Raw genomic sequence first — 72,089 nt, 5'->3', positions numbered from 1 at the left:
TGAGAAATTCAACGGAATTGGACCGATAAGAATATTGCTCGGTTTCAGTTCATATAACCTTATAATTTTGGTTTTCGGTCCAATCTTGAGTTGTGGCTTTTTAGGACCAGACCAGACTGATTGAAGCGTATATAGAGTTTTTTAAATATTTTTTTAAAATAATTTTATATAGTAGTTGTATAAATTAATTATGTAACTTTCATCTAACCTATCACCATTAACCATATAAAATGTTAAATATACTATTAACTAATTTACTATCAATTAACTAATATGTTATATGATAAATCGAAATATTGTATGCAATGATATTTTTTCATTTCCTTTTCTATCTTTTATGTTATTTGGAGTTTTGGTGATATTGCATTTTTCAATTTTTCTTTCTTTATTTTTTGTTTTTAATTATATTATGATTATTGCTAATTTTCATGGATGGATATGGATAATTTTGATAAAATTTTCAACTTTTTTCCTGCTATTTTCAAGAACAAAATGTGTAAATAAATTTAAATAGTTGTTCAAAATTGAAAAAATTTTGAGTTTTTTTTTTTTTTTTTTAATATAGTTGGGTATAAAATACATTTAGAATGTACTTTTGAGCTCACAGAGAAGTAAGATGTCGGGCAGCCAGGGGACTAGACCCGCACTTCGTTGTGACTGAGGTCGGGTAGCCTGAGACTAGACCCACCTGTTGACTCTCCACGAAAAGGTAAGATGTTGGGCTGCAAGGGGTTGGATTCACATTTTGCTATGAGGGAGGTCGGGTAGTTTGAGACTGAACTCGCTTGTTGATTGTCCATAGGAAGGTAAATAATCAGGTAGCTAAGGGCTGGACCCGCGCTCATCCGTGAGAGAGGTCAAGCAACCTAAAGACTAAACTCACCCCTTTGAGCTTGACGGGCAGACAAGAAGTCGGGTAGCCAAAGGGTTAGACCCTCATTTCGCTGTAAGGGAGGTCAGGTAGCCTGAGGCCGGACTCCCCTGTTGACTCTCTACGGGAAGCTAAGATGTTGGGCAATCAAGGGGCTATGCCATTTTCACTCAATAGAAATTTCGTAACTCCATGAGATAACGTGTAAACCCACCCTTCCTTACCATTGATGGTAACATGCAACTTTTCAAAATTCTTTACTGTATATCTTATCAAGCAATGGTTGACAAAAATTCTTGACTATATAACTTTAAAGAAGCTGATGGGTTCCGTTTGAATATTGAGTTGAGTTGAGATGAGTTAAATTCTTTATAAATAATAGTAAATTGAGATTGTAAAGTGAGTTTAGTGGAGCCAACCTAAGATGAGTTTAGATGTATTTGGATGTTAAGATAAATTTAAATATATGTATGGGAAGTTGAAAAAGTTTGTGGGTCCTATGTATAAAAAGGTTTTGAGTTGAGATGAGTTTAGTGATTTGAGAGTTGAGTATTTAGATGTTAGACTCAGTTTAAAATTAAACTGAATCAATTCAGTTTAAGTTCCATACGTGTAAGGCCCAGTTTCTTTGTCAAAGTGGCTTGGAACCGTGCGTGGAAATGGCCCAGCCATTTCAGTGCTTAGTGAGACCACCAAGCGGCGTCGTTTTAGGGAGGTTAGTAGTTCTCTTCCTCCATCTCCGTCACTTTCTCCCTTTCTCTTCGCATTTTCAGTTATTATTTAAGTTTCTCCAGCAACTCTCTCTCATCTCCCACGTCTCCCACTTCTCCCACGTCTCCCTCTTCTCTTTTCGATTTCATCTTTGTTTCTGGTTACTGGCATTAGTTTGAGTTTCCGAATCCCATGCCCTAGACCTCCTCACGTGGATTTCTGTTGCTGCGTTGCTTCTGGTTTCCCGAGTGTTGCCGTCTGCTATACTCTGTTTTTCCTCCATTTCTGCATTTTGGTTTCCGTCTGCAACTCACGGGCATCAATTCGCATCCCCTCCATTTTCGATTGGTAAGGGTTTCTTTCTCATCCAAGTATCGGTTTCTCCTTCTGTAACCGTGCGATTTCTGCTTCTTAGTTTTGGGTTTGGTTTATCTTCTTTTTGATGCAATATCTGTTTTGGCTGTGAATTTGAGTAGTTTTTGTGAGTTTTTCTGGTTGTTGCGTGGTGAGTATTTCGGGTTGGTGTTTTGTCCTAGGTTTGGATTATTTAAAGTTTCATTGTAGTGGAATTGTTGGACTGGTGGTGGGGAAAATATTTGGAAGTGTTAGTTTATACTTTATGTTATGGAGTTGGGAATGGAAAGAAGAGTGCTTTGTGTAGTGTAAACTGGTTTTGTTGGCAAAATCTGTGTACTTCGCTCGAGCAGACTGTCGAGCGCGATTCGAGCGAACAGCCAAATGAGCATTGGCTTGAGCGGAGTGTCGAGCGAGACTCGAGCGAACCTCTCTGACTTGCATTCGCTCGAGCGGAGTGTCGAGCGAGACTCGAGCGAACCTCTCTGTCTTGCTTTAGCTCGAGCGGAGTGTCGAGCGAGACTCGAGCGAACCTCTCTGACTTGCCTTCGCTCGAGCGGACTGTCGAGCGAACTTGGCTCGAGCCAACTGTCGAGCCAACTTTCAGCAAACACTTTTTCAGTTCCGAATCAGTCTCCACTTATAGCCAACGTACTGAGTTTAGTATAGAATATTTTGGGTCGAAGTGTGGGCTGTCCGGATTGTTATTTGGCTAGTTAAGTTTGATTAAACTCGTTGAATTATGGTCTAGAGTTTGAGTTCTGAGTTGTTTAAGACCAATTGTGTATTGTTGGACTTTAATATTTAGTTTATATTATCTTATGAATAGGTGGCGAGACGGATAGAGATCGTATTCAAGTCATAGATAATACGCTGCAGGAGTCAGGTAAGCGGGGTTCCTATGCTAGGTTTTATACAAGTTAATAAGACTGAGGTTGATTTTCTGAAAACTTTGCATATTTTGTGTTGTGTTGGGAACTTGTGAAAATAAAGATCAACCTCGGTCACTCATCTGCATACTCATGAAATCTGTACGAAAAAGGAAAAATATGTTCTGGCATGCATTGTGTAGACATGAGCTAAATTCTGTCATGTGGTTTCTGAAATCTGAAAAATGAGCGATATTGAGAATATGAAAAGCTGTACTTTTATTTAGAAAGATGTTCTGACTTTTGTGTTCAGTGTCGGTAAACTGTCTGATTCTGTTTCGGTACTCTGTATTATTTTGATGTAACATTTGAAAACCTTTGGCATGGTGTACTGGTTTTTTTTGTATCTGACTCTGTCTCTGCTTTGCTCTGCTCTGCTCTGTTTGGATTGGTACCAACTTCTCTGTCTCTGAGTGCACCCACTTTGGAAACAAAGTGGCTTTATTGTGGTCTTTCCTGTGTGCACACTCGGGGCTCCGAGAAGAATAAAGGAAAGATTTCACCTCTGTCTCTCCTGGTTTGGCCACCGGGGTTAGCACAACCCTACCACGGGGGTGAAACATGGTCTCTGCTCTGTTTGATGCTCTGTTTTGATTTGATGATGATACTCAGTTTATGTTATGCCAAAGTACCATGGGTTTTACTTGTTTTAAAACCATCGCTCTGTTATTTTGAAAATATGTTCTGTTCTGCATGATAACTCTGGAAAAATATTTTGTTCTGCATACTCTCCTTGATAAATGCTCATGTTTGCACGCTAGCATATGATTTCTGCTTACTGAGTTGTTAATGACTCACCCCCTATCATTATAATATTTTTCAGATGATGTGGTGAGTCCAAATGAGGACCTGGATTAGAATGCTCTTTGTGTCTAAAGCTGAGGAGATGTTGGTAGAAGAAGGACTTCTGGTGTTCTTAGTTTTAATATCTTTGGGTTTTATTTATGTCTTGAGTTTAGTAAGATTTATGAAATATTTAGTTGGTTTGTTATGACTATCGGGAAGTTATGGACCCCTTTGATTTATTATTATTGCATTAAAGATTGTGTGGAGTTTATAATGAGATTATTGAGAAGATTTGAGATTGATTTTCATTTATGAAGTTGTTGGAGATTATTCTTTGGATGTGTTGGGAGACATGTTTATGAGTGACAGGTAGTAATCTCCAAGCCACCCGGGTTTGGGGCGTTACATTTGGTATCAGAGCCAGGTTAGAATTCTGCATACTATAAACCTAGGAGGTTTAGATTTCTGTGGGTGCATAGGATTGAATATTGTGGAAGTGGGAAGTCTTAGAATTCGCAGGCTTTGCGAATAACTATGAAGTGTGGTATTTCATAGGTCTATGAACTAAATTCATGTTGATTAAGGTTTAGTTTAGTGGCGGAGCCTTCTTAAATACTCAGATGGAGTAAGATGTTAAATTTTGGAGAGATTGACTATTACTACCGTTGTGCGTTCCTCTTTTGTCTCTGTTATAGATATTCTTATATTTTTGAATTCTAATATATATATACGTTTTGTTTTTACAAATACCACTAATTTTCTATGTTCTTATAAATTCTATTTTCGAAGCGATTTTTTTTTAAAATTCTAGTTATTTTGTCAGGATGCCACCTCGTCGTAGAGAACAAAGCATGTCGGATCTGAATGCGATCGAGAACGAAAGGGAAGCAAACACGAGTGCTTCCGACGTGTTACGAGCAGCTGCACATCAATTAATTGATGACCTTGTGCAAAATCCCACGGGTCGCCAGCGTAATTTCAATGAAGGGGGTTGTACTGTTGAGCAATTCAATCGTATGCATCCTCCTTTATTTGATGGGAGAGGCGATCCAACTTTGGCGGAGGATTGGGTTCAGGACATTGAGGAGATTTTGCGAGTCCTAACTTGTACTGAGGAGCAAAAAGTGGCGTACGCCACATTCAAGCTTACTGGGGAAGCGAAGAGGTGGTGGATCTCTGAAAGATCTATCAGGGAAGCAGAGGGGACAGAGATAGTCAGTTGGCTGCACTTCAAGCAGATCTTTCTTGAGCGCTTCTTCCCTAGCTCTTTCCGTGAGGACAAGGCTATGGAATTTGCCACCTTGGTTCAGGGAACCATGACGGTACACCAGTATGCTGCTAGGTTTACTGAGTTATCCCGTTTTGCTACTTATTTGATTCCCGATGAGGAAAAGAAGGCACGCAAATTTGAGCAAGGACTGAATGAGAAACTGTATGTGCGTGTGGTGGGCTTCCAGATTCGGAACTTCTCAGAATTGGTGGATAAAGCAACAATTTTTGAAAGAACCCTTCAAAGAAGCGTTGCAATGCATGAACAGAGGAAAAGGACTACTCCTACTGGGTACCAGTCTGGCATGGATCAGGGACTATGGAAAAAGAGGAATGAAGGTAGTAGTTCGGGAAAAAGGCTGGTTCAGAGTAATCAACAGCCCTACCAGTGTAGGACATGCAATCAAGTGCACTCCGGAGAGTGCAGAAAAGGGGCGGGATTGTGTTTTCGTTGTGGCAAAACAGGTCACTACATCAGGGATTGCCCAATGCAAAATAGGAACAACCAGACATTCATACCGCCACCTCAGAGGAATGAAGTATCGGCCCGGGGCAGCAATCAACGTCCTGCTGCGCCTGCTCGAGTCTTTGCACTAACACCTGGAGAAGTTGATGGTAGGAATGACGTGATCACTGGTATGACTCTTTGGTTTTACTTCAAGGATTTATAGTTTCTATTATTTTCTTTTCTTTGATTGATTCTGGTTAAGACTTTGAATATTCTTGGTTCATGGATGAGTTTGAATGTGAATCACAGGTACTCTTTCTCTATTTTCTAGTAATGCTTTTGTGTTATTTGACTCGGGAGCGACACATTCTTTTGTTTCCACGGCGTACTCTAGATTTTGCACTTTAGATACTGAAAGGTTGAGGAACAAGTTAGTGGTTGCGACCCCAACAGGAAATTCTGTAGTCTGTAGTGAGATTTTACCTGGATGCCCTCTTTCTATAGAGGGAAGACTGATGCCAGCAGATTTAATAGTTTTCCACATGGTTGGGTTTGATGTAATTTTGGGTATGGATTGGCTGGCTTCCTATCACGCCAGTATTGATTGTGCTAAAAAGGAAGTGGTTTTCAGACCCCCTGATGAAGGTGAATTTCGGTTCACAGGGTCAAAAGTGAGGTTAACTCCACCCATCATTTCTGCCATTCAGGTTGGAAAACTGTTGCATGATGGTTGTCAGGGATTCCTAGCCTGTGTGGTAGAAGCACCAAAGGGGGAAGTGATGTTGGAACAGATACCTGTTGTGAGAGATTATCCAGAGGTCTTCCCTGAAGATTTATCGGGACTTCCACCCGAGCGGGAGGTAGAGTTTGCTATTGAGTTAGTTCCAGGCACGGCACCCCTTTCGAAAGCACCTTATCGCATGGCGCCATCTGAATTAGCGGAACTCAAAGAGCAGTTGCAAGATTTGTTAGATAAGGGTTTCATCAGGCCCAGTGTCTCACCTTGGGGAGCTCCAATTCTTTTTGTGAAGAAGAAGGATGGATCGATGAGAATGTGTATCGATTATAGGGAACTTAATCGAGTGACCATAAAGAATAAGTACCCGCTACCCCGTATAGAAGATTTGTTTGATCAGCTTCAGGGTGCTCAAGTATTTTCGAAGATTGATCTTCGATCAGGTTACCACCATTTGAAGATCAGAGCTGAAGACGTGGCTAAGACGGCGTTCAGAACCCGTTATGGCCATTATGAGTTTTTGGTCATGCCTTTTGGCCTGACTAACGCCCCAGCCGTATTTATGGACTTGATGAACAGGGTGTTCCATGAGTTTTTGGATAAGTTTGTGGTTGTCTTTATTGATGATATACTGATATACTCCAAAAGCGAGACCGAGCATGAAGAACATTTGAAGTTGGTACTTGGGACACTCAGAGACAAGCAGTTGTTTGCTAAGTTGAAGAAGTGTGAATTTTGGCTTGATTCAATCATGTTTCTGGGGCATGTAGTTTCGAAGGATGGTATTTCAGTGGACCCAGGAAAAGTGGAAGCCGTGGTTAATTGGTCGGCACCGAGGAATGTTCATGAGGTTAGAAGCTTTTTGGGATTGGCGGGGTATTACCGTCGATTCATTGATGGGTTTTCCAAGATAGCAGTCCCTCTCACTGCACTCACCAGGAAAAATAATAGGTTTGAATGGACAGCAAAGTGTGAAGAAAGCTTCCAAGAGTTGAAACAGAGATTAGTGTCAGCCCCAGTGTTAACAGTTCCCACAGCTAGAGGCGGATTTGTTGTCTATAGCGATGCTTCTAGGCTTGGTTTGGGGTGTGTATTGATGCAACATGGGAAGGTTATAGCTTATGCCTCACGCCAACTGAAAGTGTATGAGCAGAATTATCCCACTCATGATCTGGAACTCGCGGCAGTCATTTTTGCACTTAAGCTTTGGAGACATTACTTGTATGGAGAAAAGTGCGAAATTTATACGGATCACAAGAGTTTGAAGTATGTCTTTACCCAAAAAGAATTAAACATGAGACAAAGGAGGTGGCTTGAGTTGTTCAAGGATTATGATTGCACCATTAATTATCACCCAGGCAAAGCTAATGTTGTAGCCGACGCTCTAAGTAGGAAGTCAGTGGGACCGACAATTGCAGCTATTACCACTCAGCATAGGTTGTTGATGGATTTAGAAAGAGCCGGTATTGAAGTCTTTTCTAGTGATACAAGTGCTGTCATGGCCAGTTTAGTGGTTCAACCTGCTTTGATAGATAGAATCAAAGATGCTCAGAAAGTGGACTCAGAGTTGGTGAAGCTAAGGGAAGAGATCGGAAACGGGGACAAACCTGATTTTTGTATTTCCAAGGATGGAGTTTTGAGGTTTAGGAGTAGAGTATGCATACCTGCTGATGATGAACTAAAAAGGTTGATTCTTGAAGAGGCACACCGTTCTTTGTATACTGTTCACCCAGGGAGTACCAAGATGTATCGGGATTTGAGAGAGTCCTTTTGGTGGAATGGCATGAAAAGGGAAATTGCTAAATTCGTAGAACAATGCCTGACCTGCCAACAAGTGAAGGCGGAACATCAGAGACCTGCAGGATTATTACAGCCACTTCAGATTCCAGAGTGGAAATGGGAACATATCTCCATGGATTTTGTGACAGGTCTACCAAGGACCGTAAGCGGGCAAGATGCTATATGGGTGATCGTGGATCGCTTATCGAAGACCGCCCGTTTTGTGCCCATTAAAGTTTCTTATAAACTAGAGAAACTAGTTGAACTGTATGTGCGGGAGATAGTGAGGTTGCATGGAGTACCGGTATCCATTGTGTCGGATCGAGATCCTCGCTTTACCTCGAAGTTCTGGCAAAGCTTACAGGAGGCAATGGGTACTCAGCTAAGTTTCAGTACCGCTTTTCATCCTCAGACAGATGGACAGTCAGAAAGAACTATTCAGATTTTAGAAGACATGTTGAGGGCATGCTTGATGGATTTCAAGGGATCTTGGATGCAACATTTACCATTGGTTGAGTTTGCATATAATAATAGCTTCCAGGCTAGCATTGGGATGGCACCTTACGAGGTTTTGTATGGCAGGAGATGTAGGTCTCCATTGTATTGGGATGAAGTAGGTGAAAGGAAACTTCTAGGGCCAGAGATTATTCAGCAGACCACCGAAAAGATAGATATCATTCGGGCTAGAATGAAAGCAGCTCAAAGTCGACAGAAGAGCTATGCAGATAAACGCCGCCGTCAGTTAGAGTTTGCGATGGGAGATAAGGTTTTCGTGAGAATTTCCCCAATGAAAGGAGTTATGAGATTCAGAAAGAAAGGTAAGTTGAGTCCTAGATACATTGGGCCGTTTGAGATTCTTGATCAGTTTGGACCGGTGGCGTACAGGGTGGCTCTACCACCGGCGTTCTCGGGAGTACATAACGTGTTCCATGTGTCCATGTTGAGGAAGTACATCCATGACCCCACTCACATCATAGATCATGAACCCTTGCAGATTCAAGAGGACATGACCTACACCGAGGAACCATTGCGGATTCTGGACAGGAAAGAGCAAGTATTGCGGAATCGAACTATTGCTTTGGTTAAAGTATTGTGGAATAATCATGCTATCAATGAAGCATCTTGGGAATTCGAGGAAGAGATGAGAGTAAAGTACCCTCACTTGTTCGAAGGAAATTACTATAGCTTGTAAAAAACTTCTGAGGACGGAATTCTTGTAAGGGGAGGAGGATGTAAGGCCCAGTTTCTTTGTCAAAGTGGCTTGGAACCGTGCGTGGAAATGGCCCAGCCATTTCAGTGCTTAGTGAGACCACCAAGCGGCGTCGTTTTAGGGAGGTTAGTAGTTCTCTTCCTCCATCTCCGTCACTTTCTCCCTTTCTCTTCGCATTTTCAGTTATTATTTAAGTTTCTCCAGCAACTCTCTCTCATCTCCCACGTCTCCCACTTCTCCCACGTCTCCCTCTTCTCTTTTCGATTTCATCTTTGTTTCTGGTTACTGGCATTAGTTTGAGTTTCCGAATCCCATGCCCTAGACCTCCTCACGTGGATTTCTGTTGCTGCGTTGCTTCTGGTTTCCCGAGTGTTGCCGTCTGCTATACTCTGTTTTTCCTCCATTTCTGCATTTTGGTTTCCGTCTGCAACTCACGGGCATCAATTCGCATCCCCTCCATTTTCGATTGGTAAGGGTTTCTTTCTCATCCAAGTATCGGTTTCTCCTTCTGTAACCGTGCGATTTCTGTTTCTTAGTTTTGGGTTTGGTTTATCTTCTTTTTGATGCAATATCTGTTTTGGCTGTGAGTTTGAGTAGTTTTTGTGAGTTTTTCTGGTTGTTGCGTGGTGAGTATTTCGGGTTGGTGTTTTGTCCTAGGTTTGGATTATTTGAAGTTTCATTGTAGTGGAATTGTTGGACTGGTGGTGGGGAAAATATTTGGAAGTGTTAGTTTATACTTTATGTTATGGAGTTGGGAATGGAAAGAAGAGTGCTTTGTGTAGTGTAAACTGGTTTTGTTGGCAAAATCTGCGTACTTCGCTCGAGCAGACTGTCGAGCGCGATTCGAGCGAACAGCCAAATGAGCATTGGCTTGAGCGGAGTGTCGAGCGAGACTCGAGCGAACCTCTCTGACTTGCATTCGCTCGAGCGGAGTGTCGAGCGAGACTCGAGCGAACCTCTCTGTCTTGCTTTAGCTCGAGCGGAGTGTCGAGCGAGACTCGAGCGAACCTCTCTGACTTGCCTTCGCTCGAGCGGACTGTCGAGCGAACTTGGCTCGAGCCAACTGTCGAGCCAACTTTCAGCAAACACTTTTTCAGTTCCGAATCAGTCTCCACTTATAGCCAACGTACTGAGTTTAGTATAGAATATTTTGGGTCGAAGTGTGGGCTGTCCGGATTGTTATTTGGCTAGTTAAGTTTGATTAAACTCGTTGAATTATGGTCTAGAGTTTGAGTTCTGAGTTGTTTAAGACCAATTGTGTATTGTTGGACTTTAATATTTAGTTTATATTATCTTATGAATAGGTGGCGAGACGGATAAAGATCGTATTCAAGTCATAGATAATACGCTGCAGGAGTCAGGTAAGCGGGGTTCCTATGCTAGGTTTTATACAAGTTAATAAGACTGAGGTTGATTTTCTGAAAACTTTGCATATTTTGTGTTGTGTTGGGAACTTGTGAAAATAAAGATCAACCTCGGTCACTCATCTGCATACTCATGAAATCTGTACGAAAAAGGAAAAATATGTTCTGGCATGCATTGTGTAGACATGAGCTAAATTCTGTCATGTGGTTTCTGAAATCTGAAAAATGAGCGATATTGAGAATATGAAAAGCTGTACTTTTATTTAGAAAGATGTTCTGACTTTTGTGTTCAGTGTCGGTAAACTGTCTGATTCTGTTTCGGTACTCTGTATTATTTTGATGTAACATTTGAAAACCTTTGGCATGGTGTACTGGTTTTTTTTTTGTATCTGACTCTGTCTCTGCTTTGCTCTGCTCTGCTCTGTTATGCTCTGCTCTGTTTGGATTGGTACCAACTTCTCTGTCTCTGAGTGCACCCACTTTGGAAACAAAGTGGCTTTATTGTGGTCTTTCCTGTGTGCACACTCGGGGCTCCGAGAAGAATAAAGGAAAGATTTCACCTCTGTCTCTGCCTGGTTTGGCCACCGGGGTTAGCACAACCCTACCACGGGGGTGAAACATGGTCTCTGCTCTGTTTGATGCTCTGTTTTGATTTGATGATGATACTCAGTTTATGTTATGCCAAAGTACCATGGGTTTTACTTGTTTTAAAACCATCGCTCTGTTATTTTGAAAATATGTTCTGTTCTGCATGATAACTCTGGAAAAATATTTTGTTCTGCATACTCTCCTTGATAAATGCTCATGTTTGCACGCTAGCATATGATTTCTGCTTACTGAGTTGTTGATGACTCACCCCCTATCATTATAATATTTTTCAGATGATGTGGTGAGTCCAAATGAGGACCTGGATTAGAATGCTCTTTGTGTCTAAAGCTGAGGAGATGTTGGTAGAAGAAGGACTTCTGGTGTTCTTAGTTTTAATATCTTTGGGTTTTATTTATGTCTTGAGTTTAGTAAGATTTATGAAATATTTAGTTGGTTTGTTATGACTATCGGGAAGTTATGGACCCCTTTGATTTATTATTATTGCATTAAAGATTGTGTGGAGTTTATAATGAGATTATTGAGAAGATTTGAGATTGATTTTCATTTATGAAGTTGTTAGAGATTATCCTTTGGATGTGTTGGGAGACATGTTTATGAGTGACAGGTAGTAATTCTCCAAGCCACCCGGGTTTGGGGCGTTACAATACGGGACCTAAATGAATGGATTATTGGGAATAAACAAATAAATCTCATTGGTTAAATTTTAAAATATGTAAAATTACTTTATATAAACTTAACTTTCAAACAATTACTAAGCTGCGTCTGCTCATACAAGGATTCCAAAAAATTTGTAATTTAAGGGAACTTGGCTAGACTTGCTCCAGCTTCCTACTCCTTGTCGGCGGACAGCCAACCACCCCGTCCCCAATATCAACTTGCATAGGCAGGACCGATTAGGGACACAAAGAGTTGCCCTCGTCTCCCATGGGCGAGTAATCCTTCTTGCGTGTCGGGAGGGCAAATCGGCCTACAGGCCATCCACCTGCCCATGGACTTCAATGTGCTGATAGGCTCATTGAGCCCAAATTTTATTTTGGAGGCCTATTTGGCTATTTTGGAGCCCATAACCATTTTTAAAGACCTTTTCGGCAATTTTTGGGCCCATAACATTTTTTTGTCCAAATATCGCAACACAAATACAAATTTTCAAAATCTAAAATATATAAAATTGACTTTATCTCTAAATATAAATTAATCTAAAAGTAGTCTTACAAATTAATAAAGTTGTTGACTAATAATTCTCAAATATTACAAATTAGTCTTAAACTATCACAAATAAATTAAAACTATTACAAATAGTTTGAATAGCTTAACATTAACAAATCTACATCACAAAAATAAAATAATAATAATAATAATAATAAAGAAAATAAAAATAACAAAATAACAAACCCAAGTTCCAATTGAGTCCCTCCAACTTTAAGACCTCATTTAGATACAGAAACGGTTTCATCTCATCTCATCTTATCATTACAAAATTTTCAAAATTTCCACACAAAATACAATAAAAAATTCAATTTGTTCAAATATCAAAACAATAATAATATTAAAAAAAATAATATTATAACAATATTTTATTCAACTTTCAACTTTCAATTTTCATCTAAAACCATCTCATCCCATCTCACTATCCAAACTAGGTCTAAATGTTCAGTAAAACTTGAAAAAAAAAGAAAAAAAAGATGAAAATTAGAATTCGATGTATCAATTAAGAAAAAAATAATAATATAAGTACAAATTACGAAGAATAAATTAACAAATCAATGGAGTATCAAACTATCGATGTGTGGCCGAAGTCGATTGAGAGAGAGTCTCTTTTTTTCGAATTCATCCCTACAATAATTGAAATTAAAATTAAATATTACTAATAAATATAAAACAATCTAGAACAATGAATGAATTAAGAAAAATTACCGCTTCTACCGTGATTAACATAAACCTCCTCCTCCTAACCGTCCTCAAAGTCCACTACCTCCTGAAATTGTGTTTCGGATTTCATCCCCAAATGAGATTTTTGAAACTTTAACTTCATTCCATCACACAAATCCAACTTAACAGAATCACAATACTAACTATTCTCATCCTCAATTTAAACCAATTCCAACCTCTATTTAAGTTAGAAGTGCAAACCACTCATTTCCAATGTTAGAAGATTTTGAGATACTTACAAATGGGAGTGGAGAGTAGAAGACTACACTTGAGAGAGTAGCCTGCGATGACGACAACATGAGAGAGCGACATAGACGAGGTAGAGGCTCAAGCACAATGTAGAGAGCATGAGGGAGACTTGGGAGAGGGAAGTGAAATTGTCGGGAGGGAGGTGTTAGGTTATATGATGGCAAAACAGTTTCAGAGAGTTTTTTAACTTCCTAAACAACATTGTCTTGTATACATATATCTATATATTTAAAATTTATATAGATATAATAAATTTGCGGGTGGGCAAGCGGAACACCCTTCACCTCCATATTTAATTTGGAAAATGCTACAACCACCATTATTGCTTCCAGTTTTTACATCCCGCTTGACGTGGGTATGCCATTGTAGCATGTGTATTTTTGTTGAAAAATGCTATGCGCCCCGCCCGGATGTCCCGCTCTCACTTCTCGCTTGACGTCGAATGCCACGTTGTAAGCGTTTAGAAATTATAAAATAAAGCCGCCTCCATCTCCATTTCGTTTTCAACCTTCTTCGTCTTCAAGTGAATTAAGCCCATCAACAAGAGAAACTCATCCCACCAAGTACCAAGGGAAACCCATAAATTAAAAAATAAAGCTGCCTCCATCTCCATTTCGTCTTCAACCTTCTTCGTCTTCAAGCAAATTAAACCTATCACCAAGAGAAACCCATAAATTAAAAAATAAAGCCGCCTCCATCTCCATTTCATCTTCAACCTTCTTCGTCTTCAAGTAAATTAAACTCATCACCAAGAGAAACCCATTCAGAAACCAGTTTGTCTTCAAGCCAGAGAAACCCATCCCACCAAAGAGAAAACCAGTTTGTCTTCAAGTCTCCATCCATCCCACAACAAATAGACCCATTTTGAGAAACCCACCCTTCCCTTCGCCTCCCCTTCAAGCCTCCATTCCAGTTCGAGAAACCCACCCTTTTAGTTACAGATAATTGCAAATAATAATAAACTCAAGGTTTCAGATAAATGCAAAAACACAATTTTTGCAATTAAGGTAACTTGCTAGAATCATTCTTATTGACTTTGTACCATTTTTTTTCAAAGATTACAAGTAGAGATACACTATTATTTAATATAATATGATAGGATGGGTGTAGTCGATCATCAGGTAAGAAAGGTTGAATTAAAGAATGTTAACCAAATAATCGCAAGGAATTTTAATAACTTGGTGCCTTACAAATATACTGGAATCATTTCTCTCATTTTTCTCCCACTCCTAGTCTTACTTTGTTCTTATTTCTAAAACTCTGCCTTATCTTCTTCATAGCTCTTTTTAATTATTGGATAAATCTATTTTCGGATATTTTTGGATCTAGAATTTCTAGTTTTAGGGACAAAAAAAAAAAAAAAAATTCTAGTTCTAGTTCTAGTGTGGGATCAACAAAAAAATTTCCTTTGTTTTTACCACAAAGGGAGATATAATAAATTTCTTTGTGAGATCAATGTCTTTTTATATGTTAAAATAAGAACAAATTTCTTGGACTTTCGCTACTTGAGGGATTAAGCATGAATAAACAAACTCCACCGTGCCCTGTTATCACATGCATCATAGGTTTTTCATTCAAAATAAACTAGAGCTTGTCCCAATATCACATAACACTAACACTAATTAGCTAAGAGTACTAAAGGCTGTGGCCATGGCTGAATGCCCGCTCAGTCAATCACAAATCCCCAACGACAGAAAAAATTACGGAAATGTACCTCTTGGACTGGAGGTCGGACGAAGCAGAGCCAGAAGACGGCATCAGAAATGTATCTCTTACCGCATAGACTGGATGCAGGTGGATGTCTGACGGACGAGTTGGAGGAAATGAAGGTAGGCTTTCATCGGGAGTTGGGGATTTTCGACTTCTAAAGAGGAAATGAGGAGCAGGGGAGGGAAGAGGGGGGGGGGAATGTTGGGCAGGAGACATGACTTTCCATAATTGTTTTTTTAATAAAAAAATTCTAAAACACGTGGCATGCCACGTATAGCGGGAAGCGAAAATTATATGTTTGAAAGTAACTATAGCACTGTCCATTTTTTTTCCTTTCTTTTTTGAAACTCTTTCATCTTCCCATTTCGTCTTCCCCCTCCAACCCCCGCACTTCGTCTTCCCTCCAATCCCCGACAGATTTGCTCCCCTCATTGGACCTCATCTTCAACTGGCACATTTTCGGCGCCGCCAACCTCACCTCATCTCCGACTAGCACTTTGGAGCCCCTCTGAATTTCGTCTCACCTCATCTCTGACTGGCATTTTGGAGCCCCTCTGCATTTCATCTCCCATCCAAAATCCCAGATTCGAGGGGTTTTGTTGCCTCTATATTTCAGAAATTCTATATTCCTCTGAATCTGCAAAGGAAAAACAAATAAAGAATGCCAAAACAAGCTTGTTTATCACTAACGCAGCCATGGAGAAGTCCTTCAAAATAGGAGCATTAATTCCAATACTGAGTTTGCAGCAAAGCCCTACACACCAAACCCTTCATAAATCTCAACCTGCTTCGGTGAATTGTTTGAGATCGTGTCAGAAAGCTTGGAATTTTTCTTTTGGGTTTTGGACCAATTTGAAAACTCAGTTGAATGTGGCGGTGTACTTGAATACTTCTCAAGAAGGAACTGATTGAACATTTTTTGGTAATATCTGTTGCTTCTGTTTCATCACTTTGATCCCTTTGATGGATTCTTTAAAACAATAGACACCAACTGCAGCATGCCCTTAATTTGTATGTAGTAAGTAAAATTTTCTTGATTCTTACATAGTTGCTGACAAAATGCTGGAGCATAACAGAAACGAGATTTTTAATTTCAAATTATTCAAATGTGTTATGTTATGAACAAATCATTATGCTTTAATCGAGTAGACCTTGTACTAGGAAAAAAAAATGCATAGAGATAAAATTAGAGGGGAGCGAATTTGTAATGGGTTGGAGGGGAAGACAAAATGGGAAGGAAAAAAAGGGGAAGAAAAAACGATAAAAAAAAAATGCAGAGAGTCGAAATGGAATGGGGATTTGGGAAGACGAAATGAAATGGGGAAAACGATGTGGGAAGAAAAAAAAAGGAAGCAAAAATTAAAGGAAAAAAAAGCATGCCACGATGGCATACTCACGTCAAGCGAGAAGTAGAAACGGGAAGGGGGAATGGTGGTTGTAGCATTACCCATTTAATTTTGCTTAAAAAATGCCAGTCTGCCCACTTGTTTGATGCAGGACCCGGGCAACGGTGCCGGGCCGGCCAAATGTGAAACCCGCCCAGCAACCTTAAATTCAACCATAATTAGTATTGTTCATCCGAGTTCTGGACTGGAAACCCGGATATATTTGGATAGGAACCCGGCTTTCAAAATCGAGTCGAAACCCGGATCGGGTTAACCCAGGTCAAGCCCAGGCCAAAATCCATATTGAAACCGATTTTTAAAAATCCAGAACCTGGGTTCAGGATTGCACCTGATTTTTTTTTTTTTTTAATCAAAGCCTACACATTATGAATTTTTTTTTATGAAAAAAAATGTTGATGCATCATTCAAACTCTATTTATTTAATTTTTTAAATCAAAACCTACATGTTCCTTGACTAACAATAAAAAGCCACGTGGAGAAGAAAGTAAAAAAAATAATAAAATGGATGATTTATTGGACATAATATGCATTTTTCTTTTGATTTTTTGTCCATTTATAGTTGCTAGAAAGGGAAAAAAAAGAAACATAAAATCATTCAAACTGAAAAAAAAAAAGTTCTGGGTTTAAAATCGGGTACTTGGACCGGGTGGTATACCTAGATTTTTTTCGAGCTAGAACCTGTAACTAGAACTTGAATAATATCCAGATTCCAGACTGGGTTGGAAAAAAACCCGGCCTGAATGAACATACCTAATCATAATTTTCATACTTTTCGGGTGTATTGGCCCATTGAATGCTTTTATTTTAAGAAAATGATAGGAATCCCGTTGGAGCTCCCGCTCCCTTTTTTTTTTTTTTTTTTTTTCTTTCCTTAGTGATTAAAAAAGTATTGTTTTATAATACTGTAAATTTTTTTATTTTTTTTAAATATTTAAAAATGTTACAAAAATGATGTTACAAAAAAAAAAAAAAAAAAAAAGAAAAGAGCGGCAGCTCCTGGAATCCCTAGCATTGTCCTTCATTTTTATGTTTTGATGGAAGCATTGTCCTTTATTTAAATATTTTTTTTATGGAAGCATTGTGCATTATTTTATATCACGTGACAGTGACTTCGGTTGGATTGATAGAGTCACGTGACACCAGACCCGACCTCGGCGCAAAAACTCTCGCTGTCCCTACATTCATCAGGTAGAAGTTAAACCACGCGTATGGAACACGCGTGGAGATGCATTTTTCCAAAACAGGAAAAAAGAATAAAAAAAATTAGTAAGAAACGAAGCATCTCTGAGAGAGAGAGAGAGAGAGAGAGGGAGAGATTGTGGTTGTTCAAAGTCTTTTGCTTCGGATTGGATCAAGTCCTAATATTACCACCACGATGCCAGAGAAAGAAAATCGTTCAACACATTTGTCTCTCACCTTTTTCCTGCCATTTCTGTTACCGAAACTTCTTTAACCAAACTCCCCAGAATCAATTTCCCCTCGCTTAATTTTTGAGCTTTTATCGGCGTTTTCAATTGAATTTTTGTATCCTTTTGGTGCAGAGTCTTGTGCTTTCTCGGCGTTATCATTTTTCCATATTAAAATTTGGTTTTTTGAAGTTTTAGCTAGGGTTTCGAAATTTTTCCTTGTGTAAATGGAGCATCGCGTTGGGAACAGGTTTCGGCTGGGCAGAAAGATCGGTAGCGGCTCGTTCGGGGAGATCTATCTCGGTCTGTTGTTGTCATGTTTTTATATTTTGGTTTATTGGGGGATAGTTTGGTGTTTCAGTGTGTAATCGGTTATTGAATTTGTGGTGCAGGTACTAATATTCAGACTAACGAAGACGTTGCGATTAAGCTTGTGAGTATTGCTCACCTGATACGCCTATAGAAATTTATGAATTGTGCAATTTGTTGCTTTTATCATATTTCATTTTGATACAATTTTTCCTTTTTGTTTCTATCATGGGGATGCAGAAGTTAATTTCTGCTGTATACAATTTTTTCTTTTTATTTTCGCTACCTTCGGAGAGTGTTATGGAATAGATTCTGTAGGTCTCCATTTCTTTCGAAATCATAACCACGGCTGTCACTCTCTCTTTCTTTCTTTTTTTTTTTTTTTTTTTTTTTTTTGAGGAAAAAGTGGATGTTGGGATTACACTTTTTTTAAAGGATGCAACGTGAAGTGTACAAGAAGTACACATCTACAAGGTGCAAAAAATACAAGAAAATCATTGAAGTTATGCCTGTTACAAGTGTATAGAAGCTGTCCTAAAGAAATGAGTGAGAAGGTTCTTAGCTCCTCTGGCACCTGTTCACGGTCCTCAAAGCTTTATCATTCATTTTCCTCGAAATAAACCATACGAGCCTTTTCCACACCGCTATGATATGGTGGCTGCCACCAAGCCTTCTTCAAGAATGAAAAATGTCCATTATTTTTTTGGGTATGAGACAACCCAAATCAACTCATCTGAAAAAGTCACCTCACAGAGCACTAGCAATCTCACAATGGAATAAAAGATGATTCATAGACTCCCTATTATTCTTGCACACATAGCACCAATCAACCATTACAATTATCTTTTTCTTTTCCAATAGTACAATGTGTCCTTTTTGGAGGTTATCAAAGGTGAGAATCTTGTCTAATGAGGATGTCCAGGCATAAAATGCAACTCTCAAGGGGTCATAATCCTATAAATAATCTCCACGGAAAGGGTTTGTTATTTTTTTTTATAGCTAATTGAAGATTTTATTAGTCCAAGTACACAACATATACAAGAGGAACAACTGACTAGAAACAGAAAGAGATTGAAATTATGAAAACCTGGCCAATAAAACCTATAGAGGCTGCCCAAAGGAACAAATTAGTACTCTTCAATTGTTGGTTCGTGATCCTCAAAACTTCTATCATTCAGTTCCCTCCAAATGCACCACACAAGATTGATAGGGATCATTTTGTACACTGCTGTTATTTTTGGGCTGCCACATATCTTCTAACTGGAACAAATGTATGCTTTCCTTTTGGGTATAATGCACCAATCCAACTATACCCAAAAAAGTCATTCCACAAGGCACTAGAAGTCTCATAATTGAGTAAAAGGTGGTTTATGGATTTCCCACTCTTTTTGTATGTTCAACAATTTCTCACAGTGATATGATGTTTCCTTAGGTTACTGATGGTTAGGATCTTCCTTAAGGAGGCTGTCGAAGCAAAAACAATTCTACAATTGGAGGCATTTTAACTCGCCAAATACCCTACCAGGGAAAGGAGCTACTATCTTGAGATACTAGAACCTTCTAGATTGAAAGAGTCTTATCGGATGGGGCCCACAGAGTCTTATCGGCCCCCCCACAATGTAATCTAGTGGAGTACAAAAGATTGAAAGACACTACAAAGGCATCCTCTTTGTCTTGACCCACTTTGAGAAAGCTACATTTCACCGAGTTGAGCCATTGGAGAACTCCAATAGATCAGCTACTGTTGCCTCCCAAGCACGCACAATACTATACACCTCTAGAGAGGATTCTTTGAGGGCCTTGTTTTCACACCATAGGTCATGATAGAATCTAATCATGGTGCCATCACCCACCTCCAATCTAGCATGACTGGAAAAAAACCCACTCCTGATATTTTTCCACAACCTCACCCCATAGGACCCATATTCCTCGGTAGAACACCATGGAAAGTGGTTGTTATTATGAGTACGGGCATTATTGGAAAAAACAGACGTTGAACACTGAACATCCTGCTTTTGAGATGTGGAGGGTTTAAATTCTTAGTATTACTTGGTTGGTATGCCCAACCCACCAGTTTTTTGGGCTTTTAACGTTATTCAGTGTCCATAAAAGCAGATATCTCCATCTTTTCATTGTGCTATTATTGAGTTTACATGGTCAATTTCTTCCCAAAAAAAAAAATCTAGTGAGAGAGGTTGAGCAACCTGGGTGATCATTTATCTTGGAGAGCTCAATTATTGTACCTAATTTTATGTTTTATTAGACAGAGTGAAAATTGGTAACCGATATTGTTATATCATCTGATTTGATACTTTTAACTGTGGATCACATGAGTTAAATCATGAATGTATGCCTTCATCATGCTCAAATATGTCTATCTTTATGTTTGCTACTTGAATGGCATTGGATCATCTTTGGTTCCCAAGACACTGATCTGTTTCTTACATCCAGGAAAATGTCAAGACAAAGCATCCTCAGCTGCTATATGAGTCAAAGTTATACAGAATCTTACAGGGAGGAAGTAATAAAACTTACTTTATCTTTCAATTGGTCATTTGTATTCTTCTGCCATTGGAATTGTTTTTCAAGTTTTTGTTTTCATTTTTTGGTTCATCCAATATTGAATTCTTATTGTAACTCAATTTTGGTTTTGGCAGCTGGAATTCCAAATGTGAGATGGTTTGGAGTGGAGGGAGACTATAATGTTTTGGTGATGGATTTGCTTGGACCCAGTCTTGAAGATCTTGTTAACTTCTGCAGTAGGAAGCTTTCTTTGAAGACAGTTCTTATGCTTGCAGATCAAATGGTAGATTCCATAGAGACTTTATGCATAATGTTTGATTAGTTCATATACTTCCCCGAAACTCATCTATCTGTTCCTTTTTTTCTGGTAACTTCAGATTAATCGTGTTGAATTTGTTCATTCTAAATCATTTCTGCATCGAGATATCAAGCCTGACAACTTTCTAATGGGCTTGGGAAGGCGTGCAAATCAGGTTTCTGTTCTAAATTTCATATTATATCTATATATTTCTTTCAGTATATTGCTTTTGAATGGTAATTACTACTTAAATCATGCAGGTGTACATCATTGATTTTGGTCTGGCAAAGAAATATAGAGACAGTTCAACCCATCAACACATTCCTTACAGGTGAGAGGAATAATTGTGTGTTTGGTTTGCTGTGTCTTTAAGGGGGAGCCTTTTAACTCTAACAGCATGCATAAGTTATCTTCATCCAAAGCTTTTATGTGCTCCTTTGGTTTAGTTTCTTGATTTAGTTCCAATCCCTACAGTTGTCTACACTTGCAAGGAGGTGTCTACACTTGCAAGGAGGGGAAATAGTGACACAAAATAAGTGGGTGAACTTGAGAGAGTACTTTTGTGCACTCCTTAGATAAACACATCCTCTTTCAACTTGTTAATCTACGTCTCACTTTCTCAGTAAGTAATATGACTTCTTTAAAATCGCAATCAAATTACATAGGAAGTATACTATAAATACACTCATCTTGAAGGAGGGAAAAAATAGGAAATCATGAAAATTAAGTCCGTTAAGGTCTCTAGAGGCTGTCCATAGGAAGAGAGTACTCTCTTGTGTAAACAAACTTGAGCATAGGATGTAATACTCCCTTCCCAATTAGGTTAGGAGTACTGCTCTACTTTCCACAGCACCAAGTAATAAGAGTTCCCTAAGTATTAAAACCTCAAAAGAATAAAATGTAACAAATCAAATATATCTAATTTTAAGCAAAAATGAGTCTAATTTAAGTAGCATATCATACATTAAAATATTGTTAAAGACGTTTTCCTTTTAAGAATTTTTGAAAGCACCTTTAACATCACATGGACAATGTTAGAAAAAACAACATTTATCTTTAGCCTCATATAATGGTCAACACATTAACCCTTGTGTGCCTAGGTTATGCACAAGGGAAATTACTTCTTTTGTTAGATACAAAACATCTTTAGATGACTACTTCTCAATGACCTGCACATCCACCCCTCTAGCTTTGGTACCATCACATTCTCAATGGCCAAATATTAAAACTTGTAATGCATTTATTCTTAACTCTTTCTTTCATTTCTTTAGTTTCTCATAACTTTCATAGCCGGAGTCTTTTCATGACTTTCCAAATCACGAGATTTCTCATAGCTTTCATAGCATAGACATATGTATAGCACATATTTCACATCAAAGCATTTGCAGACTGTAACTTTCATGTTTACCAATAAAAAATAAAAAACCGTTTGCAGACTAACTTTCATAACGTACCATATAATAGTGCATAACAAGGGGGTTTACAAGAGAAGGCTAATGGCATAAAGCTTAGAAATAGAAAACATAACATTTTAGCTTCAACATCAACGGATGCTTACTCACCTCCTTGAGTTGTAAAATGGCAACACTTTCTTAGCAACCTGAGGTAATAAGCTATGTACTAAGGGAAGAGCTAAGTGGTACAATATGTCCACTTGAATTTCGAATGTATGGATTGAGTTCTTGCACCTTCTTGTGGTTGTTTTAGGTTTCTGAGTCAGAAAAATTAGGAAAGAATTGGTACTGTTACAAAAGGACCAAATTTCCAATTTTGATGCAATTTCGCCTGAAAAGTCACCTTTGCTTGTTTTAGAGGTTTCCCAGCAACTTGCAGCCTCTAGGGCTCTTTTCTCTGGTTTGATGTTGGCTGTTTGGTGTGTCTAGAGAATAGGAAAGATGGCTCAAGTAATGCTAGCACTTTGGACTTCGATCTTGGAATAACATCTTAAAACTTTACTTTCAAGTGTTGCAGCAAGGAAAGAACAAGAAGTCATCTTCTTAGCAATAGGTTTTGAAGGATATAAGCAAGGTCTACAGGTCTATTTTCGAGATATCTGAAGAGAACACTTGATGGAAAGACCACGGGTTCTCTTACCTCAGAGGTGTGCCTCGGAAGCACCTTAAATAAGTCACTTTGCTGGGTTTTTGGGTGAAAGCTTGAAGAAAATAGGTGGTTTACATATATAAAAAAAAGGTGGTTATAGGAGTGGCAGATTGCCAGAGACTAAGGTTTCATTTAACTTCTTTTCCGGGGGTTCATGGCAACCTGTGCTAACACGCATGAACATGGCCAATCCCTTGTCAACATGTAATTATGGCAACCCAAATGTTGATTGTACTTTTCATTGGTACTGCAGAGAAAACAAGAATTTGACTGGAACTGCTAGATATGCAAGTATGAACACTCACCTTGGTATAGGTATGCTTTCCCTTATCATTTTGCACTTGGTTCTCTTTCTAATGAGTGGCCTTTCCAGTTAAATGTCCCTTCTGGATTTTCTTATAATGGTTCTTTGTTTCCTGATGTTTTGAACTTGATAGAACAAAGCCGGAGGGATGATTTAGAATCCCTTGGATATGTCCTTATGTACTTCTTGAGAGGAAGGTGATTGTTGGTCCTTGTTGTTCCTTTGATTATTGCATTGGTTTCTGCAATTAATTACCTATTCCTCTTTTCTCTTTAGCCTTCCTTGGCAGGGACTGAAAGCAGGAACTAAGAAACAGAAGTATGACAAAATTAGTGAAAAGAAAGTTTCTACCTCAATTGAGGTTTGTTGTTTGTAAATAGTGGCAGCCTATTCTATATGTCCAGCTTCTGCAAGTTGTAAATGTTGTACCTAATGCTTCTTTCAGGCCTTGTGTCGGGGGTATCCAACAGAATTTGCATCATACTTCCACTATTGTCGCTCCTTACGATTTGATGACAAACCGGATTATGCTTATCTGAAAAGAATATTTCGTGACCTTTTTATCCGTGAAGGTTAGAAATTTATTTTCTTTAAACCACATTTCCTTCGACTTTCACACATTTATTTTTGCAAGGTGAAAGCCGGTATCAGATAACTTGTCTGAAAGTTGTATTGAATAGCATCAGTATTTCAGCTTCTCATTACTCTCTTTTATTCTGTACAGGCTTCCAGTTCGATTATGTATTTGATTGGACCATTTTGAAGTATCAGCAATCACAGCTGGCCACTCCCCCAGTCCGTGCCATTGTATGTGATTTGTATTCTTGTCTTTTCATCAGCATTAAATGTATTTTGTAATACCATGCTTTTGTTAGGGTGCTGGTGCTGGAACGAGTGCTGGAATGCCCACTGCCATTGCCAATGCTGATAGACAGACAGGTATTTTCCTAGCGTTGCTTCTTACTTTGATACTATTTTTTATTTTTTCAATGAATACATAGGTATTAATAACCTCATTCTTTTGTAGTATTAATAACCTCATTCTTTTGTATAGTTTCTTAAGTGGTGATTGTGTTGATAGATTCTCACTTATCATTTGCTTACTTGCTATAAGGATATATCTGGCGTCTTCTTTTAATCATTTTTAACTCCTATTACTTTCCTCCTGTCGCTTTTTATAATACCAACTTTCTGACATCTGGTCATATTCACCCAAACTGTAAAAAAAGCTGCATAAGTCTTGAACATAAGCTTGGGGTTTATGCTGCTTACTTCTCTTATTTTGTTACAGGTGGGGAGGCTGGACGAGCAGCTGGCTTGTCTCCAATGGATTCTTCACGAAGGAGAATATCAGGACCTGCTTTGAATTCCGGAACTTTTACAAGGCAGAGAAGTCCACTTGTTAATGATTCAGCCATTTCGAACAATGTTGTGGTGAGTTGATCAGAATGTGTGTTGTGTCTTAAGTCAAGAGTGTTTTTTATTTTTATTTGTTTTTTGTTTCTTATAGGTTTCATGACCTTCTTTGATTTTCATCTGATCCTTATCTAACTTGGATAGTTCCCTATTGCTATTTATGTTCAGTGAGACCTTTTAAAACTTAGCAAAATGGCATAAGCCTTTCTACACCCCCTCCCCCCCCCCCCCCCCCCTCTTTCTCTTTTGTTCTCTGAATTACATAATAGGTTGCTGCCGAGTTATCCCCCGTGGCAGTGTGGCAGTTGCTTAATTTTCCCAAATTGTTTCATTAAGTCATCTTACCATCTTCATTTTTTTTTTTTTTTGGTTGGCACTTCCCACTTCGGATATAGGCATGGAATATGATATAGCATGATTTTCCTTGTAAAGTTGTCCTGCCCCTTTTGTCACGTTCTATCTTGAAACTAATGCACATTATTCTTGGACCATGCAGTTATCAAACTCCAATAATTTGGGATTGCCAAGTGGATCATCAAGACGAGCTGTTTCTAGCAGCCGTGATGCATTTGTTGAGAGTGAGTCAGATCCCAGTCAATCTCGTACTACTGAGGCGAGCCCTGGAGCAGCGCACAGAATTTCAAGTGGGCAAAGGAATTTACCAGTTGGATCTTCAGATCCCAGGCGTACACCGACTGGGAGAAATACCTCACGGAACTATGAAGGTGCTCTCAGGGGCATCGGGACCCTGCAGTTAGACAATTGATGAGTGCTTATCTTGGTGCACTCTTGTAAAGCACGAATTCTAGTATGCTATTATGCTGCAGTAGGAATAGGTTTGCTGGGAGTTGAGTTGTGATGGAGGTTGGAGTTGTGAGTTGTTGGGACTTGAAACGCGGGGGATTCTGGGTTTGGATGCCAGCTTAAACCAGACGTTGAATCCGTTGTGAAAAGTAGAGGTTCATCTGAACTTACCCCAGGCACGGCTGTCTATATAAAGCTCAGGCTATGTTCACATGACTTCCCTATCCTGGCTAACAACTATTCAACTTTTAATCCCTGATGATGTCTTGATTTAATGATGTCTTGCAATGTTTCTCCAGCTTGTTGGAGATTGGCCTATGTGTTCATATTCCTCTTTAGGTTCTTTCTTCTTCTTGGTTCTTTTTCTTTGCTCTTATTTTTTCCAATTTTTTTTTATACACGTTATGCTGAGCACAATTACTTTAATTTTGAGCCGTTCCTGTGTTTTCCCGATTCAATTTGAACCTTTTTTTGTTTTTTTTTTTTTTATTCCTTTTTCAAATAGCTATTTTTTGTTATTTTATTTTATTTTATTTTGATGGACATATATGTATATATCCTTTGAGTTGCTCAACATTTGTAATTTGTAATTCTTTTATTTTTTTGTCTTTCCTCACTCTCCATACTTGCTATTATTGTAGTATTTGTAGCATGAATAATCCCTTTGTGCATTAAGTTGTTTTAGCTGACGAGAGAATAGTGTTTCTTTTTTCATAGCTTCCAATTTCCATAAAATTCATTCAAATATGTCTTCTTATAATTTTGTGAATAACAATGAAATGATTTGAGGGAAGATTTTTTAATTGGATTTGGGGTAAGGAGAAACAAAAAATGGAATAAAAATATTATAAAGTTAAAAATTTGTTTGAATATAATTTTTAATATTATTTTTGTTTTGAGATTTGTGAAAGTTGTATTGATTTTTGTGTTTGAATAATGATTAGATAATGATTATATTAAAAATTTGAAAATTTGAAATTGGAAAATATTTTGTTTGAGTGATGTTTGTGAATAAAATTAGAGCAGTGTTATATGTACTTCAATTTTACTTGCAAAAAATTTATAAATACTTATTTTGTCAGTTTTCTTTAGAACTTTAAATTTTATGATTTTCAAAATATTAATAGCTAATGCATGGACAAGTAATTTTTTTTAAGTATAATTAGCATTTTTCATAAAATTACGAGAAGTTTTGAAGATTTTGAGAATTAGATATTCCTTAAAATCTTGTGTCCTAATGGTTGTGATTTTGTCAATTTCTTAGCTTTAGATTGCAACTAGTCACAAACGCTGCATGGTAGCGAAATTGTTAAAAGTTATATATAATGATAAATAATATTCAACCTTCTTTAGAACTGGTTTTTTTTTTTTTTAATTTTTTTTTAATTTTTTAATTTATTCTATTAAATGAATTTGAAGCTTTTGACTTTATGGATAAATATAGAGATATGGTATGAAAGCTATGCTTATGGTAAGTAAGTATATGAGTTAATATTAGGAGTGTGCAAAATTTCGAGAATTTCGACTCCTCTGACCTCCGCTCCGACGCTGACTCCGACAGAGTCGGAGTTATTGGAATTCGGAGTCGGAATTCAGAGTAGCTCCGAATAGTTATTCGGAGTCGGAGTCGGAGCTCCTTGTAGCTCTGACTCTGAATTTTTTTTTAAACCCAGCTGTAAAACGACGTCGTTTTACAGCTGGGTTTAAAAAAAAATTATTGAACGACACCGTTCCACTTAATATGGAACGGCGTCGTTTCATATGTCTTCCTTCTTCATACGTTCCCCCCTTCTTCAGTTCTTCTTCTTCCTTCTTCAGTTCTTCTTCCTTCTCCTTTCTCTCTCGCGTCTCCCGTCCTAGTGACTGAACCAGTGAACTGTGAAGCCGTCCTCATGTCTTGTGTCTTTCTTGCCAGCATGTCGCCGTTCGTCGTTGCTCCTCCGTGCCTCGTTGCTCTTCTGTTCAGCTTCCACCTACGATGAGTCCTAAATTTATGAGCCTTAAATTTCATTCAAGCACGTCTCTTATGAATTGGAGCTAGCAGTTGTGATTCTTGTGAATTTGTTGTATTGAATATTCAATATAGTCCCAACACGGCGCTCAAAACCCTAAATTTTACATTGTATTGCAGACTTGCGCTCGACAACTTGTTGTATTGAACATTGGCTCGAGCGAGGTATCGAGCGCATGTTGTATTGAACATTGGCTCGAGCAATATGTCGAGCGGAAGTCGAGCGAACCTCTCTGGAAGAGTTCTGCTCGAGAGCCACGTCGAGCGCAGGTCGAGCGAACCTCTCTGGATGGATTCTGCTCGCACGTCGACGTGCGTCGACGTGCGCTCTGGATGAGTTCTGCTCGAGCTCCACTTCGAGCGCAAGTCGAGCGAACCTCTCTGGATGGGTTCCGCTGAGTCGAGCGCACGTCAACCGAACCTTGATGTAATAATACATCGATACAATAATATATTATAATACAATAATACATGTCCTATTGTATAATACAATAGCCTAGTTTATTTTTAAACTAATTTTTTGCTTCTAATTTAATTTTTTCAGCTTCATTGATTGTGATATGGATCCTAGATATAGTGGAGATGATCGTCCACAAGGGGATGTGGCGGATGCCAATGCTACAACTCCTATACCGGCGGGTACTTCCACCCCTAGAGCCACATCTAGGGCAGCTACATCTAGAGCAACTACATCTTGTGCGAGTAGTCGACTCCCACTCCCAGTTGATATAGAGGATGAGGATATGTTCAACGAAGAGGAGGAGATGGCCATTGAGCAAGATCAACCACCACGACCTTCTAAAAAGAGGTCGTGGACATGAGAGCATTTCACTAAAATTCCTGGTGAAATTGCGAACCCAGTAGCAAGATGCCATTACTGTGGATCACTTTGTGGATGCCATTCGAAGAAGCAAGGTACCAGTGTATTAATAACACATCTAAATGGTTGTCAACGATATAAGATAGCGAAGGGATTGCAAGCCACTGATCAGACCAACCTCAGTTACCAAACTTCTACAGCCACTGATGGTACACAGACTAAGAAATTGGTCATCCCTCAATAGAGTGGGAAGATGTTGAGGGACATGCTTGCAGAGATGATAATTACTGATGAGATACCATTTACCACAGTCGAGAAAAGAGGCTTTTGAAAGTTTCTAAATTTTGTTGAGCCACGATTTCCCATTCTATCACGGTATACAGTGAAGCGAGATTGTATGAAGAGGCATGCGAAGGACAATGAGGAGATGAGGAAGATGTTTATTACCACTGGCCAAAGAGTGTCTTTTACGACTGACACATGGACTTCTATATAGAACGTCTGCTACATGTGTATCACAGCACACTACATTGACAGTGAGTGGATTTTGCATAAAAAAATTATTGGTTTTAAAGAAATTGTGGATCATAAAGGTGCATCCATTGGGGCGAAGATGGATGATTGTTTAAAGGACTGAGAAATTTGAAAAGTGCTGTGTATTACAATTGACAATGCCAGTGCGAATGAAACAGCAATTGATTGGTTTAAGCGGAACACGAAGGTGAGAGATGATGTCATTCGGGCCCACGAGTTTATTCACGTTCGATGTTGTGCTCATATCATTAACCTCATAGTTGTTGAGGGATTAAAAGAGGTTCATGATTCCATAACCCGAATCCGCAACATTGTACGATATGTGAGGGTTCCCCTCAAAGGCTTGCCAAGTTTAAGGCAATAGCAGAAGATCTGAAGATTGAATGTTCTAGTATGTTGTGCTTGGACGTTCCGACTCGATGGAATTTACATACATGATGTTGGATGTAGCATAGAAGTACCAAAAAGCATTCGAGCGGATGGAGGTCGAGGATGGGGGCCTGAGGTATGCTTTGTTGGAGCCAGCAGGACAGGAGCTCGGTGCGCCGGACGCACATGATTGGACCAGTGTGAGTTATTTTGTTGAATGTTTAAGAACTTTTTATGAGATAACCATGCGGCTATCTGGATCTAAATATATGACTGTGAACTCATTTTTCAGCGAGCTCTCGGAGCTTCACTTCCAGTTGGAAAATAGTTGTACTGACTCTGCTGGATTGTTATCTGCTATGGCTACGAGGATGAAGATCAAATATGATAAATATTGGGGGAATATTGAGAAGATAAATAGATTGCTATTTGTGGCTGTGATCCTTGACCCTCGAGTTAAGTTGGCCGTTCTAGAATTTTAGGTAAATTCCGTCCTCGGGGCAGTGAAGGCTGCAGAGTTTATTAGATTGCTAAAAAGTGATGTTGATGACTTATATCATCACTACAGTACTAGTGCTCAGCCTTCATCCGCAGTTGGTAGCTCCTCACATTCGAGGCCGACAGGATTGACAGTTTCCTCAGGTGATACTGACCCATCTGTAGGGGTTAGAGGCAATCGTATTATACGGCAGTATCATCAACTCATGTTAACAAGGAATATTATGCATTGTATATCTGAGGTTGAACGATATTTTATGGAAGCTGTCGAGGCACCTAGTGATGTATTTCAGTTATTAACTTGGTGGAAAGTTAATTCCACCAAGTATCCAGTCCTTTCCCGTGTGGCCCGAGATGTGCTAGCCATTCCTGTCACTACGGTTGCCTCAGAGTCGGCATTTAGTACTGGAGGTCGCGTGTTGGATGCTTATCGGAGTTCATTGTCACCGTCAACCGTGGAGGCCCTCGTTTGCACACAGAATTGGATAAGTGAAACGCCTATTAGACTAGATACCGTTAGCGTTGATGCCGAGAGCTATAGGCTTGAATCGAGTAAGTTTATATGCTTTTAAATGATGATTTAATTATTTTTAATGTTTCTAACGTCTACTTTTATGATTTTATAGATCTAATTGTGAACCCTAACATAATTACCGATGATTGAGAGTCTGGAACGGACTCTACTTGAGAGTTGAGATGGAGTTGAGAGAACCTCCTTTCTTGGTAAGAATCAAATTATTCTTTTACCGTATTCAATTTTTTATTATTAATTTTTTTTTCATCTATTGATTGCTACTTTCTATCTTCATTTCAGGCATGACCAATGGCACAAAAAGTATTTGAGTGAAATCCGTGTTTAATTTTTATGTAGTTATATTTCAAGATTAAGTCATATTGTTATTACGTTATAAATGAGACTGTTATAACTTATGGCTACATCATACATGTTATTTACTTTTTAAACTATTTATATAATTATATTTATGTAGTTATATCCCGAACAAAGACATGAGATAAGTACTCTTTATTCTATAATTTCTATTAGTACTTATCCATCCTCTCTCAAACGTTTAGAATTTATTATCTAACTGAAATTAATCGAATTATAAAAATTCGTACCATCATTCTTTTTTATAAAATTTTAAATTTGTGTAATTTTCAACTCATGAGTCATGAGCACTTTTAATGCTAAATTTCAGGCGGACATAAAACAAATTAAAGATATAATCAAAATTCAATAACAAAATCAAAACGAATATTTAAATTATTGAAAACTCTTGAATAAACCAAATATTTGTAGATCGTTCACTTTTAAAAAAATATATATGTTGCTCACTATCTGAAACGAAATTGAACAATAGAATTTAAATAATAATAAAAAAAAGAACAAAATTTCCGAAATTGAGTTCGGAAATTTTGTTCGGAGTCGGAGCTCCGACCTCCGTTCGGAACTCCCTCCGAACTTCAGTCGGAGTTCCGATCGGAGGTCGGAACTCCGACCTCCGTTCGGAGTTCCGATCGAAGTTCGGTGCTCCGACCTCCGATCGGAATTGGACTCTGACTACGTTCGGAGTCGGAGTCGGAGAGGAAATTTGGCTCCGAATTTTGTCGGAATCGGAGGTTGGAAATGACAACTCCGATTCCGTAGAAGTCGGAGCCCACCCCTAGTTAATATGACTTTAAAGGGGTATTGTTTACTTGTTTTATTGTATAAACTAAAACTAAATTAAATCGTCTTTTTTCAAGTTTAGAATCTAGTTTGAAGTGATTATAATTGGTTTTAAGTTTTTTTTTTTTTTAAAGAAAAGGATGATAGGACATTAGTCGAAATAGGGATTTTCTTCTGTTGTCGAACCGAATTAAATAGCCAATTAAGAACAGACACATCTGAGTTTTACACCATTAAAGGGCCGGTTTGGACACACATTTCAGATGTAATAGAATGAGATATGAAATTTTTTGAGTTAAAATGAGATAAGATAATTTGAAAAAAAATATATGTTTAGATAGTGATGAGATAGATAATTTGAACTTTTTGGATTTAAAAAAATGGGGTCCGGCTATATTTATAGGGTACCAAAATCTTTGAGATTTTGCACTGTTTATCTACGGTTAAATACTGTTTATACACTGTCCATGTTAGGTTATACTGTTTATTTATTGTTTTGAATTGTACACTGTTTGTTTTATACTATTTATTTAAGTGAATGTTTTCAGAACTTGGAGATAAAATACAATATTTGGATAGGCAAAACTTTGAAACCATACACAGCCCAAATGAGATGCTTCGCCTATCCAAACGGGGCAAATATTGTTTGTGTATTTTTTAATAATATGAACTCTACATGAACATTTTGTGCTTACTATATGCATTAATTAAACCTTGTAATTTCGGCCAAATAATTAGACTGTTTGGTTATACAAAACTAAATTATCTTATCTCATCTCATATAATTATTACAATTTTTTTAAATTTTCATATAAAATATAATAAACAATTCAAATTTTTTAAATCTCAAAATCAAAATAATATTAAAAAATAATATTATAATAATAGTTTATTCAACTTTCAACAAAACATCTCATCTCATCTTATTTGAACTGCGTAACTAAACTACTAGGCCTAGAAAAGATCTCAATTTAATCAGCTTCAAAATGATAAATTTATTGGTGATAATTTGGTGTTCCTATTGCATGCCTATTTGTTCCCATTTTGTTGTCAATGAATTTATCACTCCACTCAGAAAGAAAAGTTAAAACGAGTAAATTGAACATCTTTGAGATGAGACTTCTTTTTGGATAGGAAAAGGGTTTCATCTCATTTCATCATTATAATATTTTTAAATTTCCACACAATACAAAAAATAATTTAATTTTTTTAAATTTTAAAATAATAATAATATTAAAAAATAATATTATAACAATATTCAACTCTCAACTCATTTCATTATCCAAACGGTGCAGTTAAAGTTGCCCCCCATCACTCTTCAAAACAAGGACTGAAGATAAGTGTGTACACACGTAATTGGGAACGAGGATGTCTATCTAAGACCAAAATAAATCAAGGCAATCCAGAACATCTCTACTAAAATAAAAGCCTAATCCAAAAGCCCCTCCATTAATTAAGATAACTAAAGCCTCTCCATCTCCATAAACAGAGGCAAAGCATATCTAATGCTACATCTGTGGTAAACACAACAAAATCGAATTTTTCTCTAATGTTTTGACCAAATAATACAAAGCAAAGACAAAGAAAGCATCACATTGTCCAAAGATCTTGCGAGTCGACAGTACGAATTATTAGATCCATATAATGTTTATGTCGTTTTAAAATTGGACCATCTAATTTACTCAGAATCCCAACAACTTTCTTATGGCCAATTCAAGGACTAAACGCAGGCTTTTACTTTCACATTGCTTATATTCATTCACTTTTGCATATCAATCCCAACACATATATAGAAACATACACTAATCGAGAAGGCTTTTCCAAATTGGTATAAATAAATTGCATAATATACAAACCATACCCAACATTATTCATCGAAAAAGGCAAAAGTCCCAACATTTCGAATCCATAAAACCTCATACCTATAAATATACGCAACATTCCATTCAAAGACATACACAGTACACCAAGTCGAATTGAACAGCCTTAGAAAACAAGACAAGCACCCAAAACCTGCAAAAGAAATTTCTTCTTTCTTACTACCACCCCTCCAAAACCCTGGAGTACCTGTCCTTAAGCCACCTAAAGGTCTTTCTCAGCGACCCTTTGACCTTCCCTTCCACCGTATATACCTTATAGCTAGCGACCCTCTTCTTCCTCTGCAACTCCGGATCATTGAAACTCCAGCTATTCGAGATCGACCCATTTGTGGACTTTCCCTTCTTGAACTTGGCATCATTTCCGACCTGGGTTTGGTTTGTTTGCGCCGAGGTTGCGTATGAAGCACTGTAGCACCTGAGATCTTGCATACTGTTGAACCCAGATGTAGTGGGTCCCACCCCACCACCACCACTACCGTAGCTCTCCATCTGCATCCTTCCATCTGCAACCGAATTGGATCTGAAATCTTCCATGGTTTTGGTTTCCCAAATGGATCTGTTTTTCTTTTGTATCTCTGAAAACCTTTTAAAAAACTATTGTCTTCAGAGAATGGAAGTTCGGAACATCGGCCTATTCTTGCGATGGATTCGGTAGGAGGCGCTGACAACAATTCTGTCAGCGTCGGTGGTGATGATGATAGCAATGAAAGAAAGACAAAAAAAGATAGAAAGTGAAGGCTTTTCTATTTATATTTTTATTTATTTATTTGCTGCCAGGAACACCTTCGCGTAGAACTGGAAGGACCAGTGAGATTTAACCACGTAATACATGCCACGTGATAAGCACATGATCAAATAAAAAGTCTAATTGGGAATGGGATGTATTAACCATACATTGAAAGACCCACCTTCTTGGGGGTGTGGGATTTAAATCAATTTCAGATCATAAACATGCGCTGATTTTAAGTCAAGTTTAATATCTTAATTTTTAAATTAATAAAATTATCCTAATTTAAAACTTTTTTATACATAATATTTACAATCTTTTTAATTAAAAACATTTTTATATGTAAATCTATAATCTTTTTCAATTTCTTATAAAAGTATTAAACTCATCTTAATATCTAAACACATTTTAAATTCAGTTTAGATGAGTCTCACATAATTCTTTTTATTATTTAATTTATAACTATTTATAAAAAATTCAACTCAACTGAAGTAAGTTCAACATCTAAACACAACTTAAATTTTGTAATTATAAAAGGGTTAGACTGAAACCGCTACGTTACTCGGAATATATCCTAATTTAAAAGTATTGTATAGGGTCATAATAATTAAAGTATCAAAAAGTTATTTTTTTTTAATTTTAAAAAAGAAAATAGTTATGTAATATAATTTGCTTAAAGTGAAAGCTTTCTGGTAGAAGTCAAAAGTTCGAGGCTCCTTCAGAAAGCATCAATATCAACTTTGAAAAAAGTAGCAACAGTAGTCACTAAATAACGAACTCGAGGACTCTGGAAAATGGAGGTCTGAGTGGGAATGGAAAGTCGTGAAAAAGGAATCAAAATGATCAAACAAGTCAGCATTCAACTCAACAGATTGCAATTCGAACTTCAAACTTCAAGTTAATTCTCAAGAAATTGGTTTCGATTTCGATTTACAGATTGTTTGTGTTTTTATTTTATTTTATTTTTTACAACATATTTTGATCTCAAAAGGTCCATTTTTCCATTTTTTTGTTGGAAAAAAGAGCAGTGGAGTTAAGTTAATTCCAGCCTAGAGCATTGAATAAACAAAAATTTTATTCAATCTAAAATAACTATTTTGACCAATCACATCAGTGAAATATGTAAAAAATACACAAAAGTGACTACCTATAACAAAACTTGTATTAGAGTAGTACTGGATAAAATTATAAATTGTATAAGTATCGCGCACTCTTTTTGAAAAATATATAAATCTATTAAAATATTAATTTTTTATGTGAATTCTATATTTACTTAATTTTTTTAAAAGGAGTAAACGACACTTAAACAATCTATAACTACAAATATCATTTCTATATTTTTCCTTCCAAATTGACTACCTAACTATCAAAAAGTTTATTATTTTTACCGCTCCCCTTTAATTACCACTTCCTTTAAGATCCAACCATTATGATATTGCCAGGTCCTATTTTTCATCCATCTAATGATCAAATCTTAAATGTTCAAGCAGTTAAACCTAGAATTACCAATTATCTAGGTTTCATGTTTAGGCATTTCTAGAAGTACAAAAAATAGAGAAGACAGAAGACATAAACCTTAGACTATCAACATTTTCCAATCTGAATCATTTATATTGTGAACAAATTAAGTCATTACTACAATTGTGGCACTAATTATTGCTAGAGCATTGAGCATCAAAATTGCACCTAGACCAGTTCAATTTATCAGGACTTCATTCAGGAGGAACAAGTATATGGCACATGACGAAATGGCCCCGGCATGGAAGCAGAAATGAATGAATGAAATCAAACCCGGATCAGTGGGATGCTGCATGAAAAATCATGTTACCCTTGGGAAAACAATGGAAGCACCATATCTACAGCAACTTTACTTCCAGAGTGAAAGGGGTTAGTTGATAGTTTATTCAGTCTGCCCTTTTCGGTTCATCAAGTCGTGGTAGTATAGAAGCACACACATGGGTTGACCCAGAATACAGAAAATGAACCAGAAGATCATATTTCCCACCTGGTATAAAAGATTAGCACAAACCAGGGAAATATTAATGTAGTAAACCAATTTGAATGGCATAAGAAATTCAGTGCTGCGTAAGGTTGAATAAAATTATTATGCGTGAAAACTGATACGTACCATGGAGTTTCTGAACTTATTTTGCAGGTAATTAGTGATCAGAACCAAGGGAACCTATTGAGAAGGAACGGCAATTATCATTAACCTCATGTCCAGATATAATCTTTGCTGTAATAAATAGCACATGCCTAACTATGAAAACCGCAATCAATATTCTTCTTTTTTCGGGTGTAGGATAATTCTGTGGAAAAAGGAAAAAAAAATTTCACCTGAAACATAATGCCAATAAAAGCCCACAGCTTGAACATATGGCAAGGAACAGCAATGCACAACTGCAGAGGAATAAAACAAAATTAAGTTCCAACATAAGTAGACATGCTTGAAGCACTACATTTATGAAACAACAAATCATTTTTAAGGATTTCGATTGAGGCAGATATATAAGCATAACTTCTCTTTTTTTGATAGGTATAACAGTAAATTTTGATTACTTTTTCTATAAAAGGCTTCTTTGACCATGAAGAGAGAGAGCATGAACGTATATAGATGGGCAAAGCCAACATGGAAAGTCACATTCAAATGACTTTGAAGTTGTGGTTCTTGTGGCAGATCACCCTGAGGAACATTCTAGCTCCAACATTTTGGCTACCGCAATTTCTATATGTATATTTTATTTTTTGATAACTAAGATGTGAACGGTCATATTGTGACAATGCAACATCATTCCATCCTTCTCTCTCATTCAATGCCACTATTTTTAACGTTGATCTACTCCTTTCTCAAAACATGTTTTTTTATAAATACACCAATATAAATCTGACAAACCAAACAAGAAATATAGGATGAGTGCTCCCTTGAAGATTGTGGTCAATGTCAGGATCTGTATTACTACCAGATGCTTGCTATTGAACACACAGCAAAATTTCTGATTATAGATTTACTGGATGAAAGCAGCTCTCTTGGTTTGGCATGCAATATCCTATTATGGTTTTTGATGCGTTTATGGTATGACCTACCTCAAATTTATGCTTAACCAATGAGTCAAATATAATGTACAGCTCCAACCTTCCCCTCCCTCTTCCTTTTTCCCATGAATATAAAACTCTAGAAAACATAAATTTACACCAAAGACTTGACCTTTGGGTGTGCATGTACTTTAAGGAAAAGTTTGCTCTTACGCTGCCCAACAATATAAACATCAAAGACAGGAGCAAAACCCTAATCATCCCTTGAATATGCTAGCTGACAACTGTGGTAAATTGTAATATATAAAGATTAAAGAACATATTCTATTCAGTTTCTACTACCACAAGGGGCTGAAAGATAGAATTGTCATTGAAAACACAAACTAGGAACAGATGGAAACAAAAGGCATCGTTACCTCATGGAATACGGCAGACACAAGGAAGGCGATTAGACTGGCCACTCCCTGAATCACAAACAAATAAGAGAACAAGATTATTGAGTCATTAAAGGTGGGACCGAGCCAACTAAATTAATCTGAAGAATGTTATTAAAGCCTTGGCCATAAACAATACTGCCAATGAAGCCAATGATTTTCATAATTTCATTCCATGGTCACTATCTCTATTGAAGTTGAGAAGAACTGAGGTCAGAATATAAACATTCTTAATTATCTTTAAGCATTAAAAAATCTGTATAATAATAATTTAATTATGTGAATATAAAGAGATGCTAAAGTTTTTCTCTTTTTGATGAGGAATCCCAGAGGCTGTGGAAACACGTCTTTAACCAAGTTAAACCCTGGACCCGTGTAATGCGTACTCGTCACACGACTTAGGTAAATCATCAGCTTTTCACCAAACGTGGCCCCTAGAAAATGTTTGCACCCAAGGGTTCGAATCTTAGACTTGGAGGGAGAATACCTCTAGGACTTAGGCCCTTACCAATTGAGCCAACCCTTGTGGGTTATTAGGAGATGTTAATGTTAAAAGAAAAAAGATCAACAATGAAGGCTAATTCACATTAAAGGATGTATCTATAGACTTCCTTGAAAGAAATAACTGGGAAAATGTGGGGTAACTGATAACATGATCAACCACATCTGATGGAATGCCATTGTGGTAACTAGAAGTGAAACTGTGCATCTCCTTAGCATGGGCACATAACAGAGCTACTATCATATATTTCCTTAAACAACTCTTGTACAATATATTGCGATAAAAAAATTTACAAGGATGACATACATTAAACCCAACAAGGTAGTAAAAAAGATGCATTAATCTACCACCGCTTACAATCTTTGGTTAGATTGGTATTACCTTAGATATCCCATTCCGTAGGCATGGAAAATAGATATGGCGAACCATCCATTTATGAACAGGCTGAAATGAAAACAAACACGATCAGCAATACAGTTCCTTTTCTTTAGTGTGCTTGTACATTAGGAAGCCAGTATAATAACCTCAGTCAAAAAATAATGAAACAGAAAATACAAAACCACTTGCAAATAGTTCCTCCCATGAATGTACTAAACTTATGTTTCACTGTTTCTACATCATCCAAACGCTACAATCTGTTTGTCTATCATAGAATATGTAACATGAATTCAAGTATTAGTTTCAGTTTCTTTCCTTCAAGTCAATACCATACCGCCCTAAATATGAAATCAAAACAAGAGCATCATGACTTGGTATAGAATTCAAGATCTAAAGCCTATTGGGGTGCACATAGTAGAATAGAAAGAAGAGCCCAATAAAGAAAAATGTGATAACCTACCTAAGAAACTAATCACACAAAATCTAAATTTGAGAAAAGAAACTTACCATATTCCACATTCTCCAATACTGATGACAACCACAGAATCCCAAGATTTATGCAACAAACACAATGTTGTCAGCATAGCATGTTGAAAAAATGACCCCAAGGGCTACATATTGCAAGATATAAGACCTACCTCTTCAACTGTTTTAGCATTCCACCAATCTTTGTAAAACTCACGATCACCAAATCGAAGAAGTTCAGCCAGTATATTTAACCTAAAAAATTGCAGCCCACGCCTAAGCATTTGATTATATCAAAATAACATGATTCTCAGAAGTAAAAAGCTTCTCTATGTGTAAATCTTGTCTTGATTTTGATATAAGGCATATAAAAGAGGGAAGACATATTTCCTCCAAAAAAGCAAATTCCTTAAAAAAAATGTAATTTCTATGCAAAAAGATCTGAAAGTCCAGAATTCTCCAATTAATTAGAACAGTTGGAGACCGGCCCCTGAATTACAGAAACTCAATCTATTATATACATAATGCTACAGAAAGAAGCCTAACACTAAGTTGATGAGAAAATTTTCTGCAACAAAATAAAAAGGAGAGAAAAATTATCCAGAGCGATTACCTCAAAATACTATAAATTTTATGCAATAACTCAGTCTTTATCACATAGCTAAACCAAAAGGTCAAGTGAAAATATTCATAATTACTGGAAAAAGCTTTTAAAAGATCATAAGAAATATATGCCTTTGGAAAAAAAAGAGAGTAGACAAACCAGAGGTGAAAGAAGCAGTAGAACATGCAAAGCCACACGTATAAATTTGGCACTGACAGCTTCAAAACCCTCTCTATGGCATATAAAAGGTTCCCTTTCAAGGGTGCTGTGAATTCTTGACAATAGGATTGATATACTGCAGCATTATACCAATGAAGTCAAGTCAGATCATCTCCACCATATGTTCTAACGAACAAGGAAATCTAGTTTTTCAATTACAAACAGCAACTTACTTGTTCTATTATGAACCCCATGACTCCTGTAAATATTATCAACTTCAAAAGTTGACGAACCACCCAACCCTTTCGAATGCCTGGCGTACGAGGATAGCATGGCTACAGTGACAATACATCAATATGAAGGTCAAAGAACACAAATTCAAATTCACGAGAACTTCAAACACCCAGAAAACAAAGACATACTTTAGAACTAGAGAATTTCTTACAATTGCAAATACAGAAACAAATTTTATGGAGAAATCACTTGACTATACCCAATTATAGAAGGTGAAATAGTGTGAACATTTGCTAGCCTAGAACTCTAAGCTAAACCTGAGAATTGACCCAAACCAACGCACAAACTTGATTTTTGGTCGGTCTAGGTTCAAAAATTTCATAACCAATTTCAAAACAGTCAAAGTGTCTAGTTAACCAAACCCCAGATAACTTACATAACCTCCCTAAAAAATGTGCATATAACAATTCAAATTTAATTGGATTCGTTTTAATGATTTGATCATTTGACTGTCTGATTTCAGAAAGGTCAAGTTTCACAATACAGTACTTGAGTTGTAGGGTCTGTCACATAGAAGATCACTTAAATAGAATCCTAAACATTATAGGGAAAAAAGGGAATCAAATAAGATGTGCCATCAATACTACACATAAATTTACTGAAGTCAAGATCAGCACACAAATGCAGCCTTCTCAGCTCACAAACATGCGAAAGTGTGATTTCAAGAAGACAACATGAAATGAAGCAGTAAAAACCAAAAGCGTGTCAAACCACAACCAGCACGCATTTAAAAAAAAAAAAAATCCCATGTGTGGCAGCATCTTAAGATTTGCAGAATGTCAAACAGATCAAACAATGCACGATACCCAGATGCTCAAAGACATCCATACCCATACAACTTGTAGGAGAATTTGAATAACAAAAGAAAATGACTTGTACTGATGGCACATACTCCAGAAAGTTAGAAGGAAAGTATATATTATGAAAGAGATATGCTAAAATGGATCAAGCTGTGCATTGGTATACGATGAGGAATGCAACAGAAATCATTGAGTGCAATTACCTGGTAACATAAGGTTGGGGCAACCATGAAGTAAGTTAAACTCTTAAAGCTAACATTGTGAGGATGATCCGGATTCAGAGAACTGGGCAGGACATCCTCCTAACATCAAAACAGGCTTCAGTGAATAAAAGAAAATAGACATTCATGCATCACCCATCACAAAGATTTCACAGAGATTACATCCATTGCAGAAAAAAAGGAAAGGGAGAAATGAACCCCAACTTGATTTTTATTCTAATGAAGAACACTCATAATGTACATTTGACAAAGTTGCAATGACGTATTTATAAGGGGTTGCTCACATTTTCACTTCATGAACTACCACCCTATTCTCACTTGCGCTTATAAAACTTGAATCCTAAAGTTATCCCTAAAAAATCACCATTAACTTCAATTGAATTATTTTATAAATATTTCTATAAAAAGAGTTTAGTTTTAATGTTAAGAATATATTTGTCTTCTTACAAATTATATTTTAGTCTTTTTATACACATTTCCATCCACATCAATGATGGTTCTTTTAACAAATGGAATATATATAGTGAGAATGGAGTGGTATGGTTTTTTGTTCTACTGAAGAACACTCATAATGTGCTTCCAAGTCTTGATAAAGTGTGGTGATGAGTTAATAAATTGTTACTCACATTTTCCCCTCATGAACTACCATCCCATTCTCACATGCACTTAAAACTCTGACTTGGCAAACTCAAACCCTATAACTACCCATTAAAAATCACTATTAACTTTAACGGTGATTTAATGTTAAAAGACTTGGGGCCCATTTGGATACTTAGAATATCTCAATATATCTGTGAATAATAGTGAAATAGTTTGAGTTAAGATGTTTTATTGGATTTTGGGAAATGAAAGTGAAAAAGTTGAATAAAAATATTATAAAGTTAAAAAGTTGTTTGAATATTATTTTTTAATATTATTTTTGTTTTGAAATTTAAAAAAGTAGTATTGTTTTTTGTGTTTTGTTTGGGAGTTTGGGAAAGTTGTAATGATTAGGTAATAATTAGATGAAATAATTGAAGATTTGAAATTAAAAAGTGTTTTGCGTTTAAGTGATGCTTAGAAAGAAAATATCTGAGAAAAATTGAGAATACTTGAGATATGTTGTGCTGCCATACGGGGCCTCAGTTTTAATGTTAAGGGTATTTTTGTTTTTAATACATATTTCCATTCATATTAATGATTTTAACGAATGGGATAATTTAAGTGAGAAAAAAGTGGTAGTTTATGAGAGGAAAATGTAATTAACCTGTTATTAAAATAAAGGAACCAGTGATTGCTGTGGTGACACTTGCATAGCTTCTGACCAATTTTTCTCAATTACCCAGTTATAAAAAACATATATATAGCATGAAATTTCCTTCACATCAAGTTTCAGGAAGAAACCTAAAGAACTTCATTTAGGCATAAAGATTAACATGATTTTTTGTCTCCTTTGTTCAATCGAATATTTTTCTAGAAGGAAACTTGTCTGTACTAGTTATCTATAAGAATTTCAAGGGAATATCATTTACCTTTTCAATTGATTTGGTAAGCGCTCTCATATCATAGTTTGTGTGTACATAAGATACCAATTTTAGCCATACGATGCAAGCAAAGAGCATCAACACAACGCCCGATAAAACAGCAGAGTCACACCTGCATGGTTTAAAGTCATAAATGAATTAAGAAACTTCAACATGTCTACTTGTCAATGAAGTAACCAAGGAGAATATTTTACATGCACAATTTATTGAATAAAGAAAATAAAAGATACTCTGCGCACTCCCAAGTGTCACCCCTGTGGTAATGTCTGATGGTGCAGTGTCAGAAGGGGTAGTCTGGATGCTACATAACAACTGGGGGTGATAGTTTGGAGGTACAAAGTGTGTTTTTTCTAAACATTAATTCTAAGTAGCAAAAAGTTGAGCATCCATATAACAAAACACGAGTATTATTCTTCAGCATTGTTCAAACGGATACAGTCATACTTTCCAAAAGGGTATTACAAGACTAAAAAGTAAATACCAAAATCTAAATGAAATATTAGATAACATGAAACATGAAAGGAAAAAGAAAACACCTCAGTATAACAAAAACTGGGTACAAAACTGAAGCTGTGGTAATGATTACATGCTGTAAAACAGCAACCTGCAATTATGAATAAAAGTCAACTTTTAAGGATACCAGTAGTTCAACTTGTTATTCTCTCGGAAGGATTTCAAATACCAACTCTGCAACTGGCACTATATGAGATTCAACCCCAACTATCCAAATGGCAAAAAGATCTCAAGGCCACAATTAATTTTCATTGTAAAGTAAGAAAGGCTGTTGATTTTCAGCTCTGAAACTTGAATAACTTACAGGTTCAGAGATATACTTCTGTTGCACTAACTTTTCCACTGTAAAGGCAGCAAGTGGGAATATCGGGAGGGTAAGACTGCAATAGAAGCATAAGGAACGATGCATTCTGGGTCAGATGCTCATTGGACCAGATCAAACCCAAACGAAATGTGCAATAATTAATCCAATGTCAGAGTAGGAATGAAACAAAAGTAAAGGAATCATTACCAACACATAAGAAGGGGCCAATCTCTCAATGATCTCGAACTAAACCAAAAGCCAGTCCTAATTAACCAACCATACTGCAAAGACAGTAATAAGTAGCCATCAAGATTATGGACTCTAAAAGGCCCCTCGCTCCCCAAAAGAATAATTCATATATTTTTTTTAAAACAAAACTTGGCATGATTAAAAGGTGAATGCAGGGGAATGCTCATGTGATCATGCACAAGTTAACGATGTAACCACCATTCAGTTAAGGTTTCCAAAATTCGGAGAAACATGAACCTTCATAAGATTCTCAATGATTAGTCGGCTGTTTACAGCAACAAGCACTACTATACAGAGATTAAAGAGCCCCGCGTGACTCTGCATGAAAATTAAAACAACAGAATTAGCATTGCATCGCAAAGTTTTAATACAACATGATCTAAACAAAACATAGTTTATTGTTAACAGCTCCTTGAGAAACGGCATCTCACTCAGTTTACATCCTAAAGCTAATTTTGTATCAATCTAAACATTGCCTAGCGTAACTCCACCACATGAAAATCAAACCACCGCAGAATAGAAGTTAAATAGGGCAGTATCAGTTAAAATAAATCAATTACCGACTAAAAGAGCGAGTTACATTCATGCCGTTCAATTACCAAAAAACATGGACGAAATTCGATGAAAAAAAACTCAGCTGTTTATTCCAAACACAACTCTGGTTATATTATACTTTACTCGCCCCAGAGTTGAAAGGGAAAAAATTACCGACTTTAACCCAGGCAGTCTAACCTCTGATCAACAATATATGCTTTTAAGGCTCCGTTTGGCCGTTGGAACATGCTGAGATCAACTCAGCTATTCATAAAGTGAGATCATTTCAGTCTAATTTTAAGTTAAGTCTAACATCCAAATATCAACTCCCAAATCACATTATCTAACTCAAAACTTTTTTACAAATAAGACTTATAATATTTTTCAACTCAACACATTTTTACATACAGAATTCACAATATTTTTTAACTTTTCATAAATATATATAATCTCATCTTAACATCTAAATACTTCTAAATTCATCTTAAATAGGCTCCATAAAAATCATTCCACCATCTCAACTCATTGCTATTTATAAAGAACTCAACTCAACTCAATATCCAAACGAAACCTAAGTGAAAAGCGGATAAAGCAGCTGGACCTTACCTGTTTGAAGATTAAGTCGGAGCTAAGAGGGCTCTCCTTTATTCTCCGATGAGCAGGAGCAGATGGCCGATACGAGAATTTCGCCGCAGTGAAATCCGTTCCCCGATCCTGAACGTTCGCAATCTTCTCACCTCCGTCGTTTACAGCAGTCGTACGATTTTCCGACTCATTTGCAGCTCCAGTGTGATTCCTGTCGTCCTCGCAGCTCTTCCCTAACAACGAATCTTCGCTGCCGGAGTAGGTGACGGATTCTCTAGCCGAGTCATCGGACTCGAAATCCTTCGTCTTGGAAGTACAATCGGAGACTTCTCTGATAACGGCGGGGGTAGCGGCAGGCCGTTTCCGAAGATCAGAGCCGGTGTGAGGGATACTGGTGGTGGTGGTGGTAGCGGCTGTGGTGCCCGTGCTTTCAAGCATATCCGAAATCGCCATTGCAACAGCCGTATGGCGTCGTATAACAGCGTATTTGTTGCACCGTAGAAATCACGATTAACAATTGCAGAGATGCCACTTTAGGAGACAGATAGAGGAGACGAAAGACAAAGCGAATACAGGGGAATTGCGAGAGAGAAGTGGGAAATTGCCGATTGGAATGGGATATGTGGTGGGAGTTGAGTGGCCTTTCTTTTCTGCGTTAGTAAATTATATCAATAAATAAATAAATATATAGTTACAGTGTTAGTGTCGTGTAATTATTTAAAAATAAATAAATGAATACGAAATTAATATAAAAAAAAAAATTAGTTTTTTAATTATTAAAGTAACTGAACTACAATTATATATTCTATAATTATATATAACATTATTTATAAATAAATAAATAATAAAAACAGAAGGAGGGCGGGCGATGATGACGTAGGAGACAGGAAACTGCGGTACTGGGGTTGCGTTGAGTGACAAAAGCTCTGCCCTCTGTCAGGTCGGCGTACTCACTAATCATATTCCCAATCAATTATTCAGTCAATACCGAATCCCCCTCTATAATAATAAGAGCCATATACCGCACAATACATTCCATAATATATTTTCTAATACATATTTTAAAATAAAAATAAAATATTTTATTAAATTATCATTTATTTTAAAATATAATTATATAATATATTGTAAAAAATGATGTATATTTATTAATTTTTTAATAACAATGATTGCCTATAATTTTATTTTTATAATCTTTTATATAATTATATTTTTAATTAAAAATATTTTCTATAATTATAGAGAGCATCCAAAACGTTCTATAAAAATAAATAGAAAATTAATCCTTTTTTATTATTGATTGATAAGTCATATAATTAATAACGGCGTATTTAGGGACAAAATCACATGATGATAATTCTACTTTTAAGGAAAGGTAAGGCTTACTTAATAACGAAGGCATAATAAGGTGTTCTAGAAGAAGTAGGAGAAAGAAAAGTGGTCAAAGATTGAGCGTAATAAATGAAATTTGGCATTTAGTACGAGCTTAATTAAAGATAGGAAACAGCATTATTCAATGAATTTATGAATCATGAAAAATCTTCTCATCACACGCTTTACCGAAACAATGATTCGTTGACTATGAGGTCAATACACTTTTTTTTCGCCCCATTGGGATGCTAAAAGAGAAAACCATTGAGTGACGGCAACGTTACTAAGTATTACTAGAACACAGTTTTTTTTTTGGTTGGTCACATATAATGATGTAATATATATACATATATATATATATATATGGTGTTAATTTGTGGAGAATATCAAAATTAATTAAAAAATTAATATTTGAATTTTTATGATTCTAGAAATGGAGGTCTAGATTTTCAACTTTCACAAAATTAATATTTTTCGCTCAAAATTAGGTATAAATATTTCCGTCGATCAACTATCTATCTCCGATCAGAGCATCAGTATTAAACTTAACAAAGTTTGACCAAAATTTAGCTAGAGAATTCACTTTTATAAAATAAAATACTATTGTCATAAAGAGATTACACAAAAACAATTCTACAAATTGTCGTGAAAAAGAATATCCATAACCCATAAAATTAGGGCCAAGCCCACCAAGCTATTACTAAAGACAAAAAAGGAAACCTAGAAGAAGTAAGAAGGGGATAAAAGAGATCTTAAGATTGTAAAGTATTAGGAGATTAGGGGGAGGAGGCAAAAGGTTCATGCAATGGAGATTTGCTAACTTAAGGCAGGCTAACATGTACAGTAGGGGGTTAGGCAAGCCTATAAAAGGGGATGCCTAGACAACATTAAAGGGGGCTTTTTGGACTAAGGAAAGAGAGATATCGGGACAGACGGATCAAGAGGGATTTTTGAGATAGATAAGAATAGCTCCAACCTTCTCTACACAATAAGATATGAGGATCCATGGGTGATTGTAAACAGATATATATTATATTGGAGACTTCCATTTCCAAACTCCTGTGGACGTAGGTATATTGCCGAACCACATAAATCTTAGTGTCACCTCTCTTTACTTTCACATAACTTATTTTCCATTCACCAATATGGACGTACGAGCCGCCATCGTACAACCGCACCGGAAAACTGCCGGGGATTCTAAATAATTCACATCGCGGCACGGGGGCGTGGATTTGCCCAAGCTCGTGAAACACGACATCAACAATTACTTTTATTGTAAAGTAAATCTAATGAATCAGATGAAACTACGTCAATTTGTGAGATTATTTATGTATAATTCATTTGTGAATGTAGCAATACTCTTAATTTTCATATTAGATTTTAAAAGAAAAAATTCGCATCAACTAATCATAATATTACAGAACTAGAACTTGAAGCACTCCAACAAAATAATGCCACGTCATTGAAATGATGGCTAATGGAGACTGGCTGCCTTATGTGGTTGAGTTTGGGATTTGGGTGCTTTGTGCTTTTGAGACAGATCTTCTGGAGTTGTGAGCTCCTGCAAAACGAATAACATGCAAGAGAGGAAATTTTTTTATGCCAATATATTTGGCCAACAATTTTGACTCAATAGATTTGATTAGTGAAAATGATCAAAGTTAAAAATATTATAGATTTGTCAAGTCCATTATAGTGAATTTTTATGCAATCTAGTTAAATTTTGACCAAAATATAACTTTATTGAGTCTAATACTAGTGTTCTTAAGCGCCCACCAAATATAATGATGGCTGGATCTGAAATTTAAAATGGAAAAAGCCTATTCCCCTTTGCTAATGAAACTTGACACAATATATGTAATTAAATTTATAAATTTATTTTTGTAAGATAAATACAGCACTTCTCAATTCAGAAAGAGGAAAGAAAAAAACTATAATAGAAACAAAGCAAATGACCAGAAATTTGGGGGTAGAGATAGCAGTGGTTAGGTCAAGAGGCCAAGCCAGACCAGACCAGACCAGAACCACATCAATATGACGGGTGTAGAGCTGAAAGACACATATAAACCTCAGAAAGCTTTAATGACAAAATTGAACTGGCTTTATAATAAGAAGACATACAGCCATCATGCCAAATCAAGCAATGATGGATTCTACCATATGCAGGTACCACTTAGAGAACAGTCACAAAACTCAAAAACTCTGGGAATAAAAACACCATACCCTATAAGACATGACACTGGAAAGGAAAGGAAAGAAAAAGGAAAAGAAAGAAAACACATAAATACTGGTAACCAAAGAGAATCCGATTCTCTACTAAATAGGCAAAATCTCATTAGAGGAGATCGGCGACATTTGATGGCAGCTCCTCAACTACGACATTATAAAACTTCTGGATGTCAAACAGCATCCTTTCGTCATCCTTCGTTACGAAGTTGATGGCGACACCCTTCCTCCCAAACCGTCCACTACGTCCAATACGATGGAGATAGTTCTCTGGCTGTGTAGGGAGATCATAATTTATTACAAGGGAGACTTGCTGGACATCAATACCACGTGCCAAAAGATCAGTGGTTATAAGGACACGAGATGATCCAGAACGAAATTCACGCATGATAATGTCTCTCGTGTTCTGGTCCATATCTCCATGGGTGGCAGAGACCGTGTGGTCACGGCTCCGCATCTTGTCAGTCAGCCAATCAACCTTGCGCCTGGTGTTCACAAAAATGACACTCTGGGTGATGGCCAGAGTTTCATAAAGGTCACAGAGGGTCTCGAGTTTCCATTCCTCCTTATCAACATTGACATAAAACTGCTTTATACCCTCCAGGGTAAGCTCATCACGCTTCACAAGAATTCTTACAGGTTTGTTCATGAACTTCCTTGTAATCTCAAGGGCCTCAGGTGGCATTGTGGCGGAGAATACCCCAACCTGAATCTTTGATGGTAGAAGCTGGAAAATATCATAGATCTGATAACAAGAACAATCAATTTTAGAACAACTAAATAACATCACAGAAGTTTTCAAAAGGATAAAGTCCCTAGTAAAAGATATAGCCATACCCTTCAGTATATACTTATTTATGAGATTAAATTGATTATTTAAATGGGTTATATGCCTTGGTTGATAAAATCGACAGCAAAAAAGAATTTCATAATTAAAAAAAAAAACATATTTTGGATCATAAAGAACATTGAGTGATAACGGACCTGATCCTTGAAACCCCGGGAAAGCATTTCATCTGCCTCATCCAATACAAACATCTTTATGTAATCAGGACGAAGTGACTGTCTTCGCAGCATATCAAACACACGTCCAGGAGTGCCAACAACAACATGAACCCCACTGGACAGAATGCGCTGGTCTTCACGAACGCTTGTTCCACCAACACAAGCATGTACCCTCACACCAAGATAATCTCCAAGTGCCCGCATAACCTTCTCAATCTGTTGGGCAAGTTCTCTAGTTGGAGCCAGAACCAAAGCCTGGCACTCCATCATGCTATAATCGAGTTGTTGCAGAATACCAGAGCAGAAAGTTGCAGTCTTCCCAGTTCCAGATTGAGCCTGTTGAATAACATCTAGACCCTTGCAGAAGGGAACAATTCCCCTTTGCTGAATAGCTGAGGGTTTTTCAAAACCTAGACAAGGAAATATCCAACTTCAGCATTTAACCACGCACTTGCAAGTGCAAAAAAACAGAAGGCAAGATAGGTTAAAAGGACACATACAATACTACCTTTCAAAAGAAAAAGATGCATACAAAAGTTTAGAAGCACATATTCAAAAAAACTTTCATATTCTCTCAACCATTCACAAGTACTCATACAGACCAACAATAGAACCACATTGGCTCTTGAATCATTGCAGTGGAGATAGAGAAGAGGAATTCAAATTGATAAGTAATATAAGATGACAAATTCAACTGGCAAGACCAATATTATCAACAGCTATCATAACTCAAATACGAGAAGAAAAAAACTATGAAAGCATGATGAGATCTACCATAAGCATAAATGCCCCTCAGAAGATTCTCTTGCAGTCCCATAGCGTCAAAACTTTCATAAACCTCATCATAGGATGTAAAGAAATCCTGTCCATCAGCTGAAAGTCTGCAGCCATCAGTAAATCAAATAAAACAGAAGAAATTAGCATCTAATTGCAATCCTGCATGATAAAGTTGGAGGGAAAATATACACAAAAATTTTTGGAGGGAAATATATAAACTTCCTCCGATAACCCAACATTTTTTTCATCAGTACTCCTATAAACCAACATGTAATTTTAAAGAAGCTTAGGAGATGGGAGAAATTCTTACAACTCATTCATTTTGGTATCGAACTGACGAGCATCAAATTGCGACCCCTCTGGTGCCAAGCCTGCCATGACTGCAGAAGGTACAACAATGGTCCAAAGAAAAACATCACCACCAACCCATATAGATAAATGTAAGCATTCAAATCAGAGGTATTAAATCTGCAGATTTGGGTGTGCTCACATGAGAGGGAGACAGACAGACAAAGAGCCAAGTGACTTGAAACTTCATAAGTCTGGCATTTAATACTAAATCATATACATCACAATCCAAAAACAGTTTACAAAGTAATTCAGCAACGCCTAAAATTTCAGGTTTCTAGTGTTCACCAAATACTTCCTTTGTATTTTTTCTTTGCCCTTTCTCACAAACACGATAAACCAAAACTGTGAATAGAAAAAGGCATCTGCATGATATCAATCCACCTAAAGACTCGTGAAAATATTCCTTTAAAAGCACAGCACTTCACTTAGAATAGTCATTTATGACTAAAGTTATAAAAAACGTGTCCTAACACCATAATAAAAAGTAAAAAATAGCATAGGATTAACAGCATTAGCTCATTAAACAGTCAAATAACAGCCATAGTGGAACAAATTAATTTTCTAAGAGTTAGTGCAATGAAGTTCCTGCTCTGTTTAGTTGCATAATATACATAAAAAGTAATATACTTGATTTACTATTATTTATATATACAGATTAGGATACCTTGGATTCAAAGGTCTTCAACAAAATAATCTAAACACACAATTTAGTTTAATAAAAGATATTGTCATCGAAATTTTTTAGGTAACATATCAGAAGAAGAAATTCTATTTTTACAAATAAAAAAATCAAAATTTTCTTTTTATTCTCTTCCACTTTCTCGGCAGCCAAACAGGACATCAAAACCAAAACTATTACGACTAGAGCCTCATATTAAAAGACTAGCCATAACTCAATGAATTGATTTTCTTACGGAAAGAAAAAAAAAATCTTCGCACAGATTAGGGGCTTCTAAAATTCATCAAATCCAAAAAAAAACCATATGCAGATTCCAGCAACACGTACAGATCGAATAACCAAAACCGCAATATATATTATAGATAGCAGATCGAATAAGCAAAATATATTTTACCAAAAAAATTCCAGGAAAGACATGGTTGTCACATAATTTTGAGATTCAGATAAAAAACAGTCTGATAAAAAAGAAAAAAGGAGAGAGAGAGAGAGAGAGAAAGAGAGAGAGAGAGACCTGTTGATCTGTGAAAAGCGAAAGTCGAAGAGAGATTTGTTTTGCGAAGGATTTAGGGTTTCCCAAACTCCTCGGATCTACACCGTGGAGTCGAGGAACAACAGCGATAAAAATGAGTTCTTAGAAAGTAAAGAGCGAAAGCGGAGCGAAGTGAGTGTGGGGGGTGTGATTAATAAAAGAGTCTGACTATCCCTGGAATTGGAAGCTTATTTCTTATTTCTGTTTCCGGATTTGCCCCTGGTTTGGTTTGTAACTTCGTACCGAATGCAGGTTGGAGATCATATGGACTCAAGCCCAGCTAGAGTGAGAACATGTACGGATATTAGGCCCATTGAAAATTGGAACAAGTCAAAGCCCAGACCTGATTTCATCAAAAGTATAAATATGTTTTTTTTCTTTTTTTCTTCTTCCTCCTCCTCCTCCTTTTAAAGAGAGATTTGGATTATGAGTTGAGATGAGTTAAAATAAAAAATAAAAAATTAAATAAAATATTGTTAGAATATTATTTTTTAATAATATTTTTATTGAAATTTAAAAAAGTGAAATTGTTTATTATATTTTGTTTATGAATTTAGAAAAATTGTAATTATGATATAAGTTGAGATGACTGATGTGGTATACTTTCACATTAATAATGTTTTTAATATGCCAATAAGCATACATTTATAACTTTTACCACTCATTAGTCGATATAGAAGCATACCGCTTATTATGAGATCACGAACAATTATATAAAGAAAAAACTCAAAACATATTGATTAAAGAAATGTTTAAATCACAAAGAGATCCCACGAAAGCAAACCTATGACTGATATAATTTGATATAATAGATTGTAAAACTATTTTTATAGTAAAATAGATATAATATATCATATGAAATCACGACTATTTATATGTTTACTTTTATAAGATCTATTGATGATTGTATCACTTCTCTATTCTTTATACTCGTTGATGCAGCAAACTTTTACACTAAAAGTAGTTTTTCGTATGTTAATAAACAAACTTATAAATAATTTTTATCAAAGTAATTAGTACTCTCTATTGATTAAATTGTTCAATAATTTTGTTGGGCTTGAACAACGATCAAATGTGAAGCCCAGCTCTGGCTTGCCAATTCTTCTATCATTTATAAAAAGAAAAATTCTATTCATAATCCTACGTTACAAACCACAACATCTACGAGACCTAGAATACCTAGAATTTTCAAAGATATAAAATTGCATATTTCGAAAATGTTCAAAAACAAGCTTATACCAGTTTCACCAATTCACGTGACAATCGGGTAAGACAGACCAAACGTAGTGTAACATGGATGCTTGCTGACCTATAAATCCTAAAATTTTCAAGCATGCATTTTGAACTGAGTCAGATCAATAAGCTCTTTTTATACACATTTGCAGCGAAATGTGCAAAGGTGGCTTCCAAACTCTGAGATAGCATCTACAAGACCTCCATAACCTCCAACTGCTGTAACCTGTAGCCAGTGGGTTTGACAACATGAGAATTAGGTTGAGCATTAACGTATAAGGAGTCATACATATTCTGATATAAGCACAGTTTTTTCTCTTGAGTTGACCAAACATTAACAAGTGCAAAGAAACATTAAACACTTGTAAATGAGTACAGGAATTGACCTGAATCAGAAATTCAGAAAACCATTATCATTTTGGTTTTCATGTAACCGAGTAGGAAAATGCCACAAAAGGCGGAAATTTGCTATTGTGATAGAGCAAAATATTAGGAAGGCATGAGATTCAATTCTGAAAACAGTTGAACAACTTTCAACACCAATGTCACATGGTCAAAAGACTCGAGTTAACTAAAACCTATTCCCCACCAATATGATTGGCTACAATGCTGTGGACTCTTTGTACTTGGGCCATTGCTGTGTGGACTTTAATGGCATGGACCTTCATGACTTCTTAGTTTCTAATACACCTACATAATTAGGGCATTTTTAACTTTGTATTTGACAGTTGTTGGATTAATAAATACTTGTTTTACTTATAAAAAAAAAAAATGATTGGCTACAATGCCAGTTGGCCTAGGACCATGTCTGATTCCACAGCCGCCCCCCCCCCCCCTCCCCCCCAAAAAAAAGAAAAAAAAACTAAACTCTAGTACATCGTCAGAAGACAACGGGATAGTTTTAACATTTGGCATGGCCGAACCAAGTATCATTTTGCATGGAGGAAACTCTGGTGGTTTAGATTAAGCCGCATCTTTATCAGGAGCAAGGATATGAGCTGTATCATTTACTACAGAGATAAATTTTTGATAGGTAATCAATAAGTTTTATTCATGAGAGAAAAAGGCATAGCCCAAGAACACAAGAAGTAGAAGTATACATGAGCAATGCCTACTTTCTAATGCACAATGCCCATAAAAAGAAGACGAGAGCCGAATTCTATCTCTCGTTAATAATCACAGAAATTAAAGAAGTTCAAAGAAAGGATCCTGTAACCATAAAGGAAGGAAGAAATTAAATCAGAACATACCCCAGATGGATGTATGGAGACAGAAAATGCTGACAGAGGAGCACATTGTATTTGTGAAAGAACTGCCCCATTTATGGCAAAACGACTGAGGAGAGGTTCTGCTCCAACAGCTAAAATCTGTGTAATTTCTTCTTAATAAGATCAATCACATCACTAATGGGGAAATGGAAGAAAAATATCAGAAGGTGAAAAGTTAACTGGCAGTTCATTCACAGCATATGTGATGAACGTTAACACATGGGGGCAACTAAAAGGTTTAGTGCTAAAGTAGCAGCACATTCACAAATCAAATCAATCGGGCTGATTTCATGAGTTTGGCTCATTTAATAAATGAGTCTGGATATTTGTTCAAGTTTGATTCATTTATTAAGCGAACTGAACTCAATTTTTTTTTTTTATAGGTATGAACTGAGCTCAAATTGAGTTTAAACGAATTGAGCTCGAGTGGCTCATGAATAGCTTTGTTCATTTACAGCCCTAGTAACACCTCAATCAAACTAGAGAACCGGAAATCAACAGATCAACTAAGAAAAAGCAATTGCCACTCACTATTATTATCTTTATTATTATTATTTTGACAATCACTCTTACATTACCACACAATCAATAATGCATAACAGAAAATTTCTTGCATTTGCCAAGTTTCCGGCAATTCACCTTACCTATTTGGGTGGGGAAAATTCATCAACAAGTTTGTGGAAACCACAACACCAGATTAATACCCACCCCAAAAAGAGAAGGGCACGTTCCTGGCTTTGCAGCTGTTTAGAATAAATTGATTCCCTTATGAAATAGAAATCCTTAACACCTTTACTTAAGCAACTCTATGTTCTAAGACCAATCAATTATAGAAAAATACTAATGAAAAGCTGCTTTGATAAGATAAATAAGAAGACATCTTATTTATCACGGGACCTTAAAATGACATGACAAGAGTGTTCAATTTTAGTCATTTATCACTTTTAGCAAGGAACGCCATCATTTTTTTTTATGATGAGAAGCCGGGAGACCGTGCGAACGCAACATGTCTTTTACCCAGTTAAACCCTGGATCACGTAAATCATGGCCCTTACCACTTGAGTCAACTCCTAGGGTTTACAACTAATTTTGTATAACAAAAAAGACCCACTTACTTGATTGTCTTCAAATAATACATCCTGCACAGAAGCGCGAGTTGAAATCCTTGAAATGCACTCAGAAGCAGGAAGATTCCAAATGGATAAACTCCGACCACTGCCACAAGCCTATGAAGGTAAAGGTGGCTTAGTTTGGTCATAGCAAAACCATAGTGAGACAATTATTTTTTTTTTCCCCAGGGGAGGGAATTATTCTTGATTCTAAATCATAACTCTTTATACCAAATTCATCTTTGTTTCATCAATTTTGCCAATAATTCATGCACAACCTTATAATATGAGCATTATCAACACATCACACATTATGCAGTTTAAATGAAAATTTCACAAAATTTTACTTTCTTTCATGAAAATTAAATTGCAAATGGGTAGGAGAAACAATATAGGCCATAAAATCAGAGTTTCTCAAAACCAGATGTCGAGTATCATAAAGTTATATAGATCACCATAATTTATTATAAACTCATGATGGGCTTCCATAGACCTGAATGTAAGCTTTAAGGAAGAATCATCGATCGATGATACTTTATGAGAAATATTGAGTCATCCTAAAATATGAGTCTTGAACAAAATTAAAAAATCACAGTACTCACAATGATGTGGACATACAAAGAACAAAAGAAAAGAAAAGAAAAGAAAAGAAGAACGTAATTACATCCTTATCACATAAAATCTTACCAACCAGCTCTCACTTCCATCAAGAGCAATGCAACTAACGCATGAGAAGAAACCTTTCAACTTTGTATTTTCTGCCGGATCAATTACTTGAATACACTTTCCACTTTTGCAATCTAGGAAACACCACATACAGAAGTAACTAGCATAATCACTTCTAACCACACCAACATCATAATAATAATTAATATTCATAAAAAGAATTGCTGAGCAAAATATATATATATATATATATTTTTTTTACAAGTGTTTGCTGAGCAAAATATTACTGAACCTACTAGAAATTTAAAACAACAATCTTGTTCTGAGTAAATTCTGCCTAAGTTTAAATTAGTGAATATTAATATATTTGGTTTTACCCCAGATTCGTGCAGTCCCATCCTCTGAACCAGTTATAACCTGCAAAATATTAAGAAAATCATGATAAGAACAAATAGTAAAAGAACTCCAGCAGTGTGTATATTACTTCAACTGCATTGTGATGTATTAGTGTTGGGCCGACAATTACTTACAAACTATATAAAGTAGTACCCTCTAATAAATAAGTTAAAAAGGGAACTTAGAACTCGTTTGAGGAGTGAAATGAGATGAGAATTTTGTGAATAGTAATAAGATAGTTTATGAATAGTAGTGAGATAGTTTGAGTTGAGTATTTTTGGGTTTTGGGAAAGGAGAGAAAAAGATAAATAAAAAATATTATAAAGTTAAAATATTTTTATAATATAGTTTTATAATATTATTTTTGTCTGGAGATTTGAAAAAGTTGAATTATTTTTTATTTTTTGTTTGAAAGTTTGGGAAAGTTGTAATGATTAGTTTGAAAATTTTGTCTTTAAATTATGTTTGGGAAGGAGATGGGATGAGATGAGATGAGATTGAGATTGAGAATTTTGGGATGAGAATATTTCCAAACAAGCCTTAGTAAACAATCACTTTGTATAGGTTAAAAACCAGGGAAATGGGCAAATAGAAATAAAAGAATTATTTGCAGGAATTCACTTTTAATAGACTGAAAAATATGATTAGCACAAAAAATTATGAACAATTGGTCACAACTATCTGCCAACTTAGGCCAGGATCCGAAAAACCAAATGTTCATACAAATATTTTCAACCACAATTAGAGAACACTTTCTTTCTATCAAGCCTAGTATTATGTCAAACTATCTAGTAAGACACTAAGAATATAATTCCTAGACCATCTTGTGATAAGTGGCTTATGAAAATATGCATTATATATTTAGGCCAGATATAATTCCAAAAAATTCTTAGATGCTCCATCAACTTTCACTTCTTTAAAGAAAAATCCCAGAGTCCTGCCCCCTCTCTTTCTTGTCCTTTTAAGTTCTTCCATTTGGACTAGTTTTCTCCCTTTTCTGTTTCTTAAAGGTGTTGTTTGTTTTCCTAAGAAGTATGATGTTAACCAACAAATGCAAGTATTCAAACATTACCAAAGGAGCCTTCATACCAATATCGATAATTGAGGACAAGTTAAATGATCGTCATGAAGAAAAAGAAAGGACTTCACCTGATTGGCAGTGTTTCGGGCTACTATACAATGCAAGTAATCTGAATGCCCTTTAAAAACTGTTTTGATTTTACCAGTTTCCTGAAAAATACCGATTACAATCATGCAGAAATCAAGAGCAGCTAGGAAAAAAAATAAAGAAAACTTAAATATCTACAAGGGTATAAACTCCTTATATGTTTCTGTGAGGAAAGTCCCTAAGACAAGTAATATATTCACCTTGAACAAATACGTACCACATCCCAGCAATATGCACAAGAATCACCGGAAGCCGAAAAAATAGACCCCCCCTACAGTAGAAGAAACTCCTAAATAGATAGAATATATTGCCAAGAAAATCGTTAAGGGGAAGGTTATATATAACAAAAGAATGAAGAGATAACAGACCTGCATATTAACATCAATGGAATTATTTTCAGGGATTGGAGAAAGAGCACCCCAAGGACCTCTAGGAGACAAAAATAAGACCAGAGACATTCAGGGGTTGAAAAACAAATTAAAGAAGTTGTATGGTAGAATGGAGGGAATTAAAATAGACATATGTATAGATATCTTACTTATGTTGAGGATTCGCCAGGTCAAGGACTGGCTTCACATGATTCCCGGCTGTGAGAGAGACAGAGAATAAAATATATCCATAAATTCTATGCATTTTGATAAGCAAAAGAAACAACACTTAAAAACTATGAAATCATAGAATTTGAAGCAAAAAACAACAGGCATGGCATTTAAAAGGAAGCAGTAAACTAATTTCAGCAAAAAACAGGCATCATATATAATATAATGCTAATATTGGAAGACAATACAAAAGTTCAAGGTAGTTAACATGAGTCATATTCTAATCCAGTGGTCAGCAAAATGCTTACAATATTGGCATATTCTTTTCAATTCTACGGTATCTTCTAAGAAGAAGATGCCAACTTGAAGCAACCTAACAAATTATACTTTTCACAATCCCTTCACATAGATATGGTGAAAGCATAATTAAGTTCCATTTGGGATTGAAAGTTAAAGCCTACCCAGATCACCAAATATGTATGTCCCCTAATTACATTCCTATCTGAAAAAAATGCAAAGGTCCTAACGAAGATAAATGGCTTCAAATACTCTGAATAACCTATAAATGCTTATGATACTTCTAAAGGGGCTGAAGTTTGTGACCTCTTCTGTCATTGAACATCTGAATTTGAACTTACTACCAGTTTAGACCAAGTTCCTTGGTACCCTCAGCTAAGACAAACTGTATAAAAGTCTTTCCAAAATCCAACACAAAATAAACGATATCTCAATCACCGACAAGAAACTATCATCAGTCCATTTTTCTGGTGGACCAAGACAGACCATAAAAATGAAAATGGTATTTTCACATGCTAAAATGGGTACAATACCAATCTGATGCTTTACATGGTATGCCCTTTTGAAAACCAGAAACAGACTTTCATGTTTAGTACCTTGCAAAGTAATGGGCACATCTGAGTTTGTAAACTCCTTCCACCTCCACCCTCGAATCCGACCATCATCACCACAACTACAAGGAACCATCGACGTAGTCAGAAATTTTTACACCATTTCAATACTTTGTTTTCATTTAGATCAACTTCATGCAACAACTAACATGTCTCTGTGTGTAAGTTAGTATTTGTGTATTATGCTCTCTACTTGCAAGTTACACGTGTAGGCGTCTTACTGCTGAAGCATAGATTTTCTTTGCAATACACATGTAAAGAAACAAACAGCAGAAAGGGAAATGGGGTAATGAGGTTGATGAGAAGATAAATAAGCTTTCAGAAACCTATGGGCAATAATAGGATTGGACATCTAAGACTTATGTCTTATATGCATGTTGGGCTAAGCTATCAAGCAAACCCAATGGAGATAGTGTTTGAGCTCAAGGCCACCAAGACCTTCCAAAGCTTAGAAGTTTGGGCTAAGCTTAGAATTTTTTTTTTCAATACTTTACTCCATTGGTCGATTGTAATTGATTTTCATGGCAGGTCTTTTCATGATTTCCTTGTATCTCTAAACTAGACATAAACTAGCTTTTGTATATGTCCCGTATACTTGGGAATTTTTATCTCTCTTTTGATCAATAAGAATTTGTTTACCGATAAAAAAAAGAAAAAATACAAAACGAACAAGAGATCTGAATGATGTTCAAACTTAATACAAGCACAACCAGTCAGAGGTTAAACAGTTCAAAGCTCAATTCAATGAATCATCCCAATTGATATAGCATGTTCAAAGAATATTGATAACGTTTGATTTTTTTTTTTTTGTATATGTATTTCCTATGAGGGAACATAATTATAGATGATCACACAAATACCTTAGCAACAAGGTATCTTCACCATGGCCATAGAATTTGATATCATATGCAGGTCCATCATGTCCTTGCAGAAAGGACTGAGGCTCAGCCACTAAGAAGCTACAGAAATTCCAATCAGATGTAAGCCGAGATTGAAAACTTTAACCATTTAAGTATGTGTGCCCATGCATACTTACTGTTGCGACCTCGTATTGTTAAAACCATATTGCTGCAACCTCCCAAAAAAAAAAAAATTAAAAAAAAATATATAAAGAAGTATATCTCTTGAATTAATTCAATATTAATTTGGTCGAAGTGAAACACAGCAAAAAAACAAAGACTCACGAGTTTGGAAATGCAGGAAGAGATGGAGTAGGAGGCGAGCGAACCGTCACTTGAGGCCACGACAATGGCGTCAGGATTAGGGTTTTGGGAGGGTGCCCAAATAGTCCGGAAAACGGTTCGGGTTCGGATCTCCCTCTCCTTCAATATACTTTCCCTGTACGCATCTTCGTCCCAGTTCGTCGCGTCTCCACACATTGTGCTCTTGTACTGGTTCGTTTTGTTTCAACTCTCTGGAACTCTCGAGTCCTTGACGTTTCTAAGCTCCGGTACACTCCCTCTGTACCAGCTAGGTCGTAGTATGGGAAAAAATAAAAATAAAAATAAAAATAAAAATAAAAGGAACTTGAAAACGGTGCCCTTTTTTGGGAAAAGGCGACGTTGATTTTAAACAACAGCGAACTATGCTAAGTTTATAACTCAAGTTATCGTCTTAATAAGGTCTCTTCCGTGCGATGGTTGGGTTTGGATACACAGATAAGATAAGAAGAGATAAAATGTTTTAAATATTAATTAAATAAAATATTGTTAAATATGATTTTTTAGTATTATTTTTATTTTAAAATTTGAAAAAATTGAATTGTTTATTATATTTTTGTATAGAGATTTGGGAAAGTTAGGATGAGATAAGATAAAGATGTTTGTGTATCCAAACCCAGCAATTTGTAATGAAGTTTAGGCTGCGTTTGGATGTTGAGTTGTGTTGAGCTGAGTTAAATTATTTATGAATAGTAGTGAGTTGAGATTGTAGAGTGAATTATGTGAGGTTCACCTAAGATGAGTTTAAATATGTTTGAATATTAAAATGAGTTTAAATGTATTTATGGAAAGTTGAAAAAAGTTGTGGGTCTCGCGTGTAAATAAGTGTTGAATTGAAAAAAGATTGTGAGTCATGTGTAAAAAAGTTTTGAGTTGAGATGAATTTAGTAATTTAAAAGTTTGGTATTTGGATATTAAACTCAACTTAAAATTGGACTGAATTGAATTGATCTCAATTGAATCTAACAACCAAACGGGACCTTAGAGAACAGATAACAGATGTCATTCAAAGAGAATCCTCAACGGATGATGTAAAACACATATTTATAAAATATGAAAATATTTATTCAAAAAGGGGATCCAATGGGTGTTATATTTCATTTTCATTTGTAAGTTTGCTACAATCATCCTGTTACATTTTTTTTATAACGATCCTGCTACATTTTGAGCATATTGTTCATGTGTAAAAGATTTTTAATTCGTTCCTCTCTCATTCAAATTATTTTTCCCCACTGCTAAACTTTGTTCCTAATTTCATTTTAGCTCTAGTCTTTTGGCGCAAGCTTCCATTGTGATTGTGTTAGACCCTCGCATAAAGATGCCTCATGACATGCTGCCTATGCCTTAGTCATGACGGGGACATACCCCTTGGCCAGCCCACAAGCATGTGTTGGCCCATGCCGTGACAAGCACGGGGTGCCCAGCATGTGGGCCAAAGAGTTTAGTGACCTTGACATGTGCACGCCCGTGTGCATGCCCAGGCTCACAGCACTGCGCTGCACGCCCATGTGCGCGGCAATGCGCATTCCTTTGCGCCGTGTGGCCATGCGCGCACCCATGCGTCACACAACTCTCATGCACACGCCCCAGTGCCACACATCACTCATGCGCCAGCGCCGCACAGCAGTCATGTCCCAACCCACCTGTCGCACACTGGCGAGGTTAGTGGCATGCCCTCACAGGCATGCCATCCAGTGTACGGCTCCAGCTTGTGCCTTGTAGGCAAGGCTAGTAGCATGCCCACCAGGCATGCCATCCAGCGCATGGTTCCAGCCCATGCCTTGCAACTTCAACGCCTAAGCCACCAGCTTGGGCCATGCAGAGCCAACGCCCAGGCCACCTACCTGGGCCATGCAGCACGCACACATGGACCTTGGCTCAGGCCATCAGCAAGTTATGCCAAGCCACCTAGCCATGGACTAGACCGAAGGTCACCATGCACCATCCTAGCCCACCATGGGCTCATGCATGCCACGACCAAAATGGCCCATGCCATTATGACTATTTCTTTCATTTAATTTATTCTTAATGATTTATTTCTAAGGTACCTATTGGGGGTTTCCAATTTGTATTGCTTATAAATAGGACATCTTTCAATCGTTTTATAATCTTTTGACAAATACCCTAGAGGGAAGATTATTGTTTGAGACATCACAAATTGGTGCCATAGCACTTGGACTTTTTGGTTGAAATTTGTGAATCTCAAAGAGAGGATCACACCTTGCAATTCTTTGAATATGTGTGATTTATTTTTTTTGTTCTTGTAACTTGGTGCAATTAGTGAATTCAAGTTGTTGTATCTTTGTTTTGACAATTATCAATATATGAGGTTTATTTCATCTATTGTGCAATACGTGAATCAATAGTTGAATTGTTATCTTTTGCTCATTCAAGTTCTTAAGTATTTTACTTTGTTCTTGAGTATTCATATTGTGTTCTTGGTGTTCTTCATTCCATTGCTCTTCCAATCCATCCAAACCCTATTTTCGACTAACCCAAGTGTTTGTCCACTTTTCATAAATTGTTTCCTTCATCCATTTTGCCCTAGCCGCAACTCACTTTCCATATTGGTTCAAATTCAAATTTCGGCTAACACTTACCTTATTTGAATTTACCTTAGCCGCCTATCATACTTTTCATATTAGTGTTCCTATATTTTATGAACCCTAATTATATCATATCATTCCCATAGCCGGCGATACCTCTTACCAAATTGAGTTCCAAGATTTTAGGAAATCTTCCTAAAATCTCTCAATCAACCAATCAAGCCTTATCCACTTGTGGTCGTCCAACCCTAGCCGCCCAACACTCTTACCCTAATTCCAAACCCTAGCCTCCAACATCCATCCTCCAAACCCTAAACCTAAACCTTAAGTGGCGCCAACCCTAATTCACCACCATTGTCGTGTGCCTCTTACATCCATTGAACCCATACACTTCATCACCTTTTCCATCATTCTATACACCGATTCTAGCCTAAATACATAACCTCACCGTACCAAAGTTGTCATCTTGGCCACCATTGTTCGGGAATCAAACAAGAGAGGAACGGACATTCGGTCATCACAAGGAGAACCTAGATGTGCAGTTTGTAGTGTTTAGGGATTTGACCGAAGTCCCTAACATTAATTGGTGTTTTCGTTGAGAGAATTCTTGTTTGGTGATTTTTGAGAAGTTCTCACTTCTCTAAAGAGGTAAATGACGTGTTAACCCCAAAACTTTGTGAATTGGTTGGGGAGACCCTCATTGGATCCCATTATTTTTATTGTGATTGTCAAAATACGAAGTTTGAGGGTTGAGGTGGAGGACGGAGTAGTGTTCTTGAAGGGATCGACCACCCTTGAAGGTGGAGGATCCAAGGTTGGACCGTGAGTGTGCAAGAGGGTTGCCCACCCACAAAAGTAGACAACTCAAGGTTGGACTTTTTGAGGCCAATCTACTGTCCAAGAGGTTGCAAATTGCTGTCCAAGCTTCATCAACCAGAAAAATTCAGTTTGCAAGTCAGTTTGCAAGTGATTCAAGAGTGTAATTTGAAAGCACCATGTCAGGGTCCAATCAAGAAGCCGGGTTTAACAAGAGTTCCAACCTGAAACGAATTGAAGTGCTTGAAGAGCACAATGCCAAGGTCACGGACATTCTTGGTGAGGTCATTCTTAGTGAGGTCAATACCACTATGGCCGAACTAAGAATGGCTTTGAATGTCAATACTCAAGATAGTGAAGAGCATAGAAAAGCCATGGAGACTATGGGAAGAGAAACACATGAAAATATTGAAAGAATTGAAAGAAGAATGGTTGAAGGCCAAGTCCCACAGCATGAGACTAATGGACAAAGGTAAGATGCTTTTGTTGATGGTGTTGAAATAAGTGTGTTCGAGAATCAAGCAACAGAGGACCGGGCATTCGGTCATCACAAGGAGAACCTAGACGTGGAGTTCGTAGTGTTTAGAGACTTGACAGAAGCCCCTAACATTAATTGGTGCTTTCATTGAGAGGTTGAAACCTTGGTTAGCTAAGAAAATTAAGTTGAAGCAACCTACAAGAATCCAAAAGGTCATGAGGATGACCGAAATCCTTGAAGAAAGTAACACTATAGAGAAAAAGTATTCCAAGGATGTGGGGAGTAAAACTTCAAAACTTTTGCAAACCAAATCACCTTGGAAGAGTAAAGTTGAGGGAGAGGTTTCTAAGCCTAAGCCTTATGAGGTTAAGAAACTCTCTAGAGAGGAGGTTCAAGAGAGAATTAAAAAGGGATTGTGCTTCAAATGTGGAGACAAGTGGAGTAAAGAGCACTCTTGTAAATCAGGTAAAGCCTTTGTTATGATTGAAGATGGTGTACATGAAGAATCTTCAAGCCATGAATTTGAAAATGAGAAGGCCGAACCTAGTGAAGAAGATGAGGATGCCGAGTTGTCACTCAATGCCATGTCCGATGTTCAAAAGCCTACTTTTATAAGGGTCATGGCATGAATAGGCAAGTTTGAGGTTACTCTATTGGTTGATAGTGGCTTAACCCACAATTTCATCGATTCCAACATTGTCACCAAAGTTGGATTGAAGCCGAGCACTATTGAACCGTTTGAGGTGAAGGTTGCCAATGGAGACAAGCTAAGATGTGAAGGGCTTGTGAGAGAGGTCAAGATGAATGTCCAAGGGGTGATGATTGTTGCGGATTTACATGTCCTATCACTTGTGGGATTAGATGTTGTTTTAGGCAATGCTTGGCTTCGAGGCATTGGAAAGGTTGTGAATGATTATAATAAAATGACCATGGAATTTAGAATCGGGTCTAAGAAGCAAATGTGGACAACTTTGACATCCAAGGAAGTAAAGTCTTGTGAAGCAATGATGTTTGAGAGATTATGCAAGGGTGGAGCTTCTTGCTTTGCTATCATTCTTGCTAAGCAAGAGGCTATTTTTGAGGTTGAAAAGAGTGAAGAGGGGAGAAAGAAGGAAGACATGTCTTTGCTGCCCGTGGCGGTCTAAGAGGTCTTAAGAGACCATTGGGGGGGGGGGGTTTCTAGAGGTGCCTACTACTTTGCCACCTACTAGGCCCTTTGATCATCGCATTGCCTTGGTGGATGAGAGTAAACCGATTAATGTTCCTCCATACCAGTATCCTCACTTTCAAAAAGAAGAAATTGAAAGGTAAGTTGAAGAGATGTTGAAAGGAAGTTTAATAAGGCCTAGTACTAGTCATTTTTCTTCATCGGTATTGTTGGTGAGAAAGAATGATGGCACTTGGCTATTTTGTACGGACTATAAAGCATTGAATGAAGCTACCATCAAGGATAGGTTTCCCATACCTATGTTGATGAAATGTTGGATGAATTACATGGGGCTAATGTCTTTTCAAAGCTTGATTTGAGGGTGGGTTATCATCAAATCTGCATGAGAGAAGATGATGTGCATAAAACGGCTTTTAGAACTCATAATGGCCACTTTGAGTACCTTGTTATGCCATTTGGGTTGTGTATTGCTCCTTCAACTTTCCAAGCCGCCATGAATATGATCTTTAAGTCATTGTTGAGGAAGTTTTTATTGGTGTTCTTTGATGATATTTTGGTCTACTCCAAGTCCGTGGAAGAACACAAGCTACATTTGAACGTTGTAATGAAGATACTAGAAGAACATCACTTTTTCATTAAGGCTTCTAAATGTACCTTCATGGAAAAAGAACTTGAGTATTTGGGGCACTTTATTTCGAGAGAAGGAGTGAAAGTGGATCAAAGGAAGATTGAGGCCATGGTTGATTAGACATTACCTAGTGATATTTCGACATTGAGGGCTTCTTGGGGTTGATCGGCTACTATAGGCGGTTTATGAAGAATTATGGGCTTATTGCTAAGCCACTTACATCCTTGTTGAAGAAGGACAATTTTGCATGGACCCAAGAAGCAAGAGAGGCCTTTGATGAATTGAAAAGGGCTATGAATACCACTCCCGTGCTTGCTTTGCCAAACTTTGTGAGGCCTTTTGAGGTATACACTGATGCTAGTGGTGAGGGGATATGGGCTATTTTGGTTCAAGAAAAGAGACCAATAGCCTTTATTTCCAAAGCACTTGAGTCAATGAAAAAGGCTTGGAGTACCTATGCTAGGGAGATGCTAGCGGTTGTGGTCGTGAATGTGTGGAGACCTTATTTGTTAGGAAGAAAGTTTACCATTGTCAAGGATTAACAAGCATTGAGGCACTTATTTCAACAAAAGATAGTGACACCCGAGCAACAAAAGTTCTTGGTGAAATTGCCTGGTTTTGAGTACGACATTATTTACCAACTGGGCAAGGAAAACAAAGTAGCGGATGCCTTGAGTAGAAAAGATGGAAGTTCAATTTTGTGGCAAGTACATGATGAAGATGAAGCTAGCTTGTTGGCCTTGAGTGGGGTCGAATGGAGGATATGAGATAAGCTACAAAGTTAGATGCAAGAGCCATTGAAATTGTGGAGCTTTTAAAAGCTCAAGGAGATGAAGTCATCGGGTTTAAGGTTAGAGATGACCTCATTTACTACAAGGATTATATCTATGTTCCTAATGTGCCTAATTTGAGGAAAGAGATACTTGATCACTTCCATCATAGCAAAGAGGGTGAACACTCAGGGTGGTTAAGGACTTATATAAGGGTTAAACATTTTTTCTCTTGGGAAGGCATAAAAAAAGCCATGAAGAAACTTGTGGCCGAATGTGATGTGTGCCAAAAATCCAAGTATGAGATAAGGCCTCCGTCCGGGTTACTACAACCACTTCCTATTCCTAATTTGATTTGGGAAGACTTGAGCATGAATTTCGTGGAGGGGCTTCCCATTAGTAGTAGTTTTGAGGTGATACTTGTTGTGGTTGATAGACCAAGCAAGTATGACCATTTTATTCCTCTTACTCACCCTTACACGGTCAAGAGTGTGACCAAAGCATTTGTGGACAACGTTGTGAAGTTTCATGGGTTTCCCAAGGGCATTGTGACCGATAGGGATAGGGTGTTTATGAGCACCTTTTGGAAGGAGTTGTTTGAGCTCCAAGGGAGCAAGTTGAAAGCAAGTTCTTCATATCACCCACAAATCGATGGCCAAATCGAGGTGGTCAATAGAACACTTGAACAATACTTGAGGTGTTTTTGCCACGAAGAACAAAGGAGATGGGGTGATTACTTGTCTTGGGCCGAATATTGGTATAACGCTACCTTCCATGCTTCCATTCAACGAAGCCCATTTGAAGTTGTTTATGGAAGACCACCACCAATATTGGTGAATTATGAAAGGGGTATGACAAAGAATGATGAAGTTAAGAAGGAGTTGCTTACAAGGGATGAGATCCTAGAGAAGGTAAAAAAAGGAGCTTGCTAGAGCTCAAAAGAGAATGAAAAAGTACTATGATGAGGGAAGACGCATGGTTGCCTTTGAAGTTGGAGATTATGTTTACATTAATAAGCTTCAACCTTTTGGCCAAATGACATTGAGGAAGAAGCTTAACTTGAATTGGCCAAGAAGTACTATAGACCTTTTAAAGTGCTTGAAAGGTTGGGTAAAGTAGCTTATAGATTAGAACTTCCTCCAACTTCCAAACTACATCCGGTCTTTCATGTGACCGTACTTAAAAAAAGAGTTGGTGACCCTAAACTAATTGTGGAAGAGCTACCCAAGTTTGATGAAGAAGGGCATATGCTTCTACAACCAAATGAAGCTCTTAATTATAGGGTTATCTCAAAGGGAAGAAAGAGGCAAAGTGTATGGCAAGTTTTGATTAAATGGGGTAGAGCACCAAGGGCAGAGGCTACTTGGGAAGATTATGATGATATAAGAGAAAGATTTCCAGAATTTATCCTTGAGGGCAAGAATATAGTTGAAGAGAGGGGAATTGTTAGACCCCCATGTAAATATGCCTCTAGACATGCTGCCCATGCCTTAGTCATGACAGGCGTGCAGCACTGCTCCGCGCGCCCACACGAGCGTCAATACGCATGCCCCTGCGCATTCCTTTGCGCCGCGTGGCCCTGCGCGCGGGTAGGTGCCTTAAGGCCATGCGCCCACCCATGCGTTGCACAACTCTCATGCGCGCGCCCCTGTGCCACACATCACTCATGCGCGCACCCCAGTGCCGCACAACAGTCATGTCCCAGCCCACCTACCACACACTAGCGAGGTTAGTGGCATGCCATCCAGTGCAGGACTCCAGCCCGTGCCTTGCAGGCAAGGCTAGTGGCATGCCCACCAGGCATGCCATCTAGCGCATGGCTCCAGCCCATGCCTTGTAGCTTTAACACCCAAGCCACCAGCTTAGGCCATGCAGAGTCAACGCCCAGGCCACCTACTTGGGCCATGCAGCACGCATGCATGGACCTTGGCTTAGGCCATCAACAAGCCATGCCAAACCACCTAGCCATGGACCAGACCGAAGGCCACCATGTACCATCCTAGCCCACCATGGGCTCATGCATGCCACGACCAATATGGCCCATGCCACTATGACTATTTCTTTTATTTAACTTATTTTTAATTATTTATTTTCAAGGGACTTATTGGGAGTTTCCAATTTGTATTGCTTATAAATAAGACATATTTCAATTGCTTTAGAATTTTTTGGCAAATACCCTAGAGGAGGATTATTGTTTGAGAGATCATAAATCGGTGCCATAGCACTTGGGCTTTTTGGGTGAAATTCGTGAATCCCAAAAAGAGGATCACACTTTGCAATTCTTTGAATATGTGTGATTCATTTATCTTATTTTTGCAACTTGGTGCAATTTGTGAATCCAAGTTGTTATCTTTGTTTTGACAATTATCAATATATGAGGTTTATTTCATCTATTGTGTAATACGTGAATCATTAGTTGAATTGTTATCTTTTGCTCATTCAAGTTCTTAAGTATTTTACTTTGTTCTTGAGTGTTCATCTTGTGATCTTGGTGTTCTTCATTCCATTGCTCTTCCAATCCATCCAAACCTTATTTTTGACCAACCCAAGTGTTTGTCCACTTTCCATAAATTGTTTCCTTCATCCATTTTGCCCTAGCCGCAACTCACTTTCCGTATTGGTTCAAATTCAAATTTCGGCTAACACTTGTCTTATTTGAATTTACCCTAGCCGCCCATCATGCTTTCCATATTAGTGCTCCTATATTTTAGGAACCTTAATTATACCATATCATTCCCATAGTCGGTCATACCACTTACTAAATTGAGTTCCAAGATTTTAGGAAATCTTCCTAAAATCTCTCAATCAACGAATCAAGCCTTATCCACTTGTGGTTGTCCAACCCTAGCCGCCTAACACTCTTACCCTAATTCCAAACCCCAACCTCCAACATCCATCCTCCAAACCCTAAACCTAAACCCTAAGTGGCGCCAACCCTAATTCACCAACATTGCCGTGCGCCACTTACATCCATTGGAACCCATACACTTCATCACCTTTTCCATCATTCCAAACACCAATTTTAGCCTAAACACATAACCTCACCTTACCAAAGTTGCCATTTTGGTCATCATTGTTCGAGAATCAAGCAAGAGAGGAACGGACATTCGGTCATCACAAGGAGAACCTAGACTTGGAGTTCAAAGTGTTTAGTGACTTGACTGAGATCCCTAACAGATTGGCACCATCTTCCATTGAGCCTACAGAGCAGATCTCATTACCAATCTTTGTTGCTCTTTAGATCTCATCACCGATCGTAAACTCCATAGAATAGACTGCATATGGCTGAGGTAAGCCTTCCGAAAATTTTTCATTGCTTCTTTGGTTCTAAGAAAGATTAGGTATGCTTTTAGCTCTTCTCTCTCAATCTCTCTATTATGTGACTCTTGAGTTGTTTTAAACTTTTTAGGGGATCAAATATGAGATTTATGAGCATCTTGTATGTTTTTTGAGAGATTTCTTATGCAAATTTAGGAATGATTGCATTTTTAGTTATTTTTGTTTATTTTCCTAGCTTTGGTAGCTTTTACCTCTTCAGATAGGGCTCATTCAGATTCAGAGAATGTTTCATCTCATCTCATCTCATCATTACAACATTCCCAAATTCTTACATAAAATATAATAAACAATTCAACTTTTTCAAATCTCAATTCAATTTTTCAAATCCCAAAACAATGATAATATTAAAAAATAATATTCTTATTCAACTTTCAATTTTCATCTAAAACCATCATCTCATCGTAATATCTAAACCAACAATCTCCTTCTTTTCAGTATGATTATTTTTCTGGGTTTATAAACTCTTGAGATGCAATGATCCAATTAAAACAAAAAAGATTGCATATATGTGCTGCTACGTACAGTCCCATTCAGAGGACTCCTTTGCAAGCCTATGTCCGTGTGCACATGTGTAGCATGTGAATGACTACTGCGTTTGGTTCCCAAATTCATCTGAACTTAACTGAGTTTAGTCTAACTTTAAGCTGAATCTATTATCCAAACACCTAACTCTCAAATTATTAAACTCATCCCAACTTAAAACTTTCTTACACGTGAGACCCACAACCTTTTTCAATTTCCCATAAAAAGTACCAAACTCATCTTAACATCCAAATATATTTTAAACTTAGTTTAGATGGTCCCACATAACTCCCTCTACTACTCAATTCATTATTATTCATAAAGAACTCAACTCAATTGTACTCAACTCAACATCCAAACGTAGCCTAAACTGCCCCTAATTCATATTTCAGAAACAAAACAGCGAAAATTACGGAAAATCGAAAGCTTTCCCTCATCAATCTCTGTCTGCTGCCTATCGACAACCTCCTCCACCATCGACGGAGTTGCATACCCCATTGCCCATCGCCGACTTTCTCCACCTTCGACGGAGTCGCAATGGTCTTGTCCTCCACTGCCCATCGACAGCCTCCTCCACTGCCCATCGACAACCTCTTCCACCATTGACGGAGTTGCATACCCCATTGCCCATCGCCGGCTTTCTCCACCTTCGAATGAGTTGCAATGGTCTTGTCCTCCACTGCCCATCGCCGGCCTCCTCCACCATCGACAGAGCACGTAAGGAATTTGTAAGCCCAACATCGTTGGCCTCCTCTACTGCCCATCAATAGAGCACCTAAGTGGGTCTAAGTGGGTAATGGCGAGAATAAAGGAATTGCAATTCACATATTAGGAAATATGCGGCCTAAGTGGGTAAGTTCTTCTATTCACACATTAGGAAATATGCGGTCTAAGTGGGTAAGTTCTTCTATACTACCCATTACAAATGCAACCAATTCACCTTTTCGAATCATTTTGATCAATTTTGAAGTTTCAGTGGAAGTAAGAATTGATTAATTCATAAGAAAGACAAGAAAGTCGATTGAATAACAAAGAGAGGGAATATCTACTACGGCCATATTCGTGGCGGTGAGCTCAGAAAGCTTAGAGAAGCTGAAGAAGTGAGAGCGCAAATGCCGAGGCTTGTTATGGCCATATCCACTACCTTTTTCCTATCTCGGCCTGCTCCTGCAATACCAGAGAGAGAGAGAGAGAGAGAGAGAGAGAGTCCTCAATATAGGGCTAAGGAAGGGGAACTTGATTTGAGAAGGAGACAACGGCTTGGGTTGAGGAAGGGGACGAAGGTTCTGACTTCTGAGAAAGGAAATGAAAGCACCAAAGGACTCGTTCTTGAGGTAGGCACTTTTTCACTTAAATCAAACGATTCGTTTTGAAAAATACACGTAGGGCGTGGGCACGCAATCCCCGAATGGAGACTGCAAATAGAATTTTCCATGTATTTGCTTTTTTGGTTCGAGTATGTTGTTGTCGTCTTCCCAAAGAACTAAATGGCATATGAAGTTTGAGTCCGTTGTTGTTAGGTTCCGTTTGGATTCAGAAAATGTTTCATTTCATCTCATCTCATCATTACAATTTTTCTAAATTTCCACACAAAATATAATAAACAATTCATCTTTTTCAAATCTCAATTCAATCTTTTCAAATCCCAAAATAATAATAATATTAAAAAATAATATTCTAACAATATTTTTTTCAACTTTCAACTTTCATCTAAAATCATCTCATCTCATCTCATCTTTGAATCCAAA

General features: G+C 37.1%; 4 protein-coding genes across 4 annotated transcripts; 1 reads left to right on the top strand and 3 right to left on the bottom strand.

Annotated features, from left to right (window-relative positions):
* Positions 1-17,594: 17,594 nt before the first annotated feature.
* On the top strand, positions 17,595-25,981 carry LOC121250149 (casein kinase 1-like protein 1). The gene is made up of 14 exons (XM_041149102.1): positions 17,595-18,069; positions 18,159-18,199; positions 20,527-20,596; positions 20,733-20,881; positions 20,976-21,071; positions 21,157-21,227; positions 23,253-23,314; positions 23,437-23,500; positions 23,580-23,664; positions 23,749-23,875; positions 24,028-24,110; positions 24,179-24,242; positions 24,595-24,737; positions 25,216-25,981. Exons 1-14 carry the CDS (start codon positions 17,994-17,996, stop codon positions 25,483-25,485), a joined length of 1,401 nt encoding a protein of 466 aa, XP_041005036.1. The 5' UTR covers positions 17,595-17,993; the 3' UTR covers positions 25,486-25,981.
* Positions 25,982-33,240: 7,259 nt separating this feature from the next.
* On the bottom strand, positions 33,241-34,031 carry LOC121251229. The gene has a single exon (XM_041150592.1). It carries the CDS (start codon positions 33,836-33,838, stop codon positions 33,464-33,466), a length of 375 nt encoding a protein of 124 aa, XP_041006526.1. The 5' UTR covers positions 33,839-34,031; the 3' UTR covers positions 33,241-33,463.
* Positions 34,032-35,598: 1,567 nt separating this feature from the next.
* On the bottom strand, positions 35,599-45,269 carry LOC121250833 (diacylglycerol O-acyltransferase 1-like). The gene is given in 17 exon segments (XM_041150064.1): positions 35,599-36,036; positions 36,160-36,213; positions 36,369-36,431; positions 37,481-37,528; positions 38,382-38,444; positions 38,886-38,906; positions 39,017-39,098; positions 39,607-39,706; positions 39,709-39,742; positions 39,840-39,941; positions 40,904-41,002; positions 42,433-42,556; positions 42,981-43,048; positions 43,262-43,337; positions 43,469-43,542; positions 43,748-43,828; positions 44,651-45,269. Coding segments are annotated over 17 exon segments (1,626 nt in total). The 5' UTR covers positions 45,083-45,269; the 3' UTR covers positions 35,599-35,931.
* A 2,809-nt stretch (positions 45,270-48,078) lies between these two features.
* On the bottom strand, positions 48,079-60,350 carry LOC121249454 (eukaryotic initiation factor 4A-15-like). The gene is made up of 18 exons (XM_041148165.1): positions 60,039-60,350; positions 59,891-59,922; positions 59,715-59,813; positions 58,840-58,916; positions 57,946-57,994; positions 57,776-57,836; positions 57,625-57,678; positions 57,389-57,469; positions 56,221-56,260; positions 55,865-55,977; positions 55,184-55,294; positions 54,051-54,167; positions 52,943-53,026; positions 51,550-51,601; positions 50,319-50,388; positions 50,006-50,112; positions 49,211-49,641; positions 48,079-48,971 (listed from the first exon to the last, which is right to left on the bottom strand). Exons 1-18 carry the CDS (start codon positions 60,231-60,233, stop codon positions 48,336-48,338), a joined length of 2,409 nt encoding a protein of 802 aa, XP_041004099.1. The 5' UTR covers positions 60,234-60,350; the 3' UTR covers positions 48,079-48,335.
* Positions 60,351-72,089: the final 11,739 nt, after the last annotated feature.

The sequence above is a fragment of the Juglans microcarpa x Juglans regia genome, chromosome 2D (genome assembly GCF_004785595.1).
Source record: "Juglans microcarpa x Juglans regia isolate MS1-56 chromosome 2D, Jm3101_v1.0, whole genome shotgun sequence".
NCBI lineage: Eukaryota > Viridiplantae > Streptophyta > Magnoliopsida > Fagales > Juglandaceae > Juglans > Juglans microcarpa x Juglans regia.
The sequence above is the reverse complement of the archived record's forward strand: the minus strand, read 5'-3'. Positions and strand labels throughout refer to the sequence as shown.

Excerpts from the sequence above, each read along its gene's own strand:
- LOC121250149 (XM_041149102.1), top strand. The coding sequence starts at position 17,994 with ATGGAGCATCGCGTTGGGAACAGGTTTCGGCTGGGCAGAAAGATCGGT. Across the intron at positions 18,200-20,526 it reads AAGACGTTGCGATTAAGCTT|GAAAATGTCAAGACAAAGCA; the intron begins GTGAGTATTGCT and ends TCTTACATCCAG. Across the intron at positions 24,111-24,178 it reads CTCCCCCAGTCCGTGCCATT|GGTGCTGGTGCTGGAACGAG; the intron begins GTATGTGATTTG and ends TGCTTTTGTTAG.
- LOC121251229 (XM_041150592.1), bottom strand. The coding sequence starts at position 33,838 with ATGGAAGATTTCAGATCCAATTCGGTTGCAGATGGAAGGATGCAGATG.
- LOC121249454 (XM_041148165.1), bottom strand. The coding sequence starts at position 60,233 with ATGTGTGGAGACGCGACGAACTGGGACGAAGATGCGTACAGGGAAAGT. Across the intron at positions 59,814-59,890 it reads AACAATACGAGGTCGCAACA|CTTCTTAGTGGCTGAGCCTC; the intron begins GTAAGTATGCAT and ends GAATTTCTGTAG. Across the intron at positions 54,168-55,183 it reads TATTATTTGAAGACAATCAA|ATTTTAGCTGTTGGAGCAGA; the intron begins GTAAGTGGGTCT and ends GAAATTACACAG.